This window comes from Python bivittatus, unplaced genomic scaffold, assembly GCF_059951505.1.
Source record: "Python bivittatus isolate LINGU-HERP-01145 unplaced genomic scaffold, Pbiv_v1 ctg000080_np1212, whole genome shotgun sequence".
In the NCBI taxonomy this organism is placed as follows: domain Eukaryota; kingdom Metazoa; phylum Chordata; class Lepidosauria; order Squamata; family Pythonidae; genus Python; species Python bivittatus.
The window spans coordinates 50,786,907-50,858,995 of record NW_028277035.1 but is presented as its reverse complement, the minus strand read 5'-3'; the positions used below and the strand labels follow the sequence as shown (position 1 = coordinate 50,858,995).

Here is a 72,089-nt window from a genome sequence, read left to right as displayed (position 1 = left end):
GAAATGAACTCTCCAGATGGGCTTACAAAGATGTTGGACTCTTCAAATCGTTCTTTTTTTATAGCCTGGTCCATGTGCTGGGTCAGTGTGTAGATAAGCAAATAGTGTTGGGAGAAGGGGTTTAGATTTGTTACACACTGGGAGCTTTGGGGTCAAGTCAGACCTGTACAGGGAGGACAGGCTCTGCTTGATTCTTTTCCTGTACCCACAGACAAGCAAACTCAGAGCGGAGAAGGGTACAAATCCCAGGTTGAGAACCTCTCACCCAGATAGAAGGTCATAGTAATGGAGAGAGAAACAGATTCCAAATACATACACAGAGAGACAGAGAGAGAGAGAGAGCTCTATCATACATTCTATTTTTCACACATACATATGTATGGCCAAGCTGATCACAAGCTAGATCAAGTGCTGGGTCTTTGAATAAAGTATCTTTTTACTGGCAGTGAGAGGCACCCATCTGGCATGGCAAAGCAGGGTTAGAAGCAGCACAGCCAACTCAGAGGAAGGGGACAGCTACCCACTGAAGTTTCCATGAAGGGAAACTTCATGACCTTTAAATTATGAAACGTTTGTTTTTCTCTTCTGCAGAAAAGCTGAAAGTATAGGATTCCTCCAAGATCCCCTATTAGAATGTAGACATTTGTGGCCTGTTAACCGAAGACGTGTTCTCAGCCACAAGAAGAAAATCCCCCTTTTCAAGGATGCCAGTATGTTTTAGATTGATGTGTTAGTGTGTGCAGTAATAATTGCATATCTTTTGTATAGGTCTTCATGTGTGCATGGAGAGAGAGGGAGGGAGGGAGAGAGAGAGAGATAATATTTGCATTTCTATAACTTAATAATAAACATCTTTTTCCTCAAAAGCAATTTGGTATGGTGAATTGCGGAACTTGAAAAGCAAACGGTTCCCAAAATGCACTCTAGCTTCCTACATATGTTGATACTGTTGAACAAATCTCCCACCTTCAGTTAGTGAAATTTAACATGCACCACATGTTGATATTTCTCAGGAAGGAAATGAGTTTGAGTATCAACTAATCCCAACTTTTAAAAATTAAAGACTTGGGCACTATTGCAATCCAGTATATTGTTACTCTAACAGATGTTGGTATGGCATTTTGTTTCATGCTAACGGCAGTTGTGATTGCTGATGAAATAGCAACCACAATCCAGTTGCAGGTTGCACAGAGCAATCATTATGGATGGGCTTTGATAGCCTGACATCACTGGGATGAGGCTCACTATGCAGCCACTGGGGCCAGGACCAAAACTGCCCTTAGGATTTGCTTACAAGGCACAGCAGTCATTGGAGTTAAGAGTTTCTATAGATTTCTGATCTAAGTTACACAGGTAGAGTTAGAAAAAGATTGATATTTCATTGAGAACCATGTTGTACTTTCCACCCAAGTATTGCTCTTTCTTGAACAGACGTGTCAGAAGAATTGTGGATGTTGCTGGTGTGCTGTGTTATCCATGGCAGAAACAGTAAAATAGAGGAAAGGTGTTAATGTTGAAATACACACACCTGTAACCACCTTTCTTTGTCTCCATGGGAGCCCTCCGCATACCCAATGCTGCCTGCAACCAATGACAACAGTCTGATGTTTTTGTGTTCCTGCCTGGGGCCTTTTCAGCCTTTCCTCCAACCAGATATCTATGAATGTCATAGCCCCTGCTTGAGCACAAATCTCTCTCCCCCCCCCCCCCTTTTCATAGAGAAAAAGAGAATTACCCACCTGGCATTGTTCTCCATATGAACTGGATCTGCAGTTCCCAGTATGGTGACAATCCCAACATCTCTGGGGATACCAACTTAGGAAGACCCATGGGTCTTAAACAGGATCTTCAATTTTAGAACTATTTCATCCCAGGTTTTGTGCTGCTTGATGCTCTATGGCAGAAGGAGCAGTGATTGCCCTGTGACTACCTGTGCACCAATCTGTTTACACTCTATTTTTCCCTGGGCATATAACATAGTTATGAAATTAGAAAATGCACAATAATGTAAACCAGTTAAGGCCCAATTAATAAATATATCTAAAAGATTGGCTGAAAAAGAAGTGCTTGAATCATTTCTCAGGCGGAAAAAGTGGAGACCAAACCCAACTTCCAAAATATTCCATGGCTTCAGCATAGGGAGAAAGCCTCTGTTGTGTTTATGATAATTGGGACTCTGAAATCAGTAACATCTAAAAGAAGACCTGTCCTGCTACTTTATTCTCCAAACTAATACAGGTCTTGACTACCTGACAGATCATCAAAGCCACTTAGGGCTTTAACATGTCAAAACTTGAATTCGCACTTGAAAACTATAACCAGTTCAGATTTTTAAAGTTCTTAAACTGATATTCTATCGAACAATGTAGTTTGATTTCAAACACTTCTAATTCCACTGCCTGTTACTTGATTTCTTCTATGGCAAAGAATTATTCTTTCATTAATACAAAACTATTTTAAAAAGATATGGATGAAACAAAATATATGTATGTTTGTATACATACATACCTACATACACAGTACTGTGCAAAGGTTTGTGTGTGTATGTGTGTGTGTGTGTGTACACACACACACAAACAAAAACATATGGAGGTTAGCATACTGAATTTGAAATATTATTTCAATGTTTTTCAGATATAATAATTCATATTATTACAAACTCAATATTCATTAGGTTCATTACAAATTAAGCTAGCCTCTTTTCATTCTTCTTAGAAAGTAATTTCTAAGCAAAATTTCTTACCTTCCTGAAATAAATAGTTTATACTTCAAATTCATACATAAAACTTTTGTTAGAAATTTTAAGATGGTGGACACAGCTTTTAATTTCTAATCCATCTCCCCTTCTCCCATTCCTTGATCATTCCATTGGTACAGAATTCCTTTTAAATACTGAATCAGCAAGTCAAGAACTGCCTAGAAAATAACCCTTAGATGGCATTACCTTTCACTAAGACTGCACTGTATAAATTGCACCTCTTCTTGGTTGTAAACCTGGAGAGACTCAGATTGGGGTCTCTGTGGCAGTGCTGGCCTAGGTGGTGCTTCTGGCACCAGAAGATCTATGCTGTCCTTACGGATTCTGCTTGGGGCTGTCATCTGGACTGGGGCTGGATGCCGGTCCCTTGGCTCCCTCTCTTGGGCTCAGGGCCCAGCCCCTCAGACTTTTAGCTTGTTACATCTTGTTCCCCTACTGGACAGGTGGAGTAGACTGGGGTTGACAGGGTGTCTGAGGGAGCTGCTACAATAGCCCAACTTGGCCCTTGGGTTGCCGAGTGCCAGAGGGCAGATGCAACCTGAGGTGAGGTCCGAGGGCTTTTGCGAGGGCCGGGGGGGGGGAGCGTGGTGTGTTTGGTTATGTGTTTCTGGTATTTGGGGTGAATGTATGATTTGGTGGGACCAGTGAGTGAGTGGGAGACGAGAGTACGGAGTGGGAATGATATGGGGGGAGAAGAAGGGACACTCTATTGCAAGGCCTGCCCTCAAGAACAATACCCCCCCCCTCCCTGATTCATGCAGATCCCATCTTTATGACTTTTTGGAAACTGTTAGAAGCCAGGTTGTTCTCCCAGGCTTTGGACAGGGTAGTTGGTTATATTGATCTCCCAGGATCTCTTTTTATATCTACTTATATGCATTGTTTTTCTTTCTATCTACAAGCCATCCAGAGTTGTCAAGGAGTCAGGTGGCATTGAAATGGGATAAATCAATTGATCAGTCAATCAGTCAATCAATCAGTCAATCAATCAATCAATCAGTGTCTTTGGTTGAAAGTTTTTGGAGGAAATTAGGGAAATCACTGAGCAGACTTTATTAGGAATCCCAAGATTAGTTTACTATCTATATTTCCTATTGTGTATAAATCAAACATTTGAGAGTGATAATTTTTTGTTGTTATTGTTAGCTGTAAGGTTTGTTATTACATCAACAACAGAAAACCAAAGTATGTATTTTGGGTAAATGCTTTAGCTAAAAAATTAGCTTTGAAGAACTCTGCAGTAAAGAACAACCTTTGTTTGACCTTATCATTATTCATTGGCTATATGAATAGGGTTTTTCCTTTGTCAAATTGTTGTTTCGAACAGCTGTACTGAATTGGGAAGTTGAAAATGTATGTACCTCTCCTTAAGATTACACACATATCTGTTTGGGTGTGTGCATTCACAACTAATATTTTTTGAAACAAGGTAGGGAAAGGCTGGGGAGAATGACTTGTGACATTCTTTTTAACCCCTTAATCGAAGCTCCATACAGGTAGTCCTCGGTTAATGACAGTAATTGGGACCAGAATTTCCATTGCTAAGCGATGTGGTCGTAAAGTGTGATGTCATGTGACCATGCCATTTAACGATGGCAGTTCTAGCAGTGCCCGGTTACTGTGATTAAGCAAATCACCGCAGGTCATTAAGCAAAGATCTCAAGCAACCATGACTTCTGACTTCCTGATGGCTTCTCCATTGATTTTGCTGGTGGGAAGCCAGCAGGGAAGATAGCAAATCATGATCACATGAACATGTTATGCTGCAATAGTTGGAAATCTGGGCAGGTTGCTGAGCACCAGGATTGTGATCATGTGACCATGGGGGTGCTGCGACAGTCAGAACTTCGAGAACAGGTCATAAGCATTTGTTCAGCACCATCGTAAGTTCAAACAGCTGCTGAACAAGTGGTCATTAACCAAGGACCATCTGTATTGGGTCCCATGACATGAGGGAGGGGGCTTAAAATAGAGCAGTCAGTACCATTGGGAGCTCCCACTCCCATTGGAATACATTGAGGGATTTTTTTTTCCACAGCCCCAGGCCAGATTCACCCTCTTTTTCTCCATTTACCCACCCCTCGCCCTCAGGTAGTTTAGCAGACCTTCCCTTCCCTTCCCTTCCCTTCCCTTCCCTTCCCTTCCCTTTTTCTCACTATATAGCTCTTTTTATATAAAGGGTTATGTTTCATATTTAAGTATGTTGTCTTTTATACCAATGTATGGTTAATTATACATTATTTTAATCTTCTGCAACCAGCACTGACTCCCAATTTGCTTCTGGGTACAATTCAAGGTGCTGGTTACTACCTATAAAGCCCTACATGGCATGGGACCATCCTATTTGAGGGACTGCCTTACTCCCATTGTTCCTACCCAGCCCATTAGACTGGGCAGGAGGGCCTTGCTCCGGATCCCATCAATCAGGGTTTTTCATCCAATGAGACCCAGGAAGCACGCCTTTTTCTCTGGAACATGAACAGCCCAAGATTTGGATGGCCCCAACTCTGCCATATTAGTTGGATTCCTGCCTTCACACTGGACCAGATATATTTATATATATACATTTAGATTTTTTTATCCTGCCTTTATTATTTTTTATAAATAACTCAAGGCAGCAAACATACCTAACACTCCTTCCTCCTATTTTCCCCACAACCACTCTGATGCTCCTTGAATGCCAAACATTTAGGGTTCTGCCTAATGTATCTTCAGAGCTTACATTAGTGTGCTAGACTGTTGTGGATAGTTTACTGCATTGATCTTACTATTGGGAGCAAAATCTCCACATCAGGGTGCAGTCAAATGATCTCTCCCATAGGAAACAGTAAATTGGTCTTTTAAAAGCTGACTATGAAATCGCTTGCTAAGGAAAGTCTGTGCAGTTCTAAAGCTAATTCTGTAAATAAAATAGATCAATATCTAACTCTTTAGCTTGCTGGCTCCAGAGTTTTCCTCTCACTTCTAAGTGTGGGGATTGCACTTAGAGAAAATGGCAGTTGATCTAATTGGCTGTTCAGCCAGAGTTCCCAAATCGACAAGACTGGAGGTTGCTAAGCCTCCTGCAGTCCTTTAGAAACTGGTATGAACAGTTGCTGTGGGAGTTCAGGTTGGCTGCTAATTACTGAGAGTCATTTACATGACACACACGCTGCTCTGTGTTCCTACCTCTTATCCCAGACAGATTAAGTTCTGTGGTTGCTATTGTTCTGCAACATTCTTGTCAAACCATCACTAGCAGGTTTGGATTGCTGGAGAAAAAGAATCAAGCTGTGCCCGTGACTCTAATCTGGCTTGTGAAGCAGGAAAGGTTTAAAAGAGCCAGGGAAGCTGTTTGGCACCGTGGTGCTGCCAATTGTTAAGCTAAACAGACAACATGGAAAAAGATGTTACTTTTCTGTACCATAGAAAAGAATGTTGTGATGGTCTGGTAAATAGGAAAGCAACACTAGAGGTTTGGGCAACACGTCTCGCCTGGTCTTTAATTTTCTGCTCAGCCATTTGCTGGCAGAGTAAGAATAAGATGCCACTTCACAGACATCACAGGCAGACTTCTAGGCCCAATTCCTTTTATTCCAGCCCAGAAAGAAAGAAACGTTGCATTTTCCAAAAATGCTTGTTTGCCACTGAATTTCAGAGATACAGTCATGAGATTTGGAGGCCACAAAAATGGGCCATAGCTTGCCCTACATTGATATATACCCCAAAACTGGGGCCAAGGGCTAACAGATCTATATATGCCAATACATATAAATGAGGAATGTGCATGCAGAGACACACACACCAACCCACAGCTTTTTGTCTTCTGAGGATTAATAAACCAGGGCCAGATCATTTTCTGCCCAGATCATCTGGTGTATAGGAATTTAGCTCTGGTCCTGAGAAACAGGAGGGAGAGGGAGACAGTTGCTCAATCCTGGGAAAGCAGACGACTCAGAATAGCCCCCGCTTTGACCTTGTCGTCCTTAAAAGGGGGCAGTGAAGGTTTTGGATGGGCTTTCTAGTGTGCCCACAATGATTAAGTAGCATTCCTCAAATCTGTGCCGTGTTCCTTGACCTTGACCATCCCCTGAAAGGCTGACACCTGGGCAGAAATAGCTGCCAGGAATCCTCTGATTGTGTGTTCCTATATGCATATACAAGCATAGACCGCCGGAGTGTGCTATTTCAGAAAGAGGCCCATCGAGAATCTAGCAGCATTTGGGCCTTTTTGATGGTGACCCCAACATTTTGGAATTCTCTTCCCTGATCAGGGTCGTCTGCCGCTTCTATTGTATATTTTTACATTTTAGCTTTTCTCCCGCAGAGGCTGTTTTAACTATCTAGAGTTTATGTTGAGGTTATGCTTTAGATTTTGGTCTCATCTCATCTCAGAAATGCAGGAACTAGAAAAGGGGAAATTATTAATCTAAATTTTAAAAAATTAAAAACTTTAATAAAAGTATAGATTTATATAATTCTTGCCCAATTCCAGGCCACACTGATGGCAGAAGTATTTCCGACCAGCAAGTCATTCTGTGTGCATCTTGGTCCCAAGGGACACTGTAAAAGATTGAAAGTTGTTTGAATAGCACCACATTCACAGTAAATATCCCGGTCCTCAGGGAGAAACCCATTTTTCCATATGGTCTTTAGTTCTAGCCAAACCAGTGCGCAGTCTGTTGAAACATCTCCAAACTGTCCACTAGATTTTGATGTGTTTTATGTAATGTTTTGACTTTTGACAATATTATGTGATTATTGTCTTACGGTGATTAATTCACTTTATTGTTATGCTTTGAATATCATAAACTGCCACAAACTGGCTGTTCCCCAAGTCAAGCAGTATGGACATTTGTTCAATAAATGTACATACATGCACACATACATATTCATGTACACACACTGCTTTGATAAGGGAGCAAAGTGCTGTTTAGCAATAGCGAGGAATAATAACAAAGCATCTTATCTCTACACTATCATGGGACAGCTGGAAGCAAGTATAATTTAAAGAGTCATTCCCTGGACCATTTCTGCTTTCTAAAAGAAAATATCGTTCAAGGCTAAGTTGAACACCCAGCAGGTAAAGTTATTAGTAAGCCTCTAAACCTTGGTTAGCCAACTATAGTAGTTGTGTTCACACAACATACTTAGCCAAAGAAAACAAATCACATCATAGTTTACCATGGTAGCCTGATTCATACAACACACTACAACACAGTGTGATTGGGCTGACTCATATTTGAAAAACAAAGATTCGTGGTTTAGCATACTGCATGAACACAGCCTATATATGTGAGTTTTTTATAGGTATAAAACTGCTTTTGAAGTTTCTGTCTCAGAAAACCTGAGAACTTTTGCAATCCCCAGAGCCCCTCCGGAATGGGAGAGGCCACCATTTTCAATTTATTTTTATTTTTTGTTTTTAGGAGGGGAGTTTTCAGGGAGTTTGGAGGACGGCCCTTGAGACGTCACATATCACCAATAAGCCAAATAAAGTTGCATACTCCTGACTCAATATAAAAATACTAGAAGGAAGCAAACTGAAAATAGACCTATAAGTAAATGTTGTTGTTTTGAAGGTCGTTCTTGGCTGATTGATAGCCAAAGAGGCATCCCCTACTACTCTACACCAGTGTTACTCTACACCTTAGCAACTTTAAGATGTGTGTTCTTGAACTCCCAGAATTCCCCAGCCAGCAACACACATCTTAAAGTTGCCAAGGTTGAGAAACACTGCTCTGCATCATGATAAGCCAATGTATGAAATCCAAATAACGGAATTAGGACACAATTTTACTCAGAAGCAGATCCCCATGTTCATCTTTTGGGAAAAAAACCCTCACTGAATACTGAACCTCAGAGATGGAACATACCACTGAATAAACAACCATGGGATTGTAGTGTTGGTTAAGAAACAAAAATGGGGGGGGGCAGTGCAAAATAAAATCCATAATTGAGCAGTATCTTTATTAGAACCTAAAGTATCACAAGAGTGCAAGTTTCCAAATCAAGAATCTTCAGCAGGTGGGGGAAAGCTGAGGAGATACATGTAAATTTAAAACAGAATTGCCATTTGTTTCCATGGCCAAGGATTGTCATCTTGCAATTATGTGGTTAAAAAAAAAAAATCAACAGATGTGCTTTTCTTAACAAGGAAGTAAATGTAAGGTGCATAGCTTTTAAAAACATGGAACATCAGTTGGAATAAATATAGCCTGAACCTTTTCTCTGACAGAATCTGAGTGGTTCACATCACAATCCTGTCTATGTACATAGAAGCAACAGTCCTATTCTAGTCAATCAACTCCCTTCTTTATACTGGAGCTCGAGGAATGACTTTGAACTCCTCTCCTATGCTCACCATTAAGCTTCTGCCCTAACAAATTCGGCATGGGGAATGGCTCTGCTAGCAAGCTGCCATCATCTTTGTAAGTTTTCCTCTCATAATCACAAATTAGAGCAGACCACTCCTACTGTGTTTGGTTGTTTTATGAGCAGGGAGACTTCATGCAACATTTACTACACATAAGCAATGTTGAGAAAAGGCATGGAAGATGTTTCTGCACCATTGTATCCAACGTTTCAAACAGAACATAATGGCGAGGAAGTGTGCTGAGGAGCATCTCTCAAACCCAAAAGTGAGTATGAATCTATGTGTGGGCTTTGGTGTTCCTAGCCATGGAAGAAGATTCATTTCTTCTTTCAAGTGAAGAGTAGCTGCCAAATTTGGGGGGGGGGCAAATGCACCACATCTCAAATCAAAGGGATAATAGAATGGCAATGCTAGGGCTTCCCGCCATCACCTCCCTCTCTCCCTCTGCCCTCCACAAACTTCCACTCACCCCTGAAAACAGCATTTGTATCATTCAGTCTCTAGTTTGCTGAGCTGGATGGCACAAAAAGGCAGCCCGAGAACAGAACACTTTTCAACTCCCCACACATCTGCAGTCTCTGTGGTGCAGGACGGTTATCAGTTCCAAGCTGAGAATGATGGCAGCTATCTACTGAATGGGAGGGGAATATCCTTTTATTAAGGGGTGGTGATGGGAAAAGACTGTCTTTTCCTCAGACTGCCCAGAAACCGAATTTGATGGCATTTCCCACCCCCACCCCCCGACTTGCTTCAAAAAGCTCTGCTCTTCCACCTGGTCAATGAACTGAGATCCATGCTAGATTATTGTTGAAGGTTTCTGTAACACACGTATTATATGACTAAATTAATAATCCATTTCTTTTCAGCCTCACAAGGGATCAGGGCTTTTCATATTATAGCTCAGCTGATACTGACACTGAATTACTGAGAACCACAAAGGAAGGCAAGGACAGGGTTTGACATTACAGAACAACACTTTTGTGCCAGCAGCCTGGGAGGAAAAACTCCACAGTCCAGCATTTACACCTAGGGACACAAGGCTGCTACTGATTATATGCCATTAACTCTTAGCAACCACGTAAATCAGTGTTGTCCAAACTTGGCCACTTTAAGATGAGTGGACTTCAACTCCCAGAACCCATGGCTGGCTGGGGAATTCTGGGAGTTGAAGTCCACTCATCTTAAAGTGGCCAAGTTTGGACAACACTGACATATTCTCCATGACAATCTGTCCCTAACCTGGTCCTTCAGGTCTTCCAAGAGTGCCCCCACTGCCACTGTAACTGAGTCCTGGCTGCTGGTCATCCTCATCTTCTCTTAAAATTATTGCTAGCTATATTTATTTAAAAGCAGATAGGAACAGTAGGAGAGACACTGTTTTAATGCTGAAAGCTATTCTTCTTTCCTTCCTTTGTATTTCAAGAGGCGTTAGCATCTGGGCAGCACAGTAGCAAGGATGTTCAAGTGTTGTGGATGGTTCTGTGTATCAGACAATGATAGATTTGCCCTATCTTCATTCACCCTTAAACTAGGATAAGCAGAAGACACTCTATATGTTAAATAGAAGCACTGTGGGGGTTTTCTCCCCTTTCTTTCCTGTAAAGGGTGTGACAATGGAAACTTTACTGAGAGTACCAGACTGCATGTTTTCATAGGCCCACACTAGGGGAAGTCTGAATGGAACAGATCCCAGACAGCTGTTAAGAAAATACTCACTGAGGGAGTGCAAAAGGGAAGTGAAGCAATGCTGACCTTCATTCAAGCAACCCGCACTGCAGTTACTCCATTAACTCTTTCGGTGGTCAAACTATGCATATGAACCATTTATGTGGGGAAATTATTAAGATGGCTCTTTGCCATACTGGAGAGACTAAAGAAGAAATGTTGCAAGGCCAGAGTGGCACAATTAAGAAAACAGGACTTAAATCCACCCTTTGTGAGAATGAAGCAAGCGGTCCAAGTTTATTGTTAGCCATGGAAACTAATCAACTGCAGATGTAGTTGTGTGTGGACCCAATCACTTGAACTGATGCAGATTTATTTTCTCTGATGGAAAGGCCAAGAAAGAAGATTTTAAGCAGATGCTAGGGGAGGAGCATTCTTCCCCAAGGTTAAAAACTACAGATTGAAACAGAGAGCCTGATGGAGCAATTTAACCCTTCTAACTTAAATTTACAGAATAACACATTCAGGAGTGAGGGAGGTCTCTGTTGAGAGTGAACGACCCAAAGGAGTCCCACTAGTAGCCACTAGAATCCATCCTTCCTTCCTTCCTGCTCTAAGCAGCACTAGGCAGCAAATAGTGCCCATTTTAAATTTCCCTGACATACTGTTACTGCAGAACTCTGTAAAAGGGTAAAATGGCAATCAGGCCCAGCTACTTCCAGTATTGCTTACCACTCTGTCTAGGACCTGCTCAAACTGAAAGCTACTCCTGCATCCATCTTTGGTAACATCTGTCTCTGTAAGTATTCTGGGCAAGCCACCTATAAAGCATGCTTTCTTGGAGTTCATTTCCATACTGAGTGTTCACATTCAGAGGAATTTCCACACTAGAGGTATAGTTGCCTGGGTCACAAGTTAATGTGTTCCTGCTAAGCAAATCCACACTGTTAAGACATTTATATATGATTCAAGTTCATCATGAATGCTTACTTGCACAAGAATTTTATCAGTGTTAAAGTAACAATGCTAGGAATGAATTGTTATAGCTTAAAAGGCTATGCTAAACCCAAAATTTAGGGCTGGCTCAGAAAATGAGAAACTGAAATGATCAAGAACGTTAGTATTTAAACAGCTATTCTTACCCATTCTTGGAAAGATATATTGAGCCCAATTAACACATATTACATATGTACAAATTACTGGTTATCCCTATCAGAATGAGCAACTGAGGCGTGTAAAAATTAAAAATAGTTTTGCTCACAGTGACTATGTGGATATAGAACAAGAATGCAAACATGTCTCTTGGTGCTTTCTGCTTTAATTGTAAGGCAATGTTCTATAACCAAGAGTCAAATTATGGTAATTACAACTATGATGATTGCATTGCCTAGCCCACTTTTCTACAATTTGATGCCCTCCAAATAGTGTGGAATAGCAACTCCCAGAATTTCAACTGTGCATCAAGTTTGGGAAGGATGGCCTAGCCTTTGAACATCAAAGTATCTTTCCATGATAAGCCAGAGCTTCAGAATGGCCTTTTCCCCATAACCAGTTGTGAGTGAGATCAACCAATGTATCAAGAATAGCTACACATTTTAAATATCTGTTGGTGCTAAAGTAAGAAAAAGTAAGAGCTAAAGTAAATAGAGAATGAAAACACTAGAATCAATACAAAATGGGACTTCATTTTACTACCAGATTATACTGTCATTGTGAGAATGGGAATAGAGAAACTATATCTCATGCTGGATCACTGACATGTAGCTTTTTTCCAGCCCTCATACTGAAAGGAATATGCAGCGCTATATAATTACAAATTAACCACAACATTGCTTCAATTTAAACTCCTAGACAGGAAGGAAAGTGGGCATTACTTAAACACTGCTTTTTTCACAGTATTTGAGTACGTTTTAACGTGTTCCATGCCCACAAGAGCCAAAAATATTCCTTTGCTTCAGGCCCTGGGGAGTAATCTAAGTGAAAAGAGCTGTTACTAAAAACTCTAGTGAGGTCATCTGTTTGGCAAAGCTAATGGCAACAAATTAAACTGCTGTTTTAAGAACTTGGCTCAGCATTGGCCTCCGAGATGCCAAGAACGTCCCTTAACTCTTTGTCATCTGCTCCAGAACCAGCCACAAGTCATTTCCTAAGCTGGATATACTGATGGTGTGCTTATCCAGGAATTTGCAATGCACAATTAACTATTTAGTTGTTTCCTGAAAGAGCAGTTTGTACAATAAGGAACATAGCTGTTTCGTGAAACTACATGCAAGGAATAAGTATATTTCTGATCCTCCCTGATTAGGAATATTATTTGAATCTACTGATGTACTTGAATTCACACATCACACTAAGTCAAAATGCAGTTTGATTCTGGATTAGTGTGTTGTACGACTTAGCTATCTCTGGCTTATTCAACAAACCATAATTAAACAAACCACAGTTTTGCAAGATATGTAAACTAACTCTGTGAGTACTAATTAGAATTATGACCATAATGCATAAAGAGTTATATTGGCCAGATAGCATGATTGACTGAAAACTAAAGAGAACTCATCTTAAAGGGGAAACTTAGATAAATAAGCATCATCAAGAGATTGTCAAAGTAATGATAGCTGACCACCAGCTTCATCTGCACTCTTACTAGCAAGTTTATTACCACATCATCTAAAACTTTGTCACTTAATGGGCAACTGAGATCAAAGCACACCTCAATAAACTCGATTTCAGCTAGCAATGTCTTGGTGAGCACTTCAACTCTTTAGGTTACAACTGTAGAGGCTGGGCTTCCCACACTGGTGAAATCTGCTTAGACTTTTCAGTGCCAGTGACTTATTCTCAACGTGAGTTTGAAATACTGCCTAGCCTTTTGGGACATCTAAGGCACAGAAACATGTGATTTGGATGAGGCCCTTGAATGTTATAACGTCTGTATGGATATTCAGAACCACATGGGAGTACCTCCACAGGCATAACGGCCATAAAAGATAAGATACGTCTAGTTTAAGAGTACTGTACCATTTTATGTGTACTTACTGCAATTAATCCCACTCCCCCCACCTCATTTCATTTAGTAAGGCTTCCTCCTGAATAAAAGTATATATGCAGGCTACATGTGCTCTTTCCCCAGTCTTCCTATAAATGTATAGAAAGGGACAAGGCACATTTGTGAAGGAGATTTGATGAACTGTCCCACATGTGCTTATATATTCATTGCTGTTTTCCTCTTTGACCATTTCCAGTATGGTGTAAAGGATCCAGGAACAAGACGTTTTGGGGAAAAAACATACAAAAATGAGCCAAGAAATAAATATCTCTTAATTTTAAGCTGTGAAATTATAATCTTTTAGAGATACGTGGTATAGTCTAATGAAAGGTGATGGGGAATTTATGGAATTGCCAAATGGTTACTATTTTAAAAGCCTCTAAGATGAAAAAATAAACCTTCAAAAAGTTGCTACAGTTTCAGTAAATCACAGACAATACAGGCTACCATGGGACTTCCAAGGAAAAAATGGCAGACTGAAAATGGCTCCGCAAAAAGCAGAGCCGATGACCGCAGTGGAATGCAGAGCCAGGGAGCAGACCAGCTCTTTGATAATTCCTCTCCGGACAAGGAATGGACTTGAGATCATCCACAAGTGTTCCAGACAATTACTCCTCAGTGGGGGCGAGAGGAGGGAGATAAAATCTAGTATACTCTATGAAATATAAAAAGTATGTTAGCAAAACAAATTTAAATTTATATTCCAGGACAATCTGATGGAAGTTGGAATGACTATTGCATGGCTGGTTATTCCTTTGAACTGGCTTGCAGAAGGTATCAAAAAGACAGAAAAATGTCACTGGCAAAGTGAGGACAAAACTAACACAACTTACCATTATAGCACTTCAGATACTGCATAATAGACCCTTCCTCTCCTGCCTGGTTAACATCAGACACTTTGTTCCACATTAGGGAAAATCATGGTGTTACTTCTTCCTACACAAATGTTACACAGGTAACATTCCAAGAACAGTAACTTATGCCACTGGACTTCATGACCTAGAGCTTAGAAACAAGGAAAGAAACTGTACAACAACACTCCTATATGAAAAAAAAAACAGTAGCAGAAACCAAACTAATGAATGTTCCAAGGGAAAGTAATTACAGGTACTATATCAGTAATAGACGTATGGCAAACAAGTCTATGACCAGGAACAGGCATACAAATCTAAAACAGACAAATGGAGAAAATATACTAAAGGTTTTGATATTTGATAACTAGACAAATAACGCTCAAATTAACATTAAACTAAAATACGTGTAATGCACTTTATTTTACAGACAAGCTTACTATTTTCAATCCCAGCGTATTCAAAAATATGTGAGTGAACATGGTGTGTCCATTTAGATGTTGGACAGGATGAGGAAGATCCAAGTGCAAGTCCACCCTCAGCCATGGAAGCTCAATGGGTGACTTTAAGCAGATGGTCTCATCTCTCAGCCCAACCTACCCCGCAAATTTCTTATATTAGGAATAAAAGTAAGTGGGGGATGGAACATTCCTCCAAATAAAACACCTTGAGCTCCTGGAAAAAAAGTAAGACACAGAAAGATGGATATAAACCATGGACCTCTCTGCGTAAATAACATTTCAGATGCTCTTCTGGCACTTGAGATTCCAAGCAGAATCTCCACAAAGCACCAGTCATGGTTTTTTTTTTTTCCTTTAAATTTGGAGTGTTTGCAGCGCATTTCTAATAGAGACCTCTTCTATTTTTTAATAAAAAACTCCCACAGTATGCCATATGCATGAATGCACCCACGCATAATATTTCAACAAGTCTGCTACAAGTTCTAAAAGCTTATCAGTTTCAAAATGAGAATATCTATTTCTACTTCCATTTCATTTCATATTTGTTCAATTTGAAAAGTTATTGTTAAATAAACACTATTTCCTCCTCTGGACATCAGGACAGTAAAGCCAAGCAACACAACTGGCTATTTTTAATAAGAAAGGAAAGTTTAATCTTAACCAAAATATATTTACAAACATCATTAGCTATACAATTTATTCTAATAAAATAAGATATGTTTCACTTTAAAACCATTCATACAAAATGCCTTCATCAGCTCTGGAGAGAATCAGTTAGATTTACTTTGAGCAATTTTTTGTTGATTCTCAAGACACTCCTTCAGCTTGTCCTCCGTTAACGTTAATCTTTGTTCTAGAATGGAAACAGTCTGCAAAATGAGAAAGGTAATGATAGAAAAATGCTATAGGATTAGCATAAGACAACAATTCTATGTAACTACTTAGAACAAAACTGAATTCAGTGAGACTTACATCTGAGTAAATAAGTATAAGATTAGGCTACGCTGCACATCTTATTTAAGGATATATGTGCTGGTTTTTTTCTAAGAAAGGAATGCAACAGAATGAAATAATACAAGCAATAAATTCACACAAATATCTGGCAAAAATCACACTTAAGCATTGGCAAAAACACAGCGTTAAAGAAAAAAACATGTTTCACCACACTGCATATCTGATTTAATGGTAAATTAATAATCAAAGTAGAAAAGTATAAAATTTATGAAAGAATTCACAACTTATCTTATCCTTTGGGAAAAGCTAACACGAAAAGAAAATACAGTCTAAGGCTCATCAAGCAAAAAGGATGGAGAATTGCCATCCTTTTTCCAACTCTGCTTCTCCTATTAATTGATCCAACTGCCTCAGGAAGAACAAACTTGCTCTTTTATATATTTGCTTCACCACTCCAGCATAAATGTTGTCTCCAGTATCCAAAACATTAAAGAATATTGGACCCTACCCCAATCTAAAAGACATCTCTCATGAAAAAAGAGAGGTGATGCTCTGCCAAACATGGCGGGAGACCTTTCCAGAAACTTAGTGGACTTGCCTTGCAATTCAGGAGCTTCCTTAAAGCAGGAGAAGAATAGGGACTGGTGGAAATATTATTCTCAATTATACTTTACTCATCTCCACAGGTATGAATGATAGCAACTGACTTACACTGAAGAAAGTAGTAACACACATTCAAGGTCATCATGGTGGTAGCAATAATTTGTATGTCAGCAATGCAGTTTCTGACATGAGAAAAGTTCTTGTTTGCTCTCAGAAAAAAATGGGACCAGAAAGAAAGAACTCAATTCCATTTTAAAGCTATAGCCAAGATTCTGTTTTTCTGATCACAGAGAATTATGAGATGACAGGAACTAGCTTTTTTTTTTTTTTTTTGGTGCCTTTGAGTTAGTTTTTGACTCCTGGTGACTGCCTGGACTAGTCCCTGCAGTTTTCTTGGCAATGTTTTAAGAAGTGGTTTGCCTTTGCCTGCTTTCTAGGGCTGAGAGACAGCGACTGGCCCAAGGTCTCCCAGCCGGCTTTGTGACTAAGACAGGTCTAGAACTCAGGGTCTCCCAATTTCTAGCCAGGTGCCTTAGCCACTACACCAAACTGGCTCTCTTTGCAAGAGTCTAGCACAGTGATGGCAAACCTTTTGGGCTCGGCATGTCAAAAATTTGGAAAATGCCTAACTTGACTCTGCTGGAGTGTCACACACACCCCTGAACAAAAGAGAAACAATTCTTTACATATTCATTTATTTAAAAAAAAAAAAAAGTCTAATCATGTGTGGTGCTACGTATTACACAAAGAAACAAGTAAAACAAACTCAGTTTCTTTGGTAACTCAAACAGGGAGAATAGTTGTTGTTAAGTGCTGGTGAACACTGGTGTGTCACCCAAAATGTTGTGGTGTGACACTTTTGACACGCACGTCATAGGTTTGCCATCACTGGTCTAGTACATAATGAAGCCAGGCTCAGATACAGTACCAGGAAAACTAAAAACTATCACTTCTCCACAGATAACGAATTATTGCACTCTAACAACTTACAGCATTTGCTAGAATATCTAAGTACCATAGGACCAAAATAATAATGGGAACAGGCTTCCTATCACTTCAGTGTTGACTAGCTGATGCTATGAAGGTGCTGTAAATCCTTAGTGGAAAAACGGCCCATGCATAGCTTGGGAACATACCATGCAGCAAGGTTTACTGAATGATACAGACTTCTAAACGTTTAATATTAGGAATCATGCAATCTGGTGGCAATGGTTTCCTTAGCTTCCTTAATCTCGTTTAAGCCTTATGACTGATAAAAACCACATATTTAAAGTGATCGTGACCGTACAGTTCAGATAGGTTAGAAAGTAGAGTGAACATAAGCAGACTCTCCTTCGGTGTAATGTGGCATATGTTTCGGTCCCTCAGCTGTTCATTCTACGGTACTAACCAAAGAAGTGCTTATGGTACAATGTAGTTCTTGCTTGAAACTTCTTCAGGTTCAGTAGAGCAACAAAGCTCTACTCCTGGGATCTGTCACCACGGAGGAACAACATCTAAAAAACCCTTACTCAACCCAAAATATCTTGAAGACTGAGGCTGAGTAAGGGTTTTTTAGATGTTGTTGAGGCCATCATTCAGTAATGAAGCAAAGTTTTCAATTCAAAACACATTTTATAGCTACGAAGCTATAATAAAGTAATGTACTTTTGCATATGTGAATAAAAGGACTATATAAAAAGATCAAAATATCATTTCTCCATTACACTTAGTATTTTTACAACTTGTTTTCAAGTGTGGCATTACGTATGTTCAGTAATACTCAAAAGTCTCCTGGACCACACCCAATCATGTCCAAAGCAAGCAGATAATCAATCACCCTTAATGCCACTGCCATGGCTGAGGTAAAGGTTGAGCTAGGATTTCTGGTCTTAATGCACGTTTAACTCCTGTGAGTTCCCAATAGAGACCCATTTCTCCCTTTTTACGCTAGAGCACCTTGATCCGAGCCATCCCCGAATAACCTATGGCCATATGCCCCATGCCAGTCTTACTAAATTCCCAAAGCAAATTCTTCTATGAAACTTTCTCTGAACTCATCTTCAGGTTGACATTTCTAAGCATAAGAATCATTCTAAGCATAAGAATGCAATCTTGGCTGTATTCTTCCAACATGCTCCTTCACTGAGGCTTTTAAGACTTAGGCCTGACCTCATTCTTGAGATTGGGAAGCCACTGTCTTTTTGCAAGAGCCCTTTTCCCTTTAGCTGAAATTCTGTGGTGGAAGATATCATACCATTCCAACCTCATTATTTCTACTAATTGTCATCTGGCAGATGGAAGTCACTTAATAGAATAAAAACAAATTCTGCTGTCCTTCAATGTATACAGCTTTCTATCTTAACAATATTGCTTTTGGGGGGTGCAGTACCACCCATCCAAACGAGACAATCCAGAGTATTTTAGCAAATCTAAATTAAATTAAAAACATTTACCTCCCATCCTTCTGCCTCCATATCAGGCATTCAAGACAGCTTACAACAGAATAAAAGTAGATGTATGTATGCCCAAAAGAATTCCCCCACTTCCTTAACATCACACTAAAGTAGTTGTAGTGGATTAAATAAGGACATGTCTCAGAACCTAATACTGTATATTCAGCTGTTTTAGCAACTTCTAATAATTAGTTATTGTTCTAAATGCTACTTTGCTAAAGACCTATTCTTTAAACACCCTAAAGAACTGCGTTTCATTTGTGGATTTTTTTGGAGGAGAAGTCCCAAAATCCTCTCACCACACCTCAAAATTGTAGGTTTTCCCACTTATCTAGGCAGGAAGCTTAATAAATAGTTTGTTTAAACCTTTAAAAAACTTAAAATGTCTGAGAATCCACAAACCTACATTTAAAAACTACAACAACATGTCATCTTGGCTCTGGCCACTGACACGATGTGGCTCTATCTACTGTATGTCACCCCTCTACTCAGTGGGGTCCTTGAGGCTAGGAAACAAACAGAAGTATGGCCTCTGCCCAGCCAAACAGTGTATATACTCCTGACCTCATTCATTTTAGCTCATGAATGCATATTACATTTATTGTAGGAGATGTTCTTTAAATAAGCCATTCATTATACTGGAGAAGGCTGGAAGGACTCTAACAAAGGAGGTCTCTTAGCGATTGTCAACGACTGAGGCAGCACACAGCACTGTATTTACCTGAAAAGAAGGTGAGCCTAAATTTAAGATATTCCCCAAAAGAAGAGTAGAGAGCGGGGAAAAAAAAGATAAATACAAAATTCCTGTACAATGCTGAGCTTCTCCACCTTTTCAACCTAAGACTGCCAATACCCACTAATACCAGTTCTAGATATTCCACTTGCCTTTAAAAGTGTATATGTGAACACTTTCATATGTGTACGCATATATGTATGTCTGTATTTAAACACGGCAGAAGACATACTCTAAAAAAGAGCAGACCAAGGCAAAAGTAGATTAATTGAATTAATAACTATCACACCTGCATATATAAATTATTCTCTTTCACATGTAAATATACAAGGACATACTCTGAGAAGTGACTGGAGAAGCTCTGAGCATTTAGACAGGTTACCAGTCTGAATGAGCTCTATGCCAACAAAGAAAACGGCAAAGAAATGGGAAGCCTGCTCATCTCTTCCTTTATACATGTGCAAAAACATTTCCAATCATACAGTGCAACTTTAAAAAAAAAGTCACCTTACAACTCCAAACAGGGTCACATTGTATGTAAATCCACCACCCCTACAGTGTCCGTATAGGGAAAATACCGAAGGCTGTCATTTGGGAGCCACTGTGGCACGTTGGTTAAGGTGTTTGAATAAGAAAGGGGAGAATCCAAGTCCAACCCATAGATGCTCACAGAGCAGCTTTGGACCAGTCACTATCTCTAAGCCAAGACTATCTCACCTATTGTGGGGAAAATTAGAGAAAAGAATGACATACATGCCTCCTTCAGAAATGATGAAATACACATGAAAGTTAAAATGTCAAGCACATTGCCATCAGCACATAGGGCAGGAACTTGCTAGCCATGTATTATGTACACAAGCGAATTCCTCAACATTAGCAACTTACAGGCAAAGAAATGAAATATGATATGAATCAGAAAATTCTGCTTTACCTTCCATTACTAAAAGCAAGGCAAGTATAAAAGCACTTTCTGTTTAAGACTTCACCTTAAGACGGAGTAATCCAGAAGCTTCTTCATCATATTCTCAACCCTGATTCTTCTTTATCAGCACAATTCCATTGTTATAAAACTATTTATAATACTATAAAACTTCATCAAAATGCCTCAAAGCCTTTTCTACCTGAGTGAGAACATCCAACTGTCCCACAATGTGCTGCAGAGTACTGGTAAGCCCAATCTCATCCATTTGTTCTTGCTGCCTTTGGATTGATTCTACAGTTGAAGCAGTTCCAGCTTCTTGAATTTTTTGTTTAACTGGAAAGTCTCCAGAATCCATCTCCAGTTGGTGGAGGATGAAGAGACACAATGAAGATAATGAAACAAGAGACATGTTACTCTTATGAAATATGCACTTAAAGTTGGCACACAGAGAAGCATAGGACAGACATTAAGAGAAAAACAGGTGCCTAAACCAAAGAGTTGTGCCAATATAGCCTTCAACCCCCAAGGTTGGGGAATGGCCATCTGAATGAGGAAGCTGTTTTTTACTAAAGATCCTCTCTTTCAGGAAGCAGCTAAGTTGCTGCTTCTTGTTGCTGGAGGAAGAGGGTGGCTGCTGCTACTTGCAACCAACCCATGTTTGGGACCTCCAGGAATTGGAACAGCAAAAGAGAAACCTGAAGCGAAGTCAATGGGGAAGCCAGCAGGAAGTTGCAAGTCCTAGGTGGCTTATAAGGAGGCCAGCTGGCAGGCAGGTAGGTGACTACCATGGCACGAGCACGGCGTGGATGCTCTGGAGGGTGTGCAAGTGGTTGCTGCAACCCAGCACGAATGCAGCTGGGCGGGATGGGTGCTACAGAGTGTGGGAGGGCATGTGGGAAAGTGGCGGGAGCGAAAGTAACTTACTGGGGCAGGTTGCAACCTTTCTGCTGGCTTCCCCATTGAATTTGCTTGTAGGAAGCTGGCAGGGAAGGTCACAAATCACAATCACATGACCACAGGATGCTACAACTGTTGTGTGAGCCAGTTGCCAAGCACCTGGGTCGTGATCACGTGACTGCGGGGGTGCTGGGACAGCCAGAACTTCAAGGACTGGTCATAAGTACCGTTCATTCAGCATTGTCATAACTTTGGTCACTGAATGAGTAGTCGTTAACTGAGAATAACCTGTATACAAATATGATAAATACATCTGTCAGCTTGGGGGTGAGCTTTCATCCATATTCGGATGATACCCAGCTATGTATCTCCATCCTTGGTGGGACAGGAGATTGAGTGGATGGAGGAGATTCCACATAGGTTTATTTCTCATTTTGTGCATATCCCCAGAGGGAAAATAATAAAAGAGGAGGTGGGGGCGGCGGCGGCGATTATAAACCATATTAAGTTAAATTAAATTTAGTTTTGTCCTGGCCCTGACCACTTTTGGGAGTCAAAGAGTATATGTGGCTCTCATCTCACAAAAGAAGTTCCTTTTCCTATTAAAAATTGTACTGTAAATATTTTTACAATTTTTATAAAGTATTTTGTAAATATATTATAAAGAAACTATCTAAGACTCTTGATAACTATAGTTACTGAAATTCTAATACCCATCAATCTGCAGACAAACTCAGCTCTTCAAGCATTCAGATGTCCTTTAGCCATGTGATTCTTTTCAGAGTGTACCAATTATGATTTCCTCTAAATTGTTAAGAGAGCCCTATGACAAAGGGCGTTTGTGAAATGTTTGTGGCTTGTCTCTGTTATGAACAGAAACTTATTTTAATCTAAGAAACATTCAGTTTGGCTTACCTTTTCTTGTCTATAAATTCCAGGTTTTTGTTGCTCATTACTGCCAGTGTCCATTGGTTTCTACAATCAAACATTTGATAAGGATCTGTGTTATTCTACATTACTTGCAATTTCACCATAAGCATCCAGATATTCAGTCTGCTATCCCCAAATCTCAAGTCCTATACCACTCCTTAATTTAACAAATGTAAGAATCAACTAAAGAATATCATCTGGGGGGACCACCTTTTCTGTTGTCATTCCTGCCCTGTGGAACATCATACTCCACGAGGTCAGACTGGCTCTGACCCTACTGGTCTTTTCCAAGGCCTTGAAGATATTACTGTGCTCCCAGGCATAGGGGTCAAAGCGTCAGTTAGAACCCGTGAAATGGATGTGTTGATGGTTGTCTGGCTGCCAGCTATTTATTTTGTCTTCTTGCTGATTTTGTTATTAGCCACCCAGAGTCACTTTGATGAGATGGGCAGCCATATAAGTCCTGGCTGGCCTTTTTCTCTATTCACAGTGCAGCCTTCATGATAAGCTATTGTTTGGTTGTTTTAATGCAAGAGTCCTGGTTTCAGTAATCCATGCTGGACTCCCATCGTCTCCTCTGGTTTTCTTCAAACCAAAGCCTCTCCAAATTTATACTTCAAATTCAATCATTTCAATCAAGGAAGTTGATGCCTTCAGACCCTCAGTCAAGGAAGTGTTCACACTTGCATAATGACAAAGTGGCTGCTTGGCCATAAAATTATTCTCCAGATGCACTTTTTGAGCTTCACAGTCAATACCAAAAGGTCTAAGTAGGGACTATTTGAAAGGGAAACTATATAATTATACTGAAGAGATGACATTTATTTTAATTCACTGTTCCAGTGCAAAATTTATTCAGCACAATGGAACAGAAGTATTTAATACTAATAGGTAATGGATTTAAAGAACAGAAGAATATTAAATGGAAAGATAGACAAGAGAGTGTTAGTTCAGTTATCGGCAACAAAGAATCCACATTAACTAATTGTCTATAATCTCCACTAAAATATTGTAAATGAAACAACAGGAAGGAGAAAAAAGTAGCCTTTATTTGAAAATTCTATTATATGTCCATCACGGATTATTTTTGTTGACTAAGTTGGCCAAACTAGACAAAACAATCCATCTACAAATAATCTTAAAGACATCAATGCATTGAAGACTGAAGAAGAGATGTTCTTCACAGAAGCTTAAATTCGACAATAATCTTGAAGACAGTTACTAGGCATTTTATCCAACGTTTCTGAAATTAAAGTATTTCACATATTTTCTTCACTATAATCTTTACAAGTAAATGCTGATTGCCATTAAATCAATTCATTGTAGTATCAAGATCTGACAAAAGGATTCCTAGTTCACAGTTTACATTTCTTTTCCAGTAACTTAGACCAGTTTTCTTAAGCTATTACTGAATAACTTGCTGGTCATCTAGCTTTTTCTTAAACTGTTCGAAACAGCCACAACGGTCTTTTTTATTAAGCTCTGGACAGTTGTCTTTTTTAGGCAACTTAGAAACGTAAGGAAGAACATCCTAGCCTCCCTAGGAGAAAATTATATTTCTAGCATTCTAAAAATGTGCCAGGGCCAGGACTGGCTTAAGAGAATCAGACAGGATATAATATTTATGGAGATTGTATACAATTAAAATTATGTCTCTTGTCTAATGTACCAGATATCCTGGTTGGGAAAAATCAAGAGAAATTAACATTAGAATTTCACTTAAGTCAAATTAGTGTTCACAGCTTATGTCCAATTAGGATGTAATAAAAATCTCTATTTTCTGCCTTTACGCTGGCTATTGTAGTTTGAGTAAAATATATTTTCACTTTAGCTGCATAAAGTGTAAGAGTGACATCCAGTGGAAGCACTATTTTGCTAAAATAAAGCAAATACTATGCAGAAAATTAGACAAAGTAAAACTGAAGCATGAGACTTACACAAAACCATTTGATTCAAAAGTAAAGAATGGGTCTATTACAGGAATACACAATTGGAAAATAATTTAGTGAGACAAATTTTCCACAATCCTCTAATTCAGGAACACACAACTGAAGGGACTTAGATGACATTGGCTCCCAAATGTCTTGACAGTTGCCACAGTCCCTCCAAATGCTGTCCTCTAATTATAATTTTTATGTGACAGAATGGGGAAATTATTAAATACATTGGAAGGATTATTAATTGTACTTTATTTAATGACATTTCAATTTACATTAAATTAATCATATTTAGCTTTTGCCCATCTACTTCTTGGCACTGCATTGTTTACATTTTAGAGGATGGCACATAGCATGCAACTTCATCCAATCGTACAGCAGCAACCTGTACCATCCTCAAACCCACCCATGGAACACAGATTTTCAGGTGTCATATTCAAGAAGCAAGAATCAGTCAAATCAGAACCAAGTGGAATTTTTGTCTAATAGATATCCTGAAACAAAAGCATTTAGCTTAGCATTTCTTTTGACTGAAAAAGGAAGGTAACAGACTTCTAAACACTGCCATTATATTTCATCAAATCCAAAGCTTTCACTTAAAATGAAGTAAAATTGATAAGGTATATTTAATATGAAGACCACTTCAACAGTTTAATTAAACTGCCGTGACTTTTTCTGAGACACATTTTTATCTTAATTGAATAAATTAAACAAACTACTGCCAAGAAGGCAGTGTTGATTAAAAATACAATACAGATACAAAGTCTTAACTCATCTGCTCTGTGTCCTACCAAAGTTCATAAACTGCACCCAAAAAAGATGACAGAACCAGAAAACAACAAATCATATATTCCAAAGTATGTGGACTGAATTATAATTGCTGATTACTAACTTTACTAAGTCATTTTTGCACTTAATTTGTCAAAGAATTTTCAGAGTATTTAAATAAACAGGAAATGTAAATAAGCAAAAGAGGATTTTTTTTTTACCAAACAGTGAAACGCCACCTGTTCCCCATACTGATGGTTTACAGGATGCTTCCACAATTCTCAATTTCTCTGTGAAAATAAGCTATAGGCTACAACCCTGTTCACACTAAATCGACTCAATGAAATTTTCTTGTGAGTAGACATGTATACTGATCTACTTTTCAAGAAAAAAGGCATCATTTCAAAAAGAGACAAATCATTCTGCATGCTACTAGCTTTGTAATTTTAGCTACTCCTAGCAGGAATTCCAATTTTCAAAAAAAAAAAAAAAATCCATTGTATTCCCCCACAAATACAACCAAAAGTTGTTGAGGAAAAAACAACTTCTGCCAAAATTAGAGAATAATGAAGTCAGAACTGAAAGCATATCTGGCACATGAATAGCTGGTGAAAAATGTGCTTACTTAAAGAATAACTATAAAAATAACAAAATGTTACAATCAAAAATGGGAATCATCCATGAGATTACTAACAAAGTGCAGGGGATGGACAGGCTTACATAACAAATAGAAGATTAAAAAAAGCATTTCTGAACTTGAGTACTAAATCTTGTTCAGTTTCTGAGGCTCATTTGTACATTATGGTATTACTGCAAATGTTTTAAAAAGTTGAAAGATAAAAATTCTGATATTCTTAATACAAGTTTATATATCACCAAATCATGTCACAGGGAGTAAGACAGTGCTATCACAAGAATCACAATAAAGCTATCATAATACAGTCGTATGAAAAAGAAAGTACACCCTCTTTGAGTTCTATGGTTTTACGTATCAGGACCTATAAAAATCAACTGGTCCTTAGCAGTTCTCAAAAGTAGGTAAATACAACCTCAGATGAACAACAACACATGACATATTACACCATGTCATCATTCATTTTACAAAAACAAAGCCAAAATGGAGAAGCCATGTGTGAAAAACTAAGTACACCCTTACTGCTTCCACAGGTATGAAGAGGCTAAGTCGCAGCCAGGTGCTGCTACTCAAATGGCCTTTATCAATTGATCATCAGCAAGTGTGACTACCTCTAGAAAAGCCGATGTTTTAGGAGTTTGCTGGTCTCGAGCATTGAGGTGTGTGTTAACACAATGCCAAAGAGTAAAGACATCAGCAATGATCTTAGAGAAGCAATTGTTGCTGCCCATCAATCTGGGAAGGGTTATAAAGCCATTTCCAAACAATTTAAAGTCTACAGTGAGGAAGATGATTCACAAGTGGAAAACATTCAAGACAGCTGCCAGTCTTCCCAGGAGTGGACGTCCCAGCAGATTCACCCCAAGGTCAGACCGTGCAATGCTCAGAGAAATTGCAAAAAATCCAAGAGTTACATCTCAGACTCTACAGGCCTCAGTTAGCATGCTAAATGTTAAAGTTCATGACAGTACAATTAGAAAAAGACTGAACAAGTATGGTTTGTTTGGAAGGGTTGCCAGTAGAAAGCCTCTTCTCTCTAAAAAGAACATGGCAGCACAGCTTAGGTTTGCCAAGTTGCATCCAAACAAATCACAAGACTTCTGGAACACTGTCCTTTGGACAGACGAGACCAAAGTGGAGATGTCTGGCCATAATGCACAGCGCCATGTTTGGTGAAAACCAAACACGTCATATCAGCACAAACATCTCATACCAACCATCAAGCACGGTGGTGGAGGGGTGATGATTTGGGCTCGTTTTGCAGCCACAGGACCTGGGCACCTTGCAGTCATTGAGTCGACCATGAACTCCTCTGTATACCAAAGTATTCTAGAGTCAAATGTGAGGCCATCTGTCCGATTGCAAATCAAGGTGTTGCAATGGCCCAGTCAAAGTCCAGACCTCAACCCGACTGAAATGCTGTGGCGGGACTTCAAGAGAGCTGTGCATAAACAAATGCCCAACAACCTCAATGAACCAAAACAATGTTGTAAAGAAGAGTGGGCCAAAATTCCTCCACAACGATGTGAGAGACTGATAAAGTCATACAGAAAACGATTACTTCAAGTTATTGCTGCTAAAGGTGGTTCTAAAAGCTACTGAATCATAAGGTGTACTTCGTTTTTCACACATGGCTTCTCCATTTTGGCTTTCTTTTTGTAAAATAAATGATGACGTGGTGTAATATGTCATGTGTTGTTGTTCATCTGAGGTTGTATTTACCTGCTTTTGAGAACTGCTAAGGACCAGTTGATTTTTATATGTCCTGATACGTAAAACCATAGAACTCAAAGAGGGTGTACTTTCTTTTTCACATGATTGTATGCGTTCTTCAGCAAATTTCTGTAGTATTCCAAGAATATTCATATGAAAAATGATTGCAATAATTGCAAACATAAAGATGATTCCAACATGGTTTGTACTCGAATTTCAGATTTCTCCCCCAGTGTTCATAGGATTTTTTGTAAAATTTACCAGAGTTTGTGTTTTGTTATAATATGGGAGGAAGAGAGAAGTCATGTTGGATTGGACCTTCATTTGCCCATATACATTATTATTAGTATTTCAGTAGCACTTCTCCACATACATTATTTTAATACACAACTGAAATTATAGCATACCTGCAGTGGACAAGAGCCTGATTTTGAAGCAGATACACATTTTGGAATAGTGGAGGGCTTAAGAACATGTAATTCTTCTACTTTTATAACCTTGCTACTCTTTTAATCTTGCTACATCTAATAGGATTGCTAGAATAGGCAAGAGAACACTTACCTAACTTATATTAGGACCACATTACAATCTGTAAAAGGAAATCCATGAATAACTTCATCTGTGAAGAGCAACATGTGGCTTTTACTACCAGCACATATACAGGTAATCCTCACTTACCGACTGCTCATTCAGCACCTGTTCAGAGTTACGACAGTGCTGAAAAAGGAGTTTTATGACCGATCCTCAAACTTCTGGCTGTTGCAGCATTCCTGCAGTCATAGGATTGCGATTTGGGTGCACATTTATGACAGTCACAGCATTCTGCTGTGATCACCATTTGCGACCTTCACTGTCAGCTTCCAGCAAGCAAAGTCAATGGTGAAGTTGGCAGGAAGTTGCAAGTCGCAATCATATGACATTGTGTTGTGTTTAATGACTATGGGTGATTTGCTTCATGACTGCAGCTGAAACTGACATTGTAAGTCAGATGCAATCATGTAATATTTCATTTTATGATTGCATTGCTTAGCAATGGAGTTGCTGGTCCCAATCGTAATTAGTAAGTAAGGACTACCTGTAGTAGGATTCCAATCTCTTTCTATGAGTGTGCAATTTGCTTTCCTTCACATACAGATATGTGCAGGAATATCATTATGGATCAATAACCTTAATGAAGCAGGTTAACTTGTCTTAAATACTAAACGTTTGTTTATCAAGAGCACATCTACCGACACAACTACATCAATGATACTGAGAAAGAAGCCAGACAACCCTCATTCTAGAAATAAGTTCTACCCTATGAACAAGAATTTCTATCAAAGAGAGATTACATTGATTTTTTTTAATTACAGTGAAACCTCAATTTTAAGGGCCTCAGTTGAAGTGGCTTTACATGCAATGAATGAAAGTCCATTGCAGTTTGTGTCATTGGAGTAACGATGTCATCATGCAAATGATGTAATTTGCAATTCAATAGATTCTCTGGACTCAATGGACTTTCAAGAATAATTACTCCGCCAAAACAAGGTTTCACTATATGAAGTATTTTGTAACTCTTTAAACTTCCAAACCAAGGACTCCTACAATTACCAGTAAAAAAGACACTGCAGTAACAGTGAACAGGAAAAATGTAGAAGATAAGGTTGGAAAATATAGGATAATTGAATATCATCATCTGAATCACTCTCAGACTGAGAGCACAGGTAGTAGCTATTATATATGTCCATATAAGTGTGTATGTATGTGTGTGTGTGTTTGCACACGTGCACATTACTATAAAGTAATGTCCTTCCATTTCTATTTGAAAAGTTTAAGTAACAAAGATTAATGTTCTTACATTTTATCCTATTTCAAAATTCCCAGGGGGGGATCCTTTATACTGAATTCAGAGAAGTAAATGATACAATGGGATAGTAACAAAATAATTGGAATTATTATACTTGCTTATTGGGAATCAATTGGCCTACAAATTGTATGTATGTATGTATGAATAAATAAATAAATAAATATTTCGCTCAACTGACTCTCCTGGAACTAAGCTTAATATCCTTTTTTTCCCTTCCTCATTTCCATAATTTATGTTCTAGACCAGCAGAGGCCATCCCAGGAATTGTTCATAAAAGCTTCTACTGTTTTTCCCTTGTTGCCAACCTTATTTATTCTTTCTTACCACTCTATCTGCTCTTTGCCTTTCACTCAATCCGGCTGACTGCTAGTGATGCAATATCTGAATCCAAATCAAGCAAGGATGCTTTGGCCCCAGTACGTGCGCTTCTTCTCTCAGGTAGAGAGCTGACAGGTAAAGAAAGAATGGCCACTATGGAGCCAAAGCACTTTTACCCACTTCAGAGCCAAATGCTGCACATTACTCTTTGCCTTTAACTGTTTCATACAGTTTCACATTCTCAAATGGTTAACCTGCCCTACCAATCATTTTTATTTTTTTTGCCTGCTGCTTTGTCATTCTTTTAACTCCATCTGTAAACTAATTATAATTATCAGTAGAGAATAACTGTGAGAAATGATAAGCAAGGGATAATTAAAAAAAAAAAGCTGAAAACGCAAAGCATTAGTTCTATTTTATGTTGGCACCTGTTTCAAATAGTAGTGAGAATTAGATAGTAGTTTCATAGTCCAAAATGGCAGAGTATATCAGAATAAGAAAGATCAGCATGCACAGACAATGGTCAGAAAGCCAGATTGCTAAAGAAAACACTTCTCCCAGTTCTGACACATGAGTTTCTTTCTGCTACTTTCAGTGCTTTCCTTGTAATAAGAGCACGCATCTATTTTAACTCAAATAAACAAAAATTCTAAAGCTCTACAGCAGTTAAAAACTTCCAATTATCAAAATCAATCCTTTTCCATTCCAGACTGTCTTGATCTTTCTGGGGATTAATTATCATCACTACTGACAATATTATCAGCAAGTACAGGCAGTCCCTGGGTTAAAAACGTCTGACTTATGGACAACCCATACTTACAAATGGGCTGCTTGTTACTAAAAATGGTGGCTGGTGTTCTCCTTCCTCGAGCTGACAAACCGCTGAAGCCAAGCAATGTTTTCATGAACCACTGAAGCCACACATTTTTAATATACAGCCTGTTTTCAGCAGTTCATGAAAACATTGCATGGCTTCAGTGGTTCGTCAGCTCGAGGAAGAACAACGCCGGCCACCATTTTTAGTAATACGCAGCCCGTTCATAAGTACAAGTTCCAACTTACATGCAAATTCGAATTAAAGACAGGCTTAGGAACAGAACTCATTCTTAACCTGGGGACTGCCTGTTTATGGAAAAAGCAAACTCTCATCAAAAAGATGAGAGTTAGCATAATGTAAAGTACTAGTTAAAGTGTTGAATTAAGACTGGTGAAATCCAACTTCAATTGCTCTTCAACCACAGAACTTGCTAGGTAAGAAAAGGCTGATCACATCTTCTCAGCTTACTGCCCAGTGGTATTGCTGTATTAAATAAATATAGCAGACGTATTATCTAAGAAAGTAGGAAATACCTTTTGTTTCAAACCAAGTAATATAAAACAGAAAAAACTAGAATAACAATTCCATCAACTTACCATACTGTTAAAATTGCCATTCATATGCATACTGGACTTCTGTGTTTTCAGGCTACTACCATAATCAAGACCATTCACATTTGTAGTATATTTCTGGGCTTTTAGTGTATCACCATAATCAGCAGCATCAAAGTTTGTCTTCCAAACCATTACCTGAAAAGGTAAAATTTACAGAAATCTGTAAAAATGAATTAATAATCAGACTCAGGATTATTGAAAGGGCAGTGCAGTAGTTTATACACTCCTTGCTCATTCTAGATATTATATAATACTTTATGGATTTTTATAGAAATTGATTTGAAGGATTATCAAAATGATTTCAACCTGAAATCCTAAATGAATTTGATAGCAAGAGACTCTCTGATCAATACTATATTAAAAACCATTGTATGTACATAATTGCTATTTTTTATCTAAAAGTAAATTTTTATCTCATTCTTTATCCCTGCTTGTCCCCACTTGTTAAGAGCGTTAACGTGGTTTTTAACAAGCATAAGATTAAGTTCCAAGTGGTCCTAGAACTACCTGTGCTGTCCCCACACAGGGCAGGCAATTTCTTGGAGAACATCTGTAAATGCAGGCTCTTACTCATCCAGCAACTCTTCTCAAAGGAAAAAAAAATGCAGAGTGGGCAAAGCCCCAAGCCACTAGAATTAGAAGGGGAGTGCTTCCAATTACTGGCTGTTTGGAATTTCTGCTCTTCCTGTGTAAAAATAACTCCACAGAGATTAATTTTGTTTTAAATGGATGCCCTAAAACAGTGAGCATTCATAAGAAATAATGGGAATTGAGATGCTTTCATCAGAAAGATGGAAATATTTCATCTTACATTTTCAGTGCTGCAGCAAGAGATTCTTTCTGGGAGTTGAGGGCTTAGAATAAACAGGCACAAGACTGGGAGCAGAAGGCCAGGCAGGGCATCAGAATGATGGAGCCTACAGGCCTGACATTCTACTTCAAGGAGCCATCATTGCTGGTATCTCCACTTTTCTCTTTCTTAATATGGTTAAATAAGTTTTATGAGGTTTCAAAAATAACAGAGTATGCAGATTTAAGTCATCTTTATGTTTGCCACATGAAGCATAAAGGGACATAAAGCAACTATAATTAACACATTATAATAAATATAAGAGAAAAATAAACCATCTGATTTCATTTTATTTCTTTGTCCCATTCTAAATTCTTTCAGAATAAATCTTGGATTTATGTTGTTCATGTGCACTAATCATTCACAAAAGAGTGGAGAGAAAATATTAAACATATTCATTTCATTATATATAAATCTTCTTCCCAAGAAAGCCCAGAGCCACTAATAATAAAATGAGTAGCTTTAACACTGACACTTCTAAGCCATCAATGGTTAAAGACAAGACAGCCTTTTCCATATGACTACTTCACAGAGTTCCCACCCCTTTTGGGTCAATGGGCACATTTTCTAATTTGAGAATAGGCCACAAGTGCTCACAAGCACTTGTAGAGTGGAGGGTTTTCTTGCCAATTCACAAAACAATTGTCACAGCAGATATAATCTGTTACAAAATAGCAAATGATGAGGCTGCTCCCTGATGCACTCTCTAGGACATTTACTGTAGGCACCATTAGATTGGTGAGCATGGGGGTGTTCATGTAGCATCTGTTTGCAACTCCTAAAGCCAAATGCATCTTTTCCTGGGGTTGGGTGATCACAGGAAAATGCATAGCTCCTTTAAGGAATTGCAATTAGGGCACTATGTAAGCACACTCATGCGTTCCAAAGCACCTTTTTGCCTTTGAATCTAACAGGTTGCACAGCACTCGTGAGCATACACCATTTCTATTGTAAGCATACACTTGCTACACAATTTATTTACAAAAGCAGTACCTGCTCATCAAAACCTCCAGACGCAAAAAAGTCTCCTGCTCTTGAAAAAGAAACACAGGTAGCTGGTCCCTATAAAGTTGAAAAAAATATTCTTTAGCATGGATTGGAAATGCTAAAAATCAGCGTGAAAGCCCTCTGGGGATGGCATATTTTCTCTATTATTTACTACAATACCCACAGCAAGCTATTTGAACAATATTGATTTTGATTTGATCTATATAGAATTATAGATAAACAATACATACAAACACTGCTGTTTTCAATAATTGTATTCTATATTCTATTCTTTTTTATTTTATCTTGTAAATTGCTATGAGATCACGTCACTTTGAAAATTGGGCATACACTTATTTTAAAGAAAATAAATAAATAGAATTGTACTTGGTTTTTCCAAGAAGGCTTTATTGTTCCTAGTTCACTTTTTAGATAGACTCCTATTTCTATGTCATACACAATAGTGTCCACTATCCCAATGAACAGCAGTAATTTCTCTAGTAGATGACAGATGACGGATACATGAGAGTCATGAAGCATGGTTTCTGTACCAGTCAAATATCAACAATGGATCTACGCATTCATTCCTAGCCTTGTTTATATTTTAAGGGAAAAGTATTCCATAAATCAAGGCACTCGAGATGCAGTCAGAGTATACCAAATTGTGCAGCTGTAAATGTCACCAGTTAAACTCCATCTCCCTAACAAGCTTTCTGGTTATGGAAAGTAAGCACCATTATAATTAAAGACAGCAATGTAAACTTGGCAGTATTTTCTATGTAAACCGCAACCAATCGTTGTTAGTTGCTCTGTACTAATGAATTCCAGTACAGAAATATGTTACGTCAAAGTAGATCTAAGACATCTTGGGCTTTTCCCATGAGTAAGTGCCCAGAGACATAATCAACTGTTAGAATATAAACCATATTTGAGCTGAGCAGTGTCTTTGGTACAAACATGCAAAGTATAAAAATTTAACAAGTTCTTAATCCAGATGACTAATATTCCTCGCAGAATTAACACTTGATTTAAAAATCCTTGTATCTTTAAACCTGCTTTTACCTATAATTATTATCATAGATTTAGTTACAGCTCATTAAATGGGAAGATCTCATTTAGTAAATTATACTGCACAAAATAAACAGTACAGAAACATATCCTCAGTTCTTTCTAGTTTATCCTACTAACAACATGAAGAACTTAACAGAAGTCAACTGTAATGCAGATGAGATTTCCAAGTACACAGGAAAGAAAACTGGGAGAACAAGCAGCTTCAGAAATATTAGGCTCAAGTATTATAGATAAATACCAATATCTTTAACCAACATTAAATCAATGGTTACCTTAAAATTTACAGATACAAAAATTATATTCTAACATTACTAGAGCCCCCACTGTACAATAAGATCTGTGGCACAGATCCTCACATGCTATGCTTTTTTCAAAAGACTCTCCCCTCCAAAACACACACGCACACACACACACACAAAAACCTAGCAAATCATACCCTATCTTTGTGGCCACAGATATAGTCTGTGATGTGAGGGTTTTGTTGAAATCCCATGGAAATATCATGGATACCTAGGTACCTCTGTGCCTTGTAACTCTGTTTTTGTGCAGTAGTGCCACTGGAAAGCAATGAATCCTTTTCCTTGTTTATTACTTTAACCACACAGTTTGCTTTCATAGTGATTTGGAGAGGCAAGTACTGGTTCTTTGTTGGCTTGAAGGAAGGAGCTTATGCACATTTAGCATAGAATGTTTACAAGAATATATTATATCCTTTCTATTGTGATCAGCCTCTGTTCAAACTGTATGAAAAGGAAAAGTGAAGAGGGATAGGACATATATCGATGCATGCATTTTGCTTCCTGACTGCTTGCAGCATTATGCCTGTATACTGCAATGTGTTGTACGTGCAGCTCCTTTTGACGACTCCTTTGGAACTTCACTTAATACAAAATGCATCTGCAAAGTTATTGACTAGGATCAACTAGAGTGGGTATAGCACTTATAACACTGGTTACTGGTACATTTCTGTGCAGTAATTCTAAGTACTGATTATTTCACCAATGAAGCCCTAAACAGTTTGGAACTAGGCTCTACAAAGGATATCACATCAGCTTTTCTGGAGCCTTTTTTCCTTTACCAGAGACTAAAATCCTCAAATCCCTCTATGTAGTCCCCTCATGAAATAATGGGCCAGCCCCCAGAAGCTTGCCTGGCATCAATTTGTATACCTTTTGGAATTCTTTTATATAGCCAAGCTTCCTAATAACCTGTTTTAGTTATGATGTAACAGGTTTTGCTCTTTCTAAAACTCTACTGACTTTACTTATTGGTTTTCAGTTGCACTTTTATTATTTTATTTATTTGTTTATTCTATTTGCTTTTATTATAATTTTAACATACAACCTTTTGTCAGCCTTGAAGTAAAAAAAATTGATCTTTTTTAAAATATTGTATGCTGTTAGCCAAACTGCTACATGGGATAGAAACAACTTTTTTTGGTTTTTGGGAACATTGGAAATTCTGAGAAAGTGTTGGAGCACTATTTAAAAAAAAAAAAATCAACACGTAAAATCAATTGGTTTTCAGTTCAAACACAGTGACACCAAAAATCTGCCTTATAAATCAGTTGATTTCCAATGACTGTAGAATTGGAGCCTTGAAATTATTCAATATGTGATCTATTTCTCCATGGATTTCAAAAAATGTTTATGTTCCATCTGAAAGTTCTGCATTTTTGTAAAGACATATGTATAAGTGAACCTATATGCATATGTAAAAGTATAAATGAATCCACATGTAAGTTATATTATAACAACTTCTGCTACGGAATTGCTTACATATTTATTATATGCACAAATGTTATCTATTACTTCTGAACCAATTCTCCTTACCTGGTGGCCATGTAGGGTATACAGCAGCCTGCCTTCTAGTAAATCCAATATTTTTAGTGTTGAATCATTAGAAGCAGTAATAAGGTAGTTTCCAGAGGAATGAAAAGACAGGCAGTTCACTGAAGCACTATGAACTACAAAAGAAAAAAGAAAAACAAATATTTGTATGTTATTAACGTTCACTTAAATTAAAAGATACAAAGTGAGATAGAAAAACAGTGAAGGAATCATTCTAACAGAAAATAACTGGAAAAAATTAGCTCTTGTTTTATTGTAATATGAACGTTTATAAGTTTTGCTTAGCTCTCAAGCACCCTTAGGGAGAAAAAAGACTCATGTAGTTCTATGAGAACAGTAACAAATGTGAGTTTTGCACAGATTAGTGGCACTGCACCCCAGAAATGCTCAAAGTCCATCAAGGAACTGTGAGTTCTAGGCGTCCCTTAGGCATGAAAGCCAGCTGGGTGACCTTGGACCAGTCACTCTCTCTCAGCCCAGGGTTATTCTTGTGGGGAAAATAGGAGGCAGGAGTATTAGGGAAGTTTGCCACCTTGAGTTGACCAAAGATATAAGAAAAGGGATAGAAAGAGGAGGAGGAGGAGGAGGAGGAGGAGGAGGAGGAGCAGCAGCAGCAGCAGCAGCAGCAGCAGCAGCAGCAGCAGCCGCAGCCGCAGCCGCAGCCGCAGCCGCAGCTGCCGCCGCCACCGCCACCACCACCACCACCACCACCACCACCACCACTTAAAATACACACACAGTGCTATTTGATTATTTTGGCTAAGTGACACACACAAATTTAAGCATGCTGTTATGTATTTAACATAAAGGCAGAACCAAATCTGGTGATAAAGCTAGCCTGGGGACCTTCTTTTCAACAAGCCATATTTGCAGCTTCCTCCTCCTCCTCCTCCTTTCATGACTGTGTCCTCTTCCTCAACTTTTGCTATTCACATCTATCACAATGCCATTTAGTTATCTGCACAGATGTCACAGAAGGCCTGGCAGACCTTGAACAATGGAGCTATAAGGGAAGGGAGGCAGGTTAAGGAGATCTAAAAATGAAAAATTCAAGGCTGAATTTTTGCAGTTTTATTAAATATTGTGGCCTTTTAAACTAGAGTTTGATGGGGCAAAATGACTGGGCAATTTTTAAATATTAATTATGGAAACTCATCAAACAAGCACAGTTAGCTGCTTATGGTATGTCATATATTTGTTGACCAAAAATAGTCTAAGTCAGACCTTGACTTAAATACATACATATATAAAAGTATAAGGCCTGAAGACAAATATATACAAAATAGTCATGTTTTATAGTGAAATTAATACACACATACACACACACACACAAAATATAGTATCATTACTTTTTAAATATTTAACTCCCTAAAGTTAACAGCACTATCCACACATAATAGTATAATCAGGAAGGAACTTTGGGACTGCATTTTTAAAATATTTTTATATGAAAATGATGTTTGTATACTGCCAAAACTTCAAAGCAAAATTCTTCATGCAGTCAAGTATGAAGTCTTTTCAAATGTTCATTAAGCTGAAGGGAAAAATAATATCAAAGAAACAAACTGTTTTTTTCATTATTAGGAATTTACTGTTCTCTGAAAATCCAACAATAAGCTTAGCAAAGGAATATTCTGTTACTGGTTCATACACTGGGCTATGTTGCTCACTTAACTATAATTTAATGAATAAATTAGAATGGACTGAGTTTACAGAAAACATTAAGCTGAACTCAAGCAAATCACGTTATGGCGTGCAGCAGTGAGCACACACAGTCTCATGGTTGCACAAGTTACTTACCCTGATAATGTTGCAGCAGCCTATTCATCCTAACATCCCATACTTTCACTGTGTTGTCAGTGCCAGCTGAAGCAATGGATGTACCACTAGGATGAAAGTCCACATGAGGGACAAACCTGCAATGATTAAAAATGAGGGAAAAGATATTGATCCAAACCAAACATTAAAAAAGTTGCTCAAATGTTGTTTTTAAAGTTATATTATTCTCCTGTTTCCTGTAGAGCTTTTAAAGAGTGTTGGATGACTATTAAATATTTCTTAAATTCTTCTGATAAGGCAAAGCAACCAGGGATTTATCTCACTAAAAATATATACATGACAGTACACTTCTTACCCCTTTAGAAGCAGAGAATCTACAGAAAGGATCATAATATTTTGGTTCCTCATTTTCAGATTTGAAGAACTTCTGTTGGTTGCTCTGATCTCCTTGAAGGGAGGCATGAACAATGCTCATCCCAGGGAGATACTGCCCTCCAGCAGCAGAGTAAAGCTACACCATCACAATGGGTACGCAGCCTCTATACTTCATAAGGCCTAATGCAAGGGATGGCTAAACCAAGGCCCAGCAATTAGTTATTACATGTTTAGCCTTGCTTTTCATTTATAACTGCAAGAATCTCATGGTTACGTGATTCTCTCACCCACCCTATTTATTTTCATTAGAATCCTAAACAAGAATTAAGTAGAAAGTCAGGTGTTTGTTCAAGGTCACCCCAATAGCTTTAATGTTGAGTCTTATATAACCACAATGGGGTCTGGCAACTAGAAGTAGCTCCCATTCTATGGGAACATTAGGACAAACTGAATCCTTGAATCAACGGTACGCATAAAGTCATAAACTTTCATGGAGGACAGAAGCAAAGGTCATCCTAAATTATGGGTATGACTAGGTTTGACAGAATCTTGGGTAATTATACTTTAAAGAGTTTTTTTTTAATGTAAAACAGGGTTATAAATATTTTAAATAATCAAGGAAGCATTTTTATAAGGATGATGATTGCACAATAGTACAGTATTTGCATAACATTTCAGGCCTGAACTACATGAGTTCTAGATGCAGCCCTATGAGAACAACTTGGAATAAAGGGTTCTTCTGTCATCAGCTGTCAGTGAAATTCTCTCCTCAGCAAATGCTAACTCCAATTATAAGGGGCTCTGTTCAGGGTTCTATAAATCATAGTTAATTATTCCATACTCTTTGTGGAGCTTTTCCAGTCACTCTTCTTATTTCAGCCCTCTGGGCTCTTGGACTAATCTCATGCACATCTTCTAGGCTACCCTTGCTATCCTTATTCCTGAGGGCCTTTTACGCCACTCCATGGTTTGACAGAGCTAGGCAGAACCGGGGTTTTCATCAGGTGTGGGTGGAAGGAAAAGCCCAGCAGTTCCACTGATTGTGAAATTGTTAGAATTTAACATAAGTAATGCTTGTGGACCACTGCTTTGATTGTTAGGATACTAACGTACATAAATTTCATTACAAAAATGGACGCTTTTAAGAGATTTTAATTAATTAATTAATTAATTAATTGGTGTGCTGCCTGACTCCCAACAACTTAAATATCCTTAAGGCCAAATATAAATGACACAGAACTATTATTTATTTTAACGAGATATTTCTTTATATACTTTAAAAAATATAAGACAAGCCCCAACGAACTATAATTGATACTTGCCCACCATGTTCACAAAAAGAATGTATACATTCTCGGCTTGCTTTATCCCAAAGTTTGACTGTTTTGTCATCACTGGATGATACAATTAATCTTCCATCAGGAGAAAATCTACAACAAAGACATTTGTTGAAGCACACTTAGTAATAGCCAATATAAATGAGATCTGAGTTATTCTCAGAGGAAACTTACTAAACTGGTGCAAATGTTATCTGGTTAAGGGGCTATGTGAACCATTCAGAGCAATGTTTCACAAGTTAACAAAAACACCCATCCAAACACTGCTTAAAACAATGAGGTGTTGGGGCCTCTCAAAAGTTCACTGTGGCCACTTTGAGGGCACCACAACAAAGCCCTCTGAATGGTTTGCACAGCCCTAATAGTTAATAAGACAGTTGCTTTAAATCAGAAGGTTATGAGAACCATTTTTTTTCTGTTCTCTTTCTGGCAAGCTATTATTTTATCAGTGATATAGCCAGGACAATGGACTGCTGCATTTTTGGACAGCTCTTAATAAATCAGCAACTAATAAATATACACAAAGACATTCTCAATCAGGTTTTTTATATTTCTGTAAACATGCTTTTTCATTTTTCGATTTCTCCTTTCCTGTATGATCTAAAATTCTAAGCATTAAATGTATAAGAAAACAAATTAACAGTGAAGTTCTAATCATACCTATTTATAAATAAAACCTATTAAGCTCAATAGCACTTAGTTTCAGAAGGTCTTCAGAAAAAGCATATTACATTACACACAATTGAATAAATGCTATTGCTTCTAAAAATAGAAATTTTCTTCTTTTTCTTTTTTCTAACTTGAAAGAGAATGAGTGAAACCTCTCTCCTCTCCCATTCAGTCTATATAAAACAGCTGATTTTATTCCACAATATTCTCATTTAATCTAGGCCAGTCTGGCCTTGAAGTAGTAATGATCCCTTTCCAATAAGGCAAAAGTGTATAGAAAGGAGATCAGGAAATATGAAATATAGGTAGTTCCTAAAGTATATAGGTAACTGTGTTGAGAAATAAATTGATAGGGACATTACAGATCTTCACAGATAGTGTTTATGAAAGCCCTAGTCAAAACCTTTTTCTGTGTATGCAAATAGCATTGCACAGAGACAATGAGATTGTGTGAAATAGGCCTATCCTGCTCTCACATCTTTTCTGTATGCATATTAAAGGAGGATCTGCAACATTAGTTACATGAGAGTTTGTTGCCAAATGATCACAAAATCATTTTAAAAAAAAAGACTTACTTAGCACAGCGAACCCAGTTTATGTGCTGATTCAGAGAGAATAAGAATTTTTGTCTGTGAACAGCCCACACTTTGACTGTTTTGTCATCAGAGGCTGTAACCAATGACTGGCCATCATTAGAAAAGTGAACACTTCTGACTGTTGCCGTATGAGCCTTGAATGCAGTTGATTCTCCCTTGCTTAGTTTAGGGAAACAAACACACAAAAAATTATGACATTGAATTCTAAATCATTCAGTATTTGTACACATTTGTTTACTGATTTTAATATACACATTTACATTAACAGAAAATTGTTGAACTTAGACTTATACAGCAAACCAAATATGGTACAGGAAGAAATTGTTCTACTTCAGTTTAGAGGCTGGAACAGCTCCCAACTACAAATAAGTGCTGTAATCTGTTGCGCAAAATAATAAAGTAATGTTTGAAGTAGTAAAACAGTGACTACTAACACTGTTTATATTAATGACACAACAAGGAAAAGTAGAACATCATGTTAAGTGTTTTCATATAAAAAGAAAAAGAACATATAAACAACAGGGGCAAATGGAGAACTTGAGAAGCTTTACAATCAAATGAGAAAATCACACTTAATCAGGAACATATATCATTTCATCTCTATTGTGTATAATCTAGCTAAATTTTATTAAACTAGGAAATAATTCCAAACACAGGTACTGAGTTACCAGGTCAGTGTAAACCACAGTGGATTTTCATATAATAAGTAATGTATTTATCTTCTCACCAAAGAGTTACAAACAGGAAATCACACACAAAAATGCCCAGTTCAGCATATTCTTGAAAAAGTGATTGCCATATAATACACCTTTTAAAAAAATTCATTCTATGAGATCTTCCGAGGAGATAAATGAATATCTCTTTTTCTATTTAAGTAAAAATTAGATATAACAACATTTTTCTTCTGTTATCACTAACTTGTATTATCCTGATCTTCGCTCATTTCTATTTCATAATTTAGAACTTTTATATACTGCTTCCCATTAAAAATCTCAAAGTGGTCTACACTAAAATTCAAAATGAGTAAACATGAAGTTAAAACAGTTATATAAAATGTGTTAATGAAAATGTATAAAATATATATTAAAGCAAACGTATATGAATATAAAAACATATAAACATACATTAAAATAACTGAGGCCCATCCTTTCTGCTATGAAAACAAGATACTTTAACCTTTTTCTCCTCTTACATACAACTGTTTTAACTGATTTTTGAAGAAAAATAATGTCCAAGTCACTCTTCACAGCAATCAGAGAAAATTATTTCTATGTCCAAAGGTAAAACATCAATAAAGTTACTGATTTAAAAACAAAGAACGAATTTGGGGAATCTAGAAAGAAAGTAAACTAAGCAATATAATTTAACTTATACTTACACACTTGGAACCCACAAGCGAACTGTTTTGTCTCTAGAACCTGAAGCAATCAGGTGGCCAGATGGTGAAAAATTAACACACATTACTGCATCTTTGTGACCCACAAAGCGATAGGCTCTCATCTGAGGTTTCATACTCCAGATCATCAAACAAGAATCCATAGAGCCACTTACTAAATGAAATAAAAAATTATGTTCATTATATTTTTAAACGACTGGAAATAAATCACTCATTTTACAAAGTCAGTGGAAAAAATAATTGGTAATTACATCAAGCTACCAGTTCAGCAGATTTCCCTAGTATACTTCTGGAGGCTCTTCTTAAAAGTAGCCAAAGAACAAATTGAAGAATTAAAAGCAACTATGTCATTCCAAGCGAAACTACTTTTACAAGTAGGAAGCATCTCCCAATTTATCCTTTACTGAAACCAGCATAATCTGTACATAGTATCCTTTTAGTTCTCTGGAACATATGACTTTTTACCTCAGATTAAAATTTCTGAAAGCTGCTCTCTTCCCTTCAAGTTAAATGAAATAAATGTTTTAACATTATATTTTTAATCATCTGGAGCCAATGTTCATGGTGTTTGTTTTAGGAAAGAGAAATCTGAACAAAATGATGTTCAAGAGTAGCTTACCTAGCTGTTTCTTATTTAGACTGAAATCCACGCTAGTTACTGCATCCCGGTGGCCTTTGAAATTCCTCTCCAAAGTTGGGTCTTCCTATATAAGAAATGTCATATTGAACGAAATGTTATCTTACAACAATGCAAACATATTCTTAAACTTGAATATTCAAATATCTTGTGATAGGAAATACGCAGGGGGAAAAAACAAATACTCGGAAGTACTAAACTGCTTCCTATCCTTCATTTAATACTATTAGTTCACTGAGTTTTGAACTGTATCTGGCTCTGGTGAAAATTCAACCAACTACTTCAGATTCAAGTTTAGAAAATAACCATTTTGATTCTGCCCCATAGCTTATATTTTACATGAGATACTTGACATTCTATATAATACTTCTTTAGGAAAAGACAGAGATGCTACAATTTTGAAAATACATAGACAGGGCCCGAAATATATGGTGCAAAGCATTGTGGCCTTTCCATGGCTAGGAAAAACCTACCATGTTTTAAATATTTGTTTACTGTGATTAATTAACCCAAATTCCAGAATTTAGCCTTTCTTCCCCAGAATCTGTATCCATTTTCTTTTAATTGTACTGTTTATACACATATGGGACAGCAGATATTTGCAGAGGAATGCTGTTAAAATCATTGTTTTAATGTAAAAGAGAAAAATGAAATGATAAGTATGTTAGCTTTGAAGTTCATTTGGATTCTCCAATCACACTAGTCTGGTCAACAATGTCTGAGCTCAGATTTCCCACTTCAGCTCAAACCACATTATGCATACAATAACTGGGATTGTACGCTACAGTAAGCCAAAACCAAAGAAACCACCTTTTGGCTTAGAACAATTAACATATTCAGCCTAGGATGTTTCTGTTGGTCATATGAAGCTGGACTTGACATTTATTATGTCAAGGTTTTGAGCTGATTTTATCTCATACTTAATAGCAATACTTTATGAAATATAGGTACATGAAATCATGACAGATTACATTTTCACACCATACTTCCAGCAAAGAGGTACTGGGATTAACAGCTATTACAGCACTCTCCTGACACTTAGGATTTTTAAAATAAAAATAATTGGAATCATAATATTCAGCAATCCATTTCTTACCACTGTAATAGTAAATTGCAGTGGTCAGAGATCACAATTAAACTGGCAAGCCAAGCAGCACTTGCACATTGCCCAAATACTACTAACAGGGCAACAGGAAGAATAACATTTCTGGACTAATTTTCCCCCCAAATTTCTGATTTTGCATTTCAGAATCAAAATGAATAGCTTCTATGTACATCTGTCCAGAAAGCAACTTTGTCACCATATAAAAAGCAAAAAATATTTTGGTTTCAGAGTAGCTTTGTTCTTTATCATATATTTAGAGAATGGTTCATCATCAAAGAAGAGAGACTCCTGCAGCCTATAGCTGTGTAAAAAAAAAAAAAAGGAATCTTAGCAATTATGATCAAGACATTCAATATACAATAAATTCTGAAGCACACTAATAGGGATAATCTATGATTCAGGAATAGATAATAATTGCCCAACATTGGAAAACTCTAGGTAATATAACAATTGAGACATGGATTAACAAGGCCTCTTCAATTGCCACATTAGAAAAGATCATAAAATAATGAGACATCAGAGGCAGGAACAACAATTATACCAAATTTGGATGGATTTTATGGTTTACCTCAATAGCAATAGACTATAATATGGTAATACTTGACATATATGTACAGTGCCTGGCTCTTTACTTACATTTTAGATCTTTTTACATTTCTCATACTTTTTTTTCTCTATGCATCTTGGAATTATGTTAATTTAGTTACTTGATAATGTTTGTTAATCATAGTTAAAAAAAGAAAAAATCTATGATTCAGGAAGGCTTTCAAATAATCTACGTCCATTTTTGAAAACTGTCACCACTCTACTTGAGTAGCCTCCTGATACTTTTTCTGTGGAGTCCTTGGGGTTCTCTGAGCTTGGTTCTTTTCTTGCAAACGTTTGCAGGAAAAGAACCAAGCTCAGAGAGCCCCAGGGACTCCACAGTTCAACCCTGAGCTACACATATTCGCCTCTATTGATACTTCCTCCTCCCTCCGGGGTGAGGGGAGAAAGGGAAAGGCTTCCTACATTTTTAATACTGATAATATTGATAAAGATGTATAGGGAAACAGGAACCCATCACAAAAAAATAAATCTAGCACAAGGATTTGTTAAAGAGAAAATCTTCACTCCGTGTATCCATATACGTGTTACTAACAAAAAAGGAGGGTTTCCTTCCAGGCACAGAAGGACAGGCGCTGTACTGGCAGCAAGCACAGTCTAACCTACTTAAACCCCCCAGAGCCTTAGAAGATCGTTAAGCAAGGGGGACTTTCGCATTCCGCTCAGGAACATTTCCTCTCTTCCTAGTCTGAGCCTCCCTTAGTGTGGAGGAATATTAGATGCAACCCTCAGAGCGCAACTCAGCGCAGCTGAGATCTAGAATGATGTGGCGCAACTTCTGGATCGCCCCCTCCTTCGGCGCCGAGGCAGCTTCCCACGATTGGGGTCGGTCACGTGGGGCTGAGCCCGTCCAACGCGGCGGCTCAAGGCACCGGCCCAGCCGCGAGTTCTGCTTCCCGCGGCTCGGCCGGGCCTGGCTCTCTGCGCACACTTTCCGCCTCGGGCCGGCCTCGCCTCTCTTTTCCCATCGGCTCTCCCCAGCTCGATCCAGCCCCACTTTCTCCCTCCGCGACTGCGCTGCTGCCTGCACGGCGAAACCGCCCTCCTCAGAGCCAAGTCCGACGGCGCCTCGGCCTCCCTCAGCGCTGCCCTTACCAGGCAAGGGAACGCCATGGCACCTCAAGAACCGCAGCGGAACCAAGGGCCTCCCCGATTGTTGCCACCGGAGGGATTCAGTTTACCCGCTCCTCCGACCGCCCTAGTAACGGCGTTCCTGCCTTAAAGGGGAGGACGGCAGAGAAAACTGTCCGCCGACGCAAAAGCGGCCACCTCGGCAGGGACCGTTTGAATTGGTCGGAAGGAATTGGTCGGAAGTAAGGGCCAGCGGGGGAAATGAAATCTCTCTCGGTTTTGGGCATGGGAAGGAAGGGGGACATTTCCCGGGAAACAACAATCGGTGAAAGTTCATGAACTGGAGCTAAGCTAAAACGTTTAACAATAATGTTAGCCAAATGCCTGACCACTTAAATGAATTTATGGTAAGGTGGTTCCTATAAACAATAAGTCAGATGAGGGGCTTCTTCAGTATGCATAGGGTGTCCAGACTTTGCCTAGACCAGTGTTTCTCGACCTTGGCAACTTGAAGGTGGGAGGGCTTCAACTCCCAGATTCTGGGAGTTGAAGTCCATCCACCATGCTAGATGGGGGATTCTGGGAGTTGAAGCTCACCCACCTTCAAGTTGCTAAGGTTGAGAGACACTGGCCTAGATACATTTAGTGAAGGAACTTCCATCATCTCTTTGAGGTAACTGATTCTACTATAGAACTGCTCTTTCTATTAGTAAGTTTTTTTAACATTCAGGTAGTATCTTCTTGCAACCTAAACCCTGCTTAATTTAACCACAGCTAGATGTGTCACGCAAACACAGCAACAAAGCTCTATTTCATTGTAGGCATGAGTACATTTTCCCTGAAATACCCTGCACACACTTCATTCACTGCCACCCTCCATTTGAAAGAAGCCATAAACTCTTCCTTAAACTGAAAGCAACCAAGAGGCTGACATCAACAAATTAGCCCTGTGCCTACTGGCCTCTTCAGGTTACTGTGGGCACACCCTCCGCCCTCCAGTTGTTAGATACTGTCCTCCACTGCTGTCTTTGTTCCCTCCCTGTAGAAAAAAAATATTGGCATAACTTTGGAGCTACTATTGTGTTTTGTGGGCTTGCATGGGGGCTAGATTTTGAAAGACTACTGAGAATGAAATAAATCAGAAAGCTTGTATATTCAACTGTTCCCTGGGCTTTTAGCAGTGTGGAGTTCTGAAAACACTAAATCTGCACTCTCCTGAGAGTGAAAGCGGAGTGCAGTTTAAGCCATCTTTCAAATCTGAGCACATCTGCAACCCTGTTGAATAGCTGTTTAGGTTGCAGCATTTGGGAGCAGACTCACTCTTTCCTGCTTTGCTATGTGGGATAAAGCAGGAGGGCACAGATCAAGCCGCCCATCAGAACTTATCACCTCCCAAGCTCCATTTTCACATCACTGTCATTTGGAAAGGGGTAGGGCAGCAAAGCCAGAGGGTCTGGCCCATTGTTTTGTTAACACATCCTGCATAATCTGGGTACCACTACTTGGCAGTGAGCTAAAACAGAAGCGATAGGAGCAGGATGGAGATTGGAAAATGGGAACAGCAAATGTTATGCTGGGATAATATTCTGCTGATATAGGTGAATATCATTTGAACATGGCAGTGGGGAAAGGCCCTAATTATTTATGAGTATGTTAATATCTATAGATTTCCTCAGCAGGTGGCAGCACCTGACTGACTTTGCTTGGAATCAGAAGCACAGCACAGTCACGCCAGGTTAGAATTTGGATGAGAAAAACTGGGATCATAAGCTACTCTGAGAAGTTGAAAAACATCCCAGAAGAAGGCAATGGGGAACCACTTTTCTATGATTGCCCAGAAAACTGCATGGATGTGCCTGCAAAGGCATTGAGAGTTAAGCTGAGTCAAAGGAGATTTTATCTTTACCAATATACTTATAATTTGTTTATTTTTCTTGTGAGTTGCTTCAAGCGTTATTCTAAAAGGCAACAGACAAAACTGATGATATTATATAACTATGAAGTCATGAGTATGAAATGTCAGAGAATAAGCAGGTATTCTTTTGTCACAAGTACCTTCGGATTAAATACAGCTTCCATGAAATTAGAGTAGAATGTTGCAATTCACTTAAGGAGTTCTCAATATTTATTCTGTTGGTTAGACTGTTTTGACTTTTTAAAGAAAGACTTTAACCAAGTTGGGAGGTACATCTCCATTTATTCAGTCATTAATATTAGAACGTTGCACACTAATATTCTTTTTTACTCCTAAATGAAAGGAGTTACCAACAGGTGGCACTTTTCTCTATTTTTTTTTTAATTTTTATTTTGCCCTTCAATTTCCTGGATACCAAAGCTTGTTGAGGCAAAACTAGCTCTCATTTTTCACGAGAACTGGCTTGAGTAACATTTAGCTTATTACAGTACTGACAAAGCAACATTTTATCAGGAACGGTTTTTGCCTACTACTGAAGAAAAAGCAGGACCACACAGAAAAGGCAAATTACTATCACTGTTCAATAGTTACATTGCAAAGCACATGAAGGCATAACTTATCTGTTCCTAAGAAAAATGGGGGAAAGGGTGCCAAATGTAAATAAGCGAGGCAGAAGAACATAAGAGCTGTAAAACATGAGCTGTTTGTCTGAGAAAGAAAATCACAAGCAAATAAAGTCAACCTGACAGGTGACCTTATGGCTTGTAGCACGACTAACTCACGTGTGTTCTTTGTTCATCCAAGAACTCTGAAAATTTGGTCTTTGAAACATTTCCACTTAAAAATAGACAGTTCTCCAGTGAATGATCTAACTCATATTTGTCTGGATTAAGCCATCAATACCCCAGAAGTCACACATACAGCCTTTGAAAATTAAGAGAAATAAAATTTTATCATCATTACTGTACTTTCATCTATTAGGAGTAAAATTAATTTAGGAGTTTATTATTTGGCATAGTCAGTTTGAGCATTCCCTAGACCTGGAAGAGTTTAGAGTGTTGTTGGTAAGTGGCCTCCTTCCCCCAGAAGGTACTCTTTTCCCTCCAATAGTTGGACATCTGTATTACTATCACACTACCAATTCAGAGTTGAGATATGTCTCCTGTCGGTATAAATGTGGAAATTATTTTCAGGAATGATCAACTCTTTTTTCCTCAGTGCTAGAGATTATGGCTACAGGTTCTGGGCTATAAAAGTCTGGATGACTAGTAGATGGCAGCAAAGAGATACAGAAAATTCTAATTCTTTGCTACAACCAGTAGCCTTAGTGAAGGCATATGGACCTGAAGAATTAGCCTATATGATATGCAGATTTTGCACATGTTCCTCTAAAATAGAAATACTGAAATACACAAAGCAGCTTGTATGACATTTCATAAATGTGTTCTTTTTGGGTATAGAAACAAAATTGCTATAAAACAGGTAATACTGGTTTTTCTGTATGTAGAAACAGAATAAAAGAAGATATTCTGCATATACAATCTCTCAAATTAAATCCCTGGTGTTTCTATTTTTTTTTTTAATTCTTCCATTAGCACTACTGTCAGAGTAAATGTGGCTGGGCCATATAGAGCAATCTTGTATAAGGCAGCTTCTTATATCAGTATCAAATTACTCTTGTCTGGGATACAGAGTATTAATTCTGTTAACTTTGAAGAGAGAAATACAGTGGGGCAAAAAAGTATTTAGTCAGCCACCAATTGTGCAAGTTCTCCCACTTAAAAAGATGAGAGAGGCCTGTAATTTTCATCATAAGTATACCTCAACTATGAGAGACAAAATGGGGGAAAAAATCCAGAAGATCACATTGTCTGATTTTTAAAGAATTTATTTGCAAATCATGGTGGAAAATAAGTATTTGGTCACCTACAAACAAGCAAGATGTCTGCCTCTCACAGACCTGTAACTATTTCTTTAAGAGGCTCCTCTGTCCTCCCCTCGTAGTAGTAATGGCACCTGTTTGACCTTATTATTAGTATAAAAGACACCTGTCCACAACCTCAGTCACACTCCAAACTCCAGTATGGCCAAGACTAAAGAGCTGTCGAAGGACACCAGAAGCAAAATTGTAGACCTGCACCAGGCTGGGAAGACTGAATCTGCAATAGGCAGGCAGCTTGGTGTGAAGAAATCAACTATGGGAGCAATAATTAGAAAATGGAAGACATACAAGACCACTGATAATCTCCCTTGATCTGGGGCTCCATGCAAGATCTCACCCCGTGGGGTCAAAATGATCACAAGAACGGTGAGCAAAAATCCCAGAACCACACGGGGGGACCTAGTGAATGACCTGCAGAGAGCTGGGACCAAAGTAACAAAGGCTACCATCAGTAACACACTATGCCGCCAGGGACTCAAATCCTGCAGTGCCAGACGTGTCCCCCTGCTCAAGCCAGTACATGTCCGGGCCCGTCTGAAGTTTGCTAGAGAGCATTTGGATGATCCAGAAGAGGATTGGGAGAATGTCATATGGTCAGATGAAACCAAAGTAGAACGTTTTGGTCTAAACTGAACTCATTGTGTTTGGAGGAGAGAGAATGCTGAGTTGCATCCAAAGAACACCATACCCACTGTGAAGCGTGGGGGTGGAAACATCATGCTTTGGGGCTGTTTTTCTGCAAAGGGACCAGGACGACTGATCCGTGTAAAGGAAAGAATGAATGGGGCCATGTATCGTGAGATTTTGAGTGAACACCTCCTTCCATCAGCAAGGGCACTGAAGATGAAATGTGGCTGGGTCTTTCAGCATGACAATGATCCCAAACACACCGCCCGGGCAACAAAGGAGTGGCTTCGTAAGAAGCATTTCAAGGTCCTGGAGTGGCCTAGCCAGTCTCCAGATCTCAACCCCATGGAAAACCTTTGGAGGGAGTTGAAAGTCCGTGTTGCCCAGCGACAGCCCCAAAACATCACTGCTCTAGAGGAGATCTGCATGGAGGAATGGGCCAAAATACCAGCAACAGTGTGTGAAAGCCTTGTGAAGACTTACAGAAAACGTTTGACCTCTGTCATTGCCAACAAAGGATATATAACAAAGTATTGAGATGAACTTTTGATATTGACCAAATACTTATTTTCCACCATGATTTGCAAATAAATTCTTTAAAAATCTGACAATGTGATTTTCTAGACTTTTCCCCCCATTTTGTCTCTCATAGTTGAGGTATACCTATGATGAAAATTACAGGCCTCTCTCATCTTTTTAAGTGGGAGAACTTGCACAATTGGTGGCTGACTAAATACCTTTTTGCCCCACTGTATGATGGATGCCAAAAAGAAATCTGTGGGAGAACATGTGCTTTCTTCCCCAAGCCTTAGGCACAAAATTTGGTGAGCTTGCTTCCAGTTGAGCTCTTTTCTATAATTTAGTTTCACAAAGCAGATTACTTTTACTGAGTTATGCAAGAAGAACAGATATGATCAGCTGTGTGTGTGAATGTATTGTGTAAGTGATATGTGCTAAATTCAATAAGTTGATATATTAGGTTGATTGAAAAGGAATCTGATTCTCTCCACTATAACAATACCTTCAAAACAGAAGTAACTTTATTCTTGCTTTCTGCTGTTATTATTTAAATTTGTTGGACTGAAGAAAATGCAAAGGTCTTTGTTATTTGAGTACATTAATCCACCAAAAATGTAAGATCAGGAGCTTGCTAGAGGTAGGCACAAAATTGGAAAAAGAACATTACAAATCTCTAGACTTCCTGCCTAGTAATGACATTCATATAAAAAACAATATCTCTGTAGTTGCTGGAACTACAGAAAATGTGAACAAGAACGTCCTTCAATATCTGACTATGTGTCTATATCTCTTGTGAAGCTCAAGAGGCATCAGGATCATTGAAAAGGACAGGGACAAATTAACCAAAAAAGAAACCTGTAAAGCTATTCCTAAGAAAACATTAATTTTGCAAAGTTGGCCATGATCTGTGCTATTAGTCTCTAGTTTTTCCTTTCCTCCTTCCCTCCCTCCAGGCTGGAACTTTGTACAAGGTCAAAGAAGTTGATAGCCTTCATTGTACTCAGGGACACATGAGCACAAATAGCTTGGATGCCAAGATAATATCACATGAACTGATTAGAGTTCATAGAAGTTCACATTCACCTCTTCGTAACACATTATTCCATGTCATTCCCGCTGGTTTTAGCTATAAACTATCTAATGTGATCCAGCTTCATTAAATATTCTTGCACAGACAGACATTTATTATCATAATTTTTATGGCAGCTTTCTGCTCTCTGTTGTGCCCTTTAATTCTACTGGGCAACACTCCAGTCGCTTACCAACATTAAATAAGGGATACATTTTTACAAAATCTCTTGTGTACTTCCATAATGTGGAGTCATATAAAACTGTTCTTGGGTTTGTACAGATAACTAGATTAGATAGTTCTAATAATTGTTTCATATACATCAAAGATCAGTGTGAATGAGACACATAATAAAGTTATGCTAGCAGTTTTTATGTGCTCTTAAGATGAGAATATCATAAAGGATACTTGTTGTTTACTTAAGTAATAATACTTATTCCTAAGTCCTTGCATTAAATGGGTGAAAAGTATATATCTGCTCATATAGCGATATTAAAGTTTAAATAAGTTTGAATTTAAGTTTCTTTATTATACTTGATGCTAACTTTAAATAGCCCTGTGTGAATCAACCTGTTTTGATTGGAAAAGGAGATTGGAAGGGAGGGCAAGATTCAATTTCAATTTGTAATTAGAGATTCACAGGCAATGTGATTTGATTCAGGCTGTTTTGAGATTCAGTTAAAACAACTTTGCCCATAAGCTATAATGGAAAACCATCAAAACTCCTGCATCTGCTTCAGGTTTTTGCAGAATGGGATGTAAATAGCAAGGATGGCGCTGTAAACTGTTTCAATGAGGTTAGGCTTCTCAAGTTTCAGTATAATAACTTTGAGGGTTACATCACAATAAAGTTTTGAAATATTCCCTTTGCACTTCATTTAAATCACACAGCAAAGATGAGGAAATGTCAGCACAGCAGTGAAAGAACCATCACAGCAGAAAACAACTGAATTTTCCTCATCTTCTTGGAAATGCACCCAAAATAATCCCTTTTTCTACCTTTTCTCCTTGGCTGCTTGAAAATAATTAGGTTAGGTGAATTAGTTGTTCCCTAAGTGCTAGAACCTAGAAATGTAATTATAATGATAGCAGCCAGAATGACTACATGAACTGGACAACAGCACAGTATATTTCCAAATCAAGGGAAATGGGGAGGAAATAAAAGGAAACATATAATAGGAATATTGAAGTTTAGGATAACTGTGGATTTTTTTTAACGCAATCTTGTATGCTGCAGGAATTCACTGCAAAGGCATGGTTGTAAACTTTCCAGACCATCTACTTGACTCCCCCATCCACAAAGATATACTGTTCAATAATTCAGCTGAAGTAAAATACTGAGCAACAATCTTGGATTAATTATACTTTATCTGAATTAGTTGTACTGTAAATGTTTTTTTAATACCGTACGTTTATAGATTTATTATTGTTTAGTCTTGCTTACAAAATACAGTTATCTTACAAGTCAGTGACAGTGCAGCATGTCTATATGAATAAAAGGACTTGTCTCCCTGTATGTCTTTGAATATAATTTCTGAACCACAATTGGCTTAGAACAACACAGCCATTAACTGGGACATCTAAAAATTAATATATTTTCCCTAACTGCCAATTCGTTTACAGGCAGACTGCAAGAATACTGGTTTAGCCTAGGATCAGTATGTTTGAAAATCTGGATATATCCGCAAAAAACCACATGAGCAATAAAAACATAGGTTGCCTGTTTCTGGGGCAGGTGATGAGCTAACAAATTGATCCTTTTCAATTATAGCGCCTTAGTTGTGAAATTTTTTCCATCTTCTGTTTACTTGAAACCTAATGTGATGCAATGTGTTGGGTATAGTTTTTTGTTTTTACTGTAGCTTTCAATGGGCATGTAATACTTTTAGGACTTTTAAATGGCATTTAGGGATCTACTGTCCTTGAGAATTGAGCTTTTATTTTGTTTTGCTATGATTTATTATCTCTTTATATTTCAAGAACCTATTTATTGAAATATCTTTATGGTAGTGTTATACCTAATATTAAAGTTACTTCATGTTTGTAATCTTTGGTGCATGTATCCTAGGCAAAGGATGAAGTTTTTTTAAATAATCAAATGTATTTAATATTTAAATACATAGATACCAATTTAATTAAGAAAAGGTTTTAACCACATACAGTTGTGTGAAAAAGAAAGTATACCCTCTTTGAGTTCTATGGCTTTACGTATCAGGACATATAAAAATCAACTGGTCCTTAGCAGTTCTCAAAAGTAGGTAAATACAACCTCAGATGAACAACAACATATGACATATTACACCATATCACCATTTATTTTACAAAAAGAAAGCCAAAATGGAGAAGCCATGTGTGAAAAACTAAGTACACCTTATGATTCAGTAGCTTGTAGAACCACCTTTAGCAGCAATAACATTAAGTAATCATTTTCTGTATGACTTTATCAGTCTCTCACATCGTTGTGGAGGAATTTTGGCCCACTCTTCTTTACAACATTGCTTCGGTTCATTGAAGTTTGCGGGCATTTGTTTATGCACAGCCCTCTTGAGGTCCTGCCACAGCATTTCAATCGGGTTGAGGTCTGGACTTTGCCTGGGCCATTGCAACACCTTGACTCTTTTCTTTTTCAGCCATTCTGTTGTAGATTTGCTGCTGTGCTTGGGATCATTGTCCTGTGGCATGACCCAATGTCGGCCAAGCTTTAGCTGTCAGACAGATGGCCTCACACTTGACTCTAGAATACTTTGGTATACAGAGGCGTTCATGGTCGACTCAATGACTGCAAGGTGCCCAGGTCCTGTGGCTGCAAAACAAGCCCAAATCATCACCCCTCCACCACCGTGCTTGATGGTTGGTATGAGATGTTTGTGCTGATATGTCGTGTTTGGTTTTCACCAAACATGGCACTGTCCATTATGGCCAGACATCTCCACTTTGGTCTCGTCTGTCTGAAGGACAGTGTTCCAGAAGTCTTGTGATCTGTTCGGATGCAACTTGGCAAACCTAAGCTATGCTGCCATGTTCTTTTTAGAGAGAAGAGGCTTTCTACTGGCAACCCTTCCAAACAAACCATACTTGTTCAGTCTTTTTCTAATTGTACTGTCATGAACTTTAACATTTAGCATGCTAACTGAGGCCCGTAGAGTCTGAGATGTAACTCTTGGATTTTTTGCAATTTCTCTGAGCATTGCATGGTCTGACCTTGGGGTGAATCTGCTGGGATGTCCACTCCTGGGAAGACTGGCAGCTGCCTTGAATGTTTTCCTCTTGTGAATCATCTTCCTCACTGTAGAATGATGGACTTTAAATTGTTTGGAAATGGCTTTACAATCCTTCCCGGATTGATGGGCAACAACAATTGCTTCTCTAAGATTATTGCTGATGTCTTTACTCTTTGGCATTGTGTTAACACACACCTCAATGCTCAAGACCAGCAAACTCCTAAAACATCGGCTTTTCTAGAAGTAGTCACACTTGCTGATGATCAATTGATAAAGGCCATTTGAGTAACAGCACCTGGCTGCGACTTAGCCTCTTCATACCTGTGGAAGCAGTAAGGGTGTACTTAGTTTTTCACACATGGCATCTCCATTTTGGCTTTGTTTTTGTAAAATGAATGATGACATGGTGTAATATGTCATGTGTTGTTGTTCATCTGAGGTTGTATTTACCTACTTTTGTGGGATATGGCAGTTCTGATAGAATTACAAAATATTTTGCAATATGTCATTCCAGATTATATTCAGCTTGTACTATCTGCAGCTGACTTCTAATATAAAACTTAAAGGTTAATACAAGTACGAATGGTACACTTGGACTCTTGCGAAAGTTAGATATTATTTCACTACACAGTAGATACTCATTAGATGAGAGAAGCTTGCTTAATAGCTTGTTTCTGAAAGAATACTTTGATTGAAGGGAAGAAGAGAATACTTTAGAGGTAGATACCAAATAGAGATACCAAATTCCAGAAATGTTTTTGGGCAACAGGAAAACAAATGAAGCACATGGATTCTTTTAAACAAAATGCTTCAGGACAGTTTTTTGTGGCATTGATCGTTGTCAGTGCTGGATCTTAGAGTAGCATTTCTATGATGTAATTATAACAAACTTCTTGAGCAATAACCTTAATCAAACTTTTGGCTAGGCTGTCAGTAACTCTATTAATTTAATTATCAGGTACATGGAGATCTAGTCCAGAGGATCCTAAATTGCAGGGAGGGGGGGTGTTGATGGGCAAATTTGGAATTTTGAGAACATACTGCATCTGTTCTTACAAAGTAACTTCTGGAAGCATTCACAAAACGGCTGCCATGGAAACATACCAGTTAGAAAGCTAGGAATTAACCAGAATGCCTCTTGCCACTCCCTCTAGCCCATTCTTCCCACAGGATATTTTCTACTATTCCACTCTATTTCTGTCCTTTTTCTTGGCAGGTGGTGGATATACTGCCAAATTATGGGACCTTTGGGACCCAGGGGCATTCTTGGAAATAAAACTTTACACTAGAGGTTCTTGCTTTGTTTTGCCGCATGCCAGCTTCCCTCATTTTTAAACTTAAAAGAACTTATTTTAAAGTAAAAACAATGAGATGGGACAGGAAGCTTAGGAGATATCAAGGGAGATATTTGCAGGTATAGTACACTGGCACTCAGATCTAAATGCATTGTTCTAAGATACTAAGTTTCATTATTTGTGATCATGGAAAAATCAAGGCTGCAATAATACTTGGAAATAAGTATTTTTTGCAGTAAATACACTTTAGAGGCAATATTCTCACTTCAACGTGAGCTGATACAAGAATACAGATACACTGTCAGTCCCCCCCCGCCCCAAAAGACACCTTTCCAAAAGCTGAGATAATTCTGTGGCTGTTCATCACTGGTAGCAGCAACTGGCTATACAGTACTTCATAAATACACACAAGGGGAAATGCATCTAAGGATGTCTCAGACAATCTCCTGAATTCTTAAAACAACCAAGTTCCCTTGTATCTGTTTGGTTGGCTGGCTGGCTGGCTTACTAGCTGGAGTGTATCATTATTGTGCAATTATCAGTACTGTAATCACTTGGCCTAGATAGTCAATTGCATAAGACTTTCCATGTGCCTTTTCTGCTCATCCACACCATTTATTAAGCAATCATTGCACTGTACATTTGTTTCACTTGCCCCATGACTTCCATTAGAGTCTGCCACAACTGAGGCCAAGTCGATTGACCACTTGCTGTTGCTGAAAACTTTGTCACAGAAACCAGGAATTATGGAACGTATAGACATTTCAGAGGCTTAGTTGCACTGAACCTGCAGGATCCATCATGTTCTGTTTTTTACCTTTAACTTCCAAGTGATGCCCTCTCACTTGTCTGCCTTTGATAACTGCTGTTTTCTCTCCTTCATACAGTAAATTTGAAAATAGCATTCCGGTTTTGTAGTCAAGCAAAGCAACATCTTGTGGTTAGCTGAAAGAACCATAATGGCAATTGCAATGTTCTCCAATCTCATATGTCCTGTGGTCCTCAATGTAATGGCTATGGGCACCTCCCTTGGCACCTACAGCCTCTATTGGATTTATAGTATATATTTTAATAAAAATTAAATGGAAAGCTAGCATGGAACTAGCTTCTGCCCCTTTATGTATTCCAGAAACATACACAGAAAATAAAATTAATAGGAGACTGCAGCCTGCTGTTGTGTTTGGAAGTATGCCAAACTGCCCTTCCGCTCTCCCCCAGTTTGGAGTGTGGGGCAACTTTACCAGTTTGTCTTCCAATTAATGGCTTTTTGTGCATAGACATGGCCACCATGAGTGGCATGTCATCTTCTCAGATGTGCTCTGTCACCTGATATATACAGAAGAGGACATCCAGGAACTGGAATCAAAGACCCTGTTTGTGGGAAATACAGACTCTTGCTCCAGTTTGCCTTCATGCAAATGATTTCCTCCCCAGATACTTTTCTGAGGTTGGCTGAGATAAGAAGCTATAAGGAAGTAAATAATTCCCTACACCCATCTGACAAGTGTGTTCTAAAAATAAGACTATCCACTGTGACATAATAGGGATTTGCTGCCATCATGTCTTGTTTGGTGCTAAAGTTTATTATTTAAAAGACACAATGTGTTACCAAGTTCTGCTCCAGATTCCTTGGCCATTTGAGTCTCAGTGGGTGGTAATAGAAGTGTGGCCTTTTTGGTAGCCATACCCATGCAGACTACCTTGGGATTGTCAACTCCATCTTAAAGTATGTTAAGAGTGTTTTCTTTCTTCTGTATCTTTACTTTTGGGGTTTGGTGATGCTTGGAATTTGAAAGGTTTCTATGATTACTTCTTTCTTTTTTTTACAGTAATTTTCTGTATTTTGGGATTAGGATATCAACTACTTCAATTAATTATATAAGGAAAAATTCAAGGGAATCACAGTACAGTATTGGCAGATAATACATATCCTGACTAAAAAATGGACATTAATGGTTTGGCAAAAATGTAAAGTCTATGTTTATACAATAACTTCAGAAGAGCAGGGAGCACTGATAGTAGCCAACCCCCAATAGGAGATGGCACTAAAAAAAATGATATAGCTATAAGCCACCTTGACTGTTTTTTAAAATAAAAGTTATTTGATTTAATATAAGTTATTTGATTAATCAATTGTTTCATATTTCCAAATATGAAATAGCTTATAACTCACTTTGTCTGGTTGGACTTATTTTCGTCCTGCAGTAAGATTTGCACCATTATAAGAAGTGAAGTAAAGCATACCTTTATATACATTACAAAAATACAGATCCAGATTTAGCTTCTTTTTTAAAAAAAATGTTGACCTAATCATTGATAAGGAATTAAAAATTGGTCTAGTATATTCTGGAACTAAATTTCGAAGTGTGTGTGTGTGGGGGGGAGGATTCCATTATGTCAAATGATCAAAGTGAAATGTATTTGTTCTAGGAATGTCCTAGGACTGAATTTCCCAAGCGTTTCCTCCAGACCTTTGTTCCTTTTTCAAATCACTTTAAATCACTTCAGTATTCTCTGAAAAATATCACTGTAAGTTTGTGGACACAGATGTGCCCTTTGCTCCCAGCCTTCAGTTCAATGCCATTTCTCAGCTAGGATGAGAAAAGAGAAATAAGTTTCTTTAAAATACAGTAATGGCATTTCTGCTTATCACTATGCCTTAATCCCCTGAGGAATGATTTAAAATACAGTGCTGTAGACAAAAGTGAAGCCCTGAGCTTTGGTAAATGGAAGACAATAAGCTGCTTGTCTGGACTGTTGGTATGTGTTGTTTGCAAAGATCTAATTAGTCTTTCTTCAACAAAGGGGGGCAAGGAAAAAGACAATTGAGCAATACGGTCAACATTTTGGAACTGTTCTGCTTATAACACAATTCCCAGGGTTCTTTTTCTTCCTTCCTCCCCCTCCCTTTTTTCCTTTTTTTACTGTTGCACTTATCAATTTTGAGCTTATGCTATCTCTTCAGAGATGTTTTGTTGATTAGTTTAGCATAATAAGATAATAATTAAAAATAAACATAACCCATTTCACATTTTTAATCGCTACATGAGGCAAACATAACCCTGAACAGCTTCAAAGGCTACCAACATTGATGATGGAAACCAATATTTATAAATAAAAATATACTTCAAATTATAAATGGCAAGCAGGCAGATTTTTTTATCCATCTTTTACTGGGCTCTTTAAAGAAAAATAACAGAGCAGCTAACATATTTGCTCGTTGAGAATCACTCTGCTTCCAAATAATTAGGCAACAAATGAGTTAAACTACTTTCTCTTTTCCAGCTTCCCTACTGGGTACTATAATGAACAAAATCACTCTGTGCCTACCCATGTTGATCAGAAATAGATTAAAAAATGATATACATAATGGGACCTATAACAAAACACTGCATATGGAAGTCTGTTTTTCATAGTTCCAGTCATCCATGCCCTTCTTCAGGAAATTTAGTTTCATTCCACATCCAGTCTGGTTTTCTGTCCCCTCTCTCCAACAGTCAGATAGCATTCATGGCCTCCAAGCCTACGCAGCTTCATTAATCTGTGACTGTGGTTCTTTTCAATGAAAAGCTTTTTTCCCCCCCAAAGGATCTTTGTAGTTCCGTAAACCTTGGGATTCCTGTGATTTTGTCGATACCTCCCTCCTTATGCACAGATGGTGTCCTTTTGGGATGGATAAGCAACATTTGCACCTGAGTATCAAAAAAAAGGCAAAATGATTAATTCACCTTCCCACATTTGGTGTCCTCCAGATGTTTAGGATTAACTCTCATAAAGTTCAGCCCAAATCCATACTGTCTGGATGATAGGGGAATTAAAGTATTATGCACCTGAATGGCATTAGAAGCCTGGATTAAGTAGCTGTGTTTTCATGCCTCTTGTTAGAAACTATCATCATCATATTATATAAGTAAGCATTATACTTGTTGCCTAATATGAGCAAGTCACAAAATTCATCATTCCTAGGCAGCTACTTTCATGTTGCTGATTATGGGTAAACACATCACAGTACAGTAATTAAAAGACACCCTCGGTTCACTTCTTCATACTCATCTAGAAGCTTGACCTAAAAGGAAAAATACTGTGTTGTACTCTGCCAATGAGTTACCCTGGATTCCAAGTAAGAATCTTCACCCAACAGGCTTTATTTCATCCATCTGCTGCTGCCATACAAAGGTTTTAGTTATGGTTGCCCGACCTGAGCTCCAGTTTGATGGACATTTGAAGTAAAATCCTGGAGTGTGACAGAAGAGGTGTCAAAACCACCCCTGGTTGCTGGCACAGGCTGTGTATATGAAAGGAGCACAACAACAAAGCTGCCCTGTCAAGAACAGCAAGCTGCACGTTAATAGGTGAATCTTTTCACAGTATGAGCCGGATGTGTCATGCGGCAGCCATACTGAACAAAAGGCACATAAACCACTTTGTAAATAATAAATTGCAGTAGGGCTACATGGCCTATTACGTACTATGCTTTGTTCTCTTGAACGTGGGCTATGGCCCATTTCTAGGGAGATGCGAAGGCTGCGACAGAAGTTAAGAGTCCTCTGCCACGACTGTATGTCATGTAAAGGTGGATTTTATGAAGCTTAATCCTTCTCTTGCCTTCTCTTTTTCCACTGTATAATTCCAGCTTTAACCTTCCTTCATTGTCACCATGTACAAACCCTGTTTCCATGTTTACTGGCCAATACAAAATGACACCTTCCTGAAAATTAGAATCCATCAATCCTTAAAACTAACAGATTGTGGCATAAACTGATATGGACTAGAATCTACTTCCTCAAATGCACAAAAATCTTATGTCACTTAGACTAATACAGTACTTGCATATGCATATAGGGCCCTTGAGATATGATTTCCCTAATTTTTATGACTAACCTACCATGACTAACCTACCATGTGTCAAGGATCTCAGTGCTACCCTAGTAATAGCTGATGTTTTCTTTAACTTAGCCCAACTTCATTCCCTCTCAAGGCCTCACACCCAGCCTGAAACAGCCCATCTGTGATAGTTTGTCCCCAGTCTGATAAGGATTCAAGAGATGGTTGTGCAAGCACATTCCTCAGTTGTCTGAGAAACAGGGAGGTAGCCTGAAGTTTCAGAGAAGTGACAGCTGAAAGAAAGAGAAGTTGTCTCTACCCTAAAGAAACTGAAAGATAAATTGGATTCTAAAATGAAAGTAATCCAGTTACTTAATTTTCTGTAAAATGATCCTTTGTCCTTTCAATCAACAAGAACTCAGTGTAAATTCTGCTTTCAGCTATCAAGAACCTGAACACAACCTGTTCATCCAACAAGTGTTTCAGGTGATTTACCAACCACTTATTTCCAACAGAGCCCTAGAATTCACAACATGTTTCTGGAGAGCCCAACTTCAGCTGTTGGTTATTAAGCTCTACCTGGATGGAGAAACTGAGAAGACAAATTGGTATGGTATTGTTATTGCAATGGCCAGTCTGGTTTCAGTCCTTTGCTTCTAATTGGTTGTACAATAAAACTTAGATCCTTGTAAAATAAATTGCAGTTGTCAGCAATTCTAACACTGAGAAAGAAGGCAACTTGGTACAGGGGAGAGATGGACAGTTTGTTGACCAAGGAGAGAAGGGTAGAAACAGATTTTTCCATTGCCTCACAACCTTCCAGATGGGAAGAAACTATGCCACCTAAAAGAAAAAAAGAATTCTGAAATTGTGGCTGCCTCACCAGCTATTACCAAACAATAGGATTCGGGGGGGGGGGGGAGGTTCCAATCACCATGATGATGAAGCAAGGAGAAGAAATGTCCCCCTTCTGTAGCACTGTTGGGTCGAGAAGAAGGAGTGGGGGTTCCTGCTTCTTCCAGACACACCAAAAGGGAAGGGTTATAGAATGGAGAATAGGATTGTTGAAAGCTAACTGCTTTTCAGAGCAGAGATATCAGTTCTGTCAACAACCAACAACCAGCTTCAAGGCCACAAAATGCCCATCAAACTGTGGGAAGGATAGGAAAAAGAACTACTACAATTAAACTGTAAGAAGGGATTACATATTCATGTTGATATAATGCAATTCAAGTATTTCAGCAGCTTCATCTTATGATGCAATAAAAAGTCTACATTTAGCCTTCATCTCACTTTCAGCCTAGCATTGCCAAGTTTGTTTGGGAACTAGTCAATAAGACTAACACTTTCCTTTTGGAATGTATCATTTTTATTTTGAATGTGACAATTTGGAAATTGAGAAATAGTGTGTGTAGCTATAGGGAATGACTTGTACATGAACTAGCCTACCAGGTTTTCAGCTACTCTCTACTGTACTTAATACATTTGTTTTATTTATTCGATTTCCACCTATCCAAGTGATTCTAGGCAGCCTTCAAAAGGATTAAAAATAACAAAGTAGAAACAAAAACAAAAAAATCACAACAGTAAAAGCAACCATGCCAGAGCAAGATAGACAACCATACACATATAGTGGGTTCACACAATATCCCAGCCTGGTGTCTGTAGGAAAAGCCAGGCCTTCAGGGCCCTCCCAAGGGACAACAGAGTTGGGGCCATACAAATCTCAGGGCAGAGGAATAGGGGAAGCTATTGAAAAAAGGAGGCACGGCAACAGAGATGAGATTGCGTCATTGATGGGACCTGGATGATCAACCCAGTCCTATCTTACAGAATGGGCTGCTTGGTATTAAAACTGTTGCTACTGCAAATGCCTAACGAGACACCTTCTCAGCTGAGTTTCACCTTGACAGCAGAAATGCAAGAATAGAAGTACTGGATCAGCCTTCACCAATTTAGATTTTCCAAATAGTCTGGGATTGTAATTCTCAGAAATACAACCACTGTGGGTAACCAGCTCTGCAGCCTGGAAATAGGGGAATTGTAATCCTATTCTACATGGAGGGCCCTCTATATGAGAAAGGTTATACCAAACAACCGTTATTTCCTCTAACTGGGAAATTTTTTTCCATGCATGAAAGATCTGGTTGTTTGCTATACATTCCTGTATTTGGCTAAACTAACAAAGAAGTTAAACAAAAGTGATAAAAAAGAAGATAAATGAACAATATATAAAGGAAGTAACCAAAAAGAAAAAACCAATTAATTTGCATAAACGTGTTTACTTTTTCACAAGTATCAATAAAAAAGAATATAGAAAAAATAATTTAGTGCTCTTTGGAACTTTGTGAAAATGTATGTAGGAAGTAAACAAGACGTTGATTAATTTAAAAGATACATACCTTGTATTTTAGTATAAGGTACTTCCCAAGGAAGTCCACAATAAAAAAATAAAAATAATAATGATATCAAAATTAATCGTGAAAAACAGACATTACCATATAAACCACAGGCCAGCTACTGTCCTAAATTATAAGCCAAGGTTGGGCCCAGCTGAAATCCTACCATTATGGAATTTGATAAATAGCAGGAAGACATTCTACAAGGAGGGAAATTCTCTTTTTCTTGTACATACTTCCTAATTGTTTTTGCTGATGGGCATACAATTAAGATCTCAATTTAAAAAAAATCTTCCTATAACCTGGACTGAAATCATGTAAAAGTTTTGAAGGTCAATGTTAGTACTTTAAATTGGAGCTGGAAGGGTGCTAGCAACTAATTAAACTGATACAATACTGGGAGCTAATACAGTGGTGCCTCTACTTACGAATGCCCCTACTTACGAAATTTTCGAGATACGATCAGCTCCAGCCCAAAAAATTTACCTCTACTTACGAATTCGCCTCGACTTACGAGCCATTTTCCGCCCGTGCCACGTGGTCCCCGGCCATTTTTCCGCCCGTGCCACGTGGTCTGCGACCATTTTTCCGCCCGTGCCACGTGGTCCCCGGCCATTTTTCCACCCGTTCCACATGGTCCACAGCCATTTTCCACCCCTGACACGTGGTCTGCGGCCATTTTTTCCGCCCTGCCGCGTGGTCAGTGGCCGTTTTTCCGCCCCTGACGCATGGTCCGCGGACGCCGGAACGGATTAATGGTAATTACATTGAACCTTATGGGAAAATTTACTTTGACTTGCGACCAACTCGACTTGCGATCAGAGTCACGGAACGGATTAAGTTCGTAAGTAGAAGTACCACTGTATTAGATTAAATTGGAAAAAGCATCCTAGTCAATACTAACCCCCGAGTTTCTGCTGAGTCCAGAAAAACTCATACTTGATTCTTTATGGGTAATGTAATACCATCTAGAACCACTTGGAAACTTCTATCCAGAGTAGCTGGGTTTTCTACTTAAGTACAGCCTTAACTTGCTCTTGTTCATCCATTCTAAAACTGCCTCCAGACATTGGTTCAAGAATTCCATAGCCTCCTTGGTATAAGTTGCTAGAAATGAAATTTAGAACTGAATGTTATATGCATCTCAGTATCATCTCAGCTAAAATCTGTAGATGTCGTCTCTGAGCATTTTCATGTAGAAATTAAAGAGCACATAAAAAGCACATAAAACAAGGTAGAACCCTAAAGCACCCCATTAACTGACTGCCATGGGGATCTGCAACTGTCCCTTTTGTGACTAATTACCTCTGAAAGAGTGAAACCACCATAACTTTTGTCCAACCTTGATAAATGGCCCAGAAGAATATAATGGTGAAATGTAATGAAGGGGAGAGACATTGTACTTCCATCCGTTTGAAGCATATGCAAACTACAAGGATGATCAAAGCTGTTTGCATTCCAAAACTGGGTTTGAAACTGGATTGAAATAAGCCTAAATAATCAGAGCTGCCTGGAATTGGAGTCACCATACTCTCTAGCAGCTTACCAAAGGAGGAATGCTTAGATACTGAATAGTACTTAACCTGAAGAATTGGGTCATTTAATTTTGTTGAAGATTCAACTCAGCAAACTGTGTTTTTCTCATTCTCTATGGAATTAGGTTCTATCAACAAATCCCATTTTAGGGAACAACGCACTTTTTAATTCTTACCTACTTCTACCAGCCAATTTCTTTAAAAAGGACAGTGTACCTAATTTAAGTACACCAAAGCCCCAGCACTCCAAAAGGGTATCAAAAGGTTTACCATGGAGTTCTGTGTAACTAGCAAGGATTGCAGATCATTAGTATCAGGGGCCCAGCGTAAGGATGGGATGGATACCTGGACGATAACATGAGCTTCTGAGGCAGAACGTTATCTGAATCAAAAAGTAAAAATAGATTCTAAAAAGGTTATAACTCTATTTTTCTTAACAGGTTTTACAGAATATGGGGAAACCAATCAAAATGTAAGATGTCATTTCTGACTTTAATGCTGTTTGGTTTCTGGAATTTGAAAACCCTCAAAGGCCTTGGGGTTTGTGTTTTTTTTTTATCACAAACATAATTTCAAACTTCATGCTATTCTTTCAACACACACACACACACACACACACACACACACACACGTACTAAGCCTGGTAGCATACTTTCCAAACAAGTAAAAGAATGAGCTTGTCCTTTATAGTCTTCCTGGAATACTTCTTAGACTGAGTTTATTAAGATTTTTCTTCTCTAGACAGAATTAGGTAATTAAACAGGTCTCATCCTATACTATTTATCAGAGACAAAATATCCACATGATAAATAAAAAACCTGCAGTGTTGATATCTTCTAAAGTTAGAGGAAGCAAGCTGATAACAACTGGATAATCAAGGGGAGAAAAGCAAAACCTTCTTAGTCATGATGAATGTAGATGATATTACTTAGTCCATACGGCAGGGGTGGGATCTGATGGTAGAGGCACATACTTCACATTTGTTGAGAGTATAGGGCTGTGTTGGGCTGTCTCTCACACATGAGCAGTTCCAAGATTTTCCATGTTATTTGTGCAGTTGTGGAGGGGGGAGGGTGTGTGCATGTGTGTGTTTATGTATGAAAGTTTATTTTGTGATATAAACTATTTTCAAGTTTTTCTCACCTCATCTTCAGAGTAAACTATGCCCCTGATTTTCAGCAACTGTATTTGGAGAGAGTTTCAAAAATAAGACCTGGAGCCTCACTTGCTATATTACAACAAAGGCAGGATTTGGATAGAGGTGGGTGACTAGTTCCAAATTCATATGGAGAAAAAATATGATCTTTACAGAAACATGCTATGTCCAGGTAAGACACTAAAGCTTTTGACTTTTCAGTATGGAGTTTGGGACCTTTGGAAGATGCTTTTTTAAAAAACACACACACACACAGCTTAGGTTTTACATATCTCAAAACTGTGTTTGCATGTATATGGCCAACCCCCCCAAAACCAAACCCCAGACACAAACAAATTAGAGCAAGAACACCAGCTGCGGACTTTTGCAGAGCATGGTCCTCTACTAGAAGGGCAGTCAGAGAACCGCCCTCTGCTTGAAGACAATCAGGAAGAGCTGCTTAGTCCAAGTGTAGTTTTAAAGTAGCAAATTATTAAACAGTGACAAAGGGCCTTGAATAGGCACCATGATCACTGGTCCTCCCCACCATAGTGACATGCACTGTATTTCTACTGTAATTACTCATTGATGCATAGGAGTATTTTTGTAGACCTGTTTCCTCTTTGGTTTGTTGTTCTGAAGCTGCCTAAGTGGCTCTTTCATTGGGGAGAAAGATCTGGACAAATTTTATCCAGGAATTCCTGCTTGGCAAAGAATTGTCAACATTGAACAGTCTTTCTCAACATGGTACCATCCAGTTACTCAATAATGTTTTCTGATTATCAAGACAAGAAAAAGCAGCAGTGTACAACAATCGGAACTACATTTGGAATATGATTATCCTCTGTTAGGGTAGTTCCACACAGAATAAAATGATCACATATACATTACTAATAATAGACAGTATTTATTTATTATAATTCAACAATTAAAATAAAAATGCATGAGTGATCGCTTTAGCTGCAAAGCGGACAGAGAAAAAAGAGGAATTGACACATTGAAAGGCCTGTTCAGAGATGCTGTGACCAGAATGAAAGGAAACCAAATCACTCATTAAAAGGCCTGTAGTTAAGAAACAGCTTCTATTACAAGAAAGAGGCAAACAGGGAAAAATCATTAGAGGGCCAAAATACCGCTTTACAGACTACAGTAGTACTGCCACTGTGTTTTAAGATCATTCAGAAAAAGCCAGTGTGGTGAACTGTAGTAGTTAAGGTTCAAGTCCACTGTGTAAACTCAGTGGGTGACTTTGGATTCTTTTAGGTCAAACTATTTTTCAAGTTCTTGTTCTGGAGATAAAATAAAGGGAAATCCCATGTCAGCCACTTTGATCTCCTGGGGAAAAGGCAGGATATATGCACCTAATACATACATACCTTAAAAGATAATGAGGAGAATACCAAAAACCATAAGATGTAGAGGTCTGACAGCTATGTTACCTGGATCCATAAAAAACTCAATAAATCAATTATGTCAGTTCTGGATGAAAGTCAAAGTCAAAAGCCAAGAAAGACCAGCCAAGGCACAAGAACACACCTGCACCCTTATGTAATGTATTTGAGTATCAGATTACTATCACATTTATGAATTGTTCCTAAAATCAGTCCAGCAGCATAACACAAGGCAATAGAAACACCACACATTGTAGTTGTCAATCTGCCATTTCATGGCTTCTGAGACTAAGTAACTGCTTTCTGTCTGATTCCCCAATATTTGGCATGAGTTTGCTCACAATGTTTATGGTACTTTTGCCATCCAAGACACCATCTTTTTTCTCCCTCTCTGCTCCACCTTCCTTTTAATGATGCTCTGGATGCTAGCACCATATATACTTCTTATTACTGCAATGCTACTGTTTTGCAATGTTTTGTTTTATAATATTTTAATAGCTATGTATTGCTTAATGGTTTGGCTTAGGTTTTGTTTTTCTTTTAGCTGCTTTAATTCAGCATACCAACTGCCTTGGGAATTCCAGCTGGCCGATACTGAAAAAGCTACAGTGACCATACGTCCCTTATTATAAAGGACCTTTATTTCAGAAAGCTGTCCTTTAGATTTATTTATTTTTCAAAAACTCACTTTTATCCTTTATTTTGGTCATTTAACTTTCACCGTACAAATGGTACCACTTAATGCACAGTCTTTCACATTTATGTGAAAAATATGGAAATTGAATTGACTTTTTAAAATACATTTACACGTACTGTTTGATTTTAGTTATTTTTATTAGAATATGCATTTTTGTAAAGTTTTTTCTTGGTTTTACTCTTGAATTTTCCTTTGTAAAGCAGAGTTATAAACATAAACAATTAATTTTTTTTTTATCCTTATGAAGAAAGAAGCATTGACTGCATGCACACACTCAAAAATCTAAAGAGTTAGCCACATATTGCTGTTTTAATAAGTGATACCTACAAAGGACAGTCTTGCATAAATGCTAATGCCAAAACAAAGCAGAATATACATTTCGATTATACAGATGGTCATGTCAAAGTAGCCTAATCTGGAAGAGGTGTCTGTTCAGACTGCCAAGCCAAGTTATATTGTGACCCATTTCAATGGAAGATCTAAATTTAGGGTCATTTGTACACATCTGGTATAGGCACTGCAGGACTGAATTTCCATGAAGTCACTCCCCCCCCCCGGGCAGCTGTTTGTTTGCTTTTTAAATTCTTTATCTTCATTTTCTTAAACTCTGCATTTTTAGTTTTGGCGCTAATGCATTTCTGGTTCAACAAAAAGTAAAACAACAAACAAAACTTCATAGCAATGTTATTTAGAACATTACTTGCTCCAGTTGCTTTATTTAGAAAACTTAAGAATTTAGACACGTGTTACTGATCTACCAAATGTTTGATTAATGCTCCTTTACTGAATTAATATTTCTCTAAACAAAATACTTAACTTAGTTGATTTGGCATTAGTGCACAGTTTAAGTCACCAAGTAGCCCTGAGCACAGCATTCTTGTCTACCTTCTTAACTGTTCAGCCATCTAAAACAATAGGGGTGCTACAACAAGCACCAGAGCTCCTCTTTCTCTGGCTGGTGGCTTTGATTCCACAGTCCCAAAGCAACTAGCAGTTGGAGCTGCATGTTCTTTCTGGCAGGACAAAAGGGGCAAGTCCCCTGCAGCTGCTTCTTCTCTGGCAGCTTGTCTGGCCTTCCCCTTCCTGGGAAGCGAGGAATTTAGCTGGACTGTAACCCTTGGTCCCTTGGTAATGACTGATGCCTGCAGGCTTGCTCCTACATGCTTCTGCTCTGAAATCTCAGGACAGCTATAGCATGCTCAGGAAGTGGAAGGAAACAATTACGCAATACAAACATATTGTGGTGTTTAAAACATCTAAATTATTCATGTTTTGCAAATTTAAATTGAGAAATAATTTGGCAATCAGTATCTAATTCTTCATTATCTGTGTGACAGAATGAAATAATTGTTCCCATCCACACATAGGAATGTAATCTGAAGGGCAGGGATTGAAATGTTGGCATTGGATCTAAGAGATGTAGGTCCAAGTCCATACTCAGTCACAGAAGTATACTGGGTAATTTTGGGCCAGTTACTGTTTGTATCTCAACCTTTCTCACAGAGTTGTTGCTATGGGGATAAAATTAGGGGAGAATCCTAATTTGTACCACCCTGAGCTTTCAGAGGAAAAGTGAAATATAAAGGCAATCAATCAATCAAAGGCTCAGAATTAACTTATAGCTACACTGGAGTTTCCTGTTCTCACAGAAGTCTTTTAGCTAAAAGAGAAGCCACAAGTTGAAGAACTTAATAGAGGAGAAGCACAGTGTCTCATCTACAGCTCCCAAGTCCAACCAGAAACTGCAAAGTTGAATTTTGATTGAAAGTTTTGGCCCTGCTCTATCCATCCAGGAATGTGCGCATGCTGGAGACCACAGGTAGCCCTCTCATTCCTGCAGTACATGTATCTATGGGATCTTTCCCTTGCATTCAAGAGAGATATCAAGCATTAATAAGGACTTCAGCCAATTCTTCCAAGGTATGGTCAAGGCTGAGAAACTTTAATAATTGTGTAATTATGGTCAACACATGACTCCTTGAACGAATGCCTTCTGAGCAAAAAAAAAAAAAAAGCAAACTATGTATGGAAAAAGGTAAGAAACTTTTGTATGAAAAACAAGGAAGCCAGTGCAGCACTTTATAATTATTTGAACCCAGGGACTTAGAAAGCAATCCCTCGTTAAACTTTTAAAAAATAAATTATGCCACAATCCAAAAAAGTAGCCTGGAAAGAAATTAATTTGGTTTATCTATATATATATATATATTTGTACTGTGAAATAACAAAACAGTTGGTCTATGTGAAATGCGTCATGGGTGGGGGCACTGAAGCGAATTTGTACTGTGAAATAACAAAACAGTTGATTACTGTACCATGAATTCACTTTATGATGGATTACTGAATATAATTGGGTCAAATAAGGAGCAACAACAAAATCTAGTGAGAGCCACATGGCAGAATATTGTTTAGTGCTTATTTACTAGCACATAGTAATAAAGAGCTTGCAGTTAAGTTTCAAGAGGATATGGGTGTGTAGCAGGTGTCTGACAATAGACGGAAAGTTGTTGTACTTTGAAAAGGGGAAGAGGACTGGTTTTGAGATATCCAGAAACCATTGAGTGACGTTGTTATGAGACCACCTGCGATCCTAGTAATCTAAAGCTAATTAACAAAATAAAATGCACACCCCTAAGGTAGAAATTTTGGAAAACATAGAACATGTTAAGCTTATTATGGCATGTTAGTAGGTAACATGGAATCAAGTGCATCTGCACAATCATGTTTTTCCATACCTACTTCCCTATTTTTGAAAAGTATAAAGATTGATGTAAAACTGTACTCAGGTTTCCTCTCCTTGGAGAGACGGGACCCTTTTTGCTGAAGCGCTTCAATAAAAAGAACAAAAGGATGCCCTCACTCGGTGTGTTGATTGGACCTTGCGTGCCGGGTAGACGAACCTGCCACTCTTTTATGGCCAACACTAGGACTTGTTCAGAACCCAAGTGAACACTCAACCCATGTGACCTGCCCATTCAGCAGCACAGAAATTGTACAAAACAAATTCATTAAAGAGCCATACTATATTTTAGATTAGAAGTGTTATAAACAAAAGAGTGGTGACAGTATTACAACCAACATATACTCCCATTTATTTATTTATTTATTTATTTATTTATTTATTTATTTATATTTCAAATTTAGATACTGCCCATCTCACAAAAAGTTACTCTGGGCGGTTCACAATAAAACAGCAATAAATATTAAAATACAATAAAACAATATAAAATACAGTAAAAATAGAATAAAAACCAAGCACATACACATTTAATATCTTCCAAGATGTTGATGGTCAGTAAGATGTTAACATATGGGAGCATCTTCAAGGTGCTAGCCACCCCCAGGGTTGGTTGCCCTTTTTTGCACCCCATGCCAGTTGGCAGAGCCAGGTCTTGACTGCTTTCCGGATGGACAAGAGAGTTGGGGCCTGTCTCACCTCTGGGGGGAGAGTATTCCATAGGGTGGGGGCCACGGCAGAGAATATTCCCCTTTGGATCGTCCAGCTTGTTGAAGAGTTCTCAAGAGCTAGGACTGGGCAAAATTCACTGAGTCACAACAAGAACTTTCCAGGGAAATCAAAACATTTTCCATCTCAATCATGAGCCTCTGGACCATGTTATTCTGAGGCAGTTCAACAGTTTCCACAAGCAGATCCTTCAAACTGGAAACAGTTCAAGAAGTCCCTGACACAGTCCAACTCCAGAGAGGCCTGTTTTATCATGAATACTATGTCCAGAACACCTTGAACTGCTTCCTGTTTGAAGGAGATTCTTCCAAAAAATAGCCAAACTACCCCCAGAACAGCATAATCCAGAGATATGCCACAGTCTGAAGGGAGAATAAAGAATGGACTTCTCTGAAATGTTCCATTCCTGAATCAATGAGTTTTCCACATCCCTAAAGAGAATTCAAAAGACTGTTTAAAGCTGTATGG

General features: G+C 38.3%; 1 protein-coding gene across 2 annotated transcripts; it reads right to left on the bottom strand.

The window, feature by feature from the left end:
• Window positions 1–15,110: 15,110 nt before the first annotated feature.
• On the bottom strand, window positions 15,111–45,741 carry POC1A (POC1 centriolar protein A). 2 transcript variants are annotated; one of them, XM_088134047.1, is made up of 12 exons: window positions 45,611–45,741; window positions 42,787–42,871; window positions 42,150–42,321; window positions 40,751–40,930; window positions 39,492–39,599; window positions 37,816–37,931; window positions 35,998–36,131; window positions 33,101–33,169; window positions 31,240–31,392; window positions 22,597–22,655; window positions 20,983–21,142; window positions 15,111–16,005 (listed from the first exon to the last, which is right to left on the bottom strand). In XM_088134047.1, the coding sequence occupies exons 1-12, from the start codon at window positions 45,626–45,628 to the stop codon at window positions 15,907–15,909; spliced, it is 1,353 nt and encodes a 450-aa protein (XP_087990173.1). In that variant the 5' UTR covers window positions 45,629–45,741; the 3' UTR covers window positions 15,111–15,906. The 2 variants fall into 2 exon arrangements, with proteins under 2 accessions (XP_087990173.1, XP_087990174.1); XM_088134048.1 differs by having other exon boundaries at window positions 15,117–16,005; window positions 20,983–21,138; window positions 22,596–22,655; window positions 45,611–45,740.
• Between the last annotated feature and the right edge of the window lie 26,348 nt (window positions 45,742–72,089).

Coding starts and splice junctions, on each gene's coding strand:
- POC1A (XM_088134047.1), bottom strand. Junction 39,600..40,750: donor AACTGGGTTCGCTGTGCTAA/GTAAGTCTTTTT, acceptor TCTTTGTTGTAG/ATTTTCTCCTGATGGAAGAT. Junction 37,932..39,491: donor TCTTTTTGTGAACATGGTGG/GCAAGTATCAAT, acceptor TAATCATTGCAG/GTTTGTCCCTCATGTGGACT.